The sequence below is a fragment of the Microcaecilia unicolor genome, chromosome 1 (genome assembly GCF_901765095.1).
Source record: "Microcaecilia unicolor chromosome 1, aMicUni1.1, whole genome shotgun sequence".
NCBI lineage: Eukaryota > Metazoa > Chordata > Amphibia > Gymnophiona > Siphonopidae > Microcaecilia > Microcaecilia unicolor.
Window position 1 is genome coordinate 326,347,727 of NC_044031.1, and position 72,089 is coordinate 326,419,815.

The window sequence follows — 72,089 nt, forward strand, 5'->3', positions numbered from 1 at the left end:
AATCAAGTCGGTCATGTAGCTTGGAGATTCACCATGGAGGATCTTGTGGATCATTGTGTGAGCTTTGAAGTTTATGCGTTCCTTGATAGGGAGCCAGTGAAGTTTTTCACGTAGTGGTGTTGCACTTTCTAATCGTGATTTGCCAAAAATGAGTCTGGCTGCTGTGTTTTGGGTGGTTTGGAGTTTTTTCATGATTTGGGCTTTGCAACCGATGAAGGTGCTGTTGCATTAGTCGGCATGGGTGAGTACTGTGGATTGTACTAGATTGCGGAAAGTTTTCTGTGGGAGGAATGGTTTTACTCTTTTCAGTACCCACATCATGTTGAACATCTTCTTCGTCGTGGCTTTTGCATGAGTTTCTAAAGTTAGGTGGTTGTCTAATGTTACTCCTAGAATTTTTAGATTGTCAGATATTGGGATTGTAACGTCGGGGGTTTAAACATGGTCACCCATAAGTAGCCCAGTTAGCAAAATACTCCATAAAATTAAGAATCAAAACCATCTCCACTGAGGATCTGTAGCATAGATTAGAGCTGGTACTCAGGACATCTTATTAGCTATTCAGTGTTAGTATGATATTTAACAACAATCAGAACTTACCCACCCCACTTTTATAAATCAGAAAGCCAGGCTAGCGGTTTATGAATGTGAAATAAACTTGGGTGGAAGAGGTGTGATTATACACAGAAACCACTTTAGTGCTCCAAATTCATTGCTGCTGCAACTCAGGTACAAATTGGTTTGCAGTGTACTTCTGGCTGTAACTAAGCCTGAGTTCACCCTAGTCCTTGAAATGCTGGGTGATGCAGGGAAGTTCCCCTGGAATCAACATTAATCCACATTTAATCATTCTCCATACAGTAGCTATTAAGCCCAATCTATAGGAGAGACTGAGAGGGCAGTTGGTGAGATAACAGGTACTCATGGTTTGGGAGAGAAAGTATCTTTATCCTGAACCCTGAAAGCCAGAAGGAGAAACTTGTCCTTCAAACTCAAGCCAAACCACCTTGAGGGGCATAATCGAAAGGGAAGTCCTCATTTCGATTTGGATGTCCTCGCAAAATGTCCCCCATCCAGGGGCGGGGAAACCCGTATTTTTGAAACAAGATGGACGTCCATCTTTCATTTGAAAAATACAGTCAGGGACGCCCAAATCCTGAAATTTGGTCATCCTTAGACTTGGTCATTTCTGATTTTCGGTGATAATGGAAACCAAGGACATCCATCTCAGAAACGACCAAATGTAAGCCATTTGGTCATGGGAGGAGCCAGCATTTCTAGTGCACTTGTCCCCCTGACATGCCAGGACACCAACCAGGCACCCTAGGGGGCACTGCAGTGGACTTCAGAAATTGCTCCCATGAACATAGCTCCCTTACATTGTGTGCTGAGCCCCCCAACACCCCCCCCCAAAAAAAAAAACCAATACCCACAACTGTACACCACTACAATAGCCCTTAGGGGTGAAGGGGGCACCTAGATGTGGGTACAGTGGGTTTGTGGTGGGTTTTGGAGGGCTTGCTGTTTCCTCCACAAACGTAGCAGGTAGGGGTGGGGTGGGGCTGGGTCCACCTGTCTGAAGTGCACTGCACCCACTAAAACTGCTCCAGGGACCTGCATACTGCTGTGATGAACCTGAGTATGACATCTGAGGCTGCCATAGAGGCTAGCAATCAATATTTTGAAAGATGTTTTTTGAGGATGGGAAGGGGTTAGTGACCACTGGGGGAGGGGCGGTCATCCCCGATTCTCTCCGATGGTCATCTGGTCATTTCGGGCACCTTTTTGTGCCTTGGTTGTAAGAAAAACACAACCAGGTAACTCGTCCAAGTGTTCGTCAGGGACATCCTTGTTTCTTTCGATTATGGGTCGAGGACATCCTAGTGTTAGGCACGCCCATGTCCCACCTTTGCTACGCCTCTGATATGCCCCATTAAACTTTGTCCATCCCTGTGATGGAAAACAGTTGGGAACATCCAAAATTAGCTTTTGATTATACCGATTTGGACGACCCTGTGAGAAGGATGCCCATCTTCTGATTTATGTCGAAATATGGGTGTCCTTCTCTTTCAAAAATGAGCCCACTTGTCTCCTTCCCTTAGGTTCCAAAGCTTGGAATAAGAAAAGAAAGAGAAAGTGTCAGCCAAATTCTGTAAGCTGACTTGGACTCTCTAATGTGGATCTCACACCCAACTCAGAATTACCCCAGGTACAGGGTGGAAGCAGCCATGTGGAAAAGTTCTTTTCTAAGCTGGCCTGAACACTGGACGAGCCCAAGACAGTGGGGTCTCTGAGCTCCCACAGAATTGGGAACATAAGAAAAAGAATGAAGGGAGTACCTGATGGTCTGCTTATATATAAACGGAGGAAGGAAACAGCTGTAAGTAGACTCAGTCCCCAAGGAGAGATTCCTGCCACCCCTAAAGGGAAAGGGACCCAGCAAATGCTAAATCAGCAAGGGTCCCAGGAAAAGCTACATGTTAGACCTAATCAATAGAAATAAAACATGGAAAAGAAAATAAGATGATACCTTTTTTATTGGACATAACTTAATACATTTCTTGATTAGCTTTCGAAGGTTGCCCTTCTTCGTCAGATCGGAAATAAACAAATGTTGGTAGATGACAGTATATATAAGTGAATCATCAAAGCATTTCAGCGACAGTCTAACAGGATGGGGATGGATAGGTGAGAGACAGGAAGAGGGACAGGGGGATATGCATGGAGACAGGAGGTTGACAAAGCAGTACAATTTTATGGTTTATAATGGGCTAGAAAACCCAGATCTTTGTTAAGAAAACCCATGATCTGACGAAGAAGGGCAACCTTCGAAAGCTAATCAAGAAATGTATTTAGTTATGTCCAATAAAAAGGTATCATCTTATTTTCTTTTCCATGTTTTATTTTGTTTTATTTTGTTTTATTTCTATTGATTATCTTTAAAAGTGGACTAACACGGCTACCACACCTCTCTACTCTACGTTAGACCTAGAAAGAATTGAGTGAGTGAGAGGTGTGCAAGGAAGGAGAGGAGTAATGCCATTGTAAATACTACTGAAGGATCAGCTGAAGAAGCTGTAACTACCTCAAGCATTCATTTTGCAAGCATTCATTTTGCAACTATTCCTCTTTTGACTAATGTGTGTTCTTGAAGTTTGACTCCTGTCGGTTATCATTAAATTGGAGGTCCAGTTAATACAGCACTCCCCAGGTTGGCAAAAAGCATGGCAGTCAGACACCAGAAGATCTGTACAGAGTGAGGGCCTTGGAAATAACCCCACACCCTACAGAACCTGTCCTTTTATAATACAGTACAATACAGTATCATTTCTTATCTTCCAGGACTGCAAAGGGGCCCTTTTACTAAAAGGCAGTAGGGCTACCCCGTGGGTAGCATGTGAGAAAACAGCATTACTGCCGGACACAACCAGGCACCTACTACTACTTATCATTTCCATAGGGCTACAAGGCGTACGCAGCGCTGCACATTTGAACATGAAGAGATAATCCCTGCTCCACAGAGCTTACAATCTAATCAGAACAAACAGGACAAATAAGGGATAAGGACAAAGAGTAGCAAGATTCCAGAATCCCAAAGAGTAACAAGGTTCCGGAATCCCAAAAAGTAACAAGGTTCCGGAATCCCAAAGAGTAGCAACATTCTGTGCAGAATCCCAGAGAGTAGCAGTAGTGCTGTGCTCAGTGCACACCATTTCCAGCATCCAGAAAATACATTTTATTTTCTAGTGCGGAGGGTGCGTCCAGCGGTAATGGGCAGTGTCACATGCGGCCTGATTACCGTGTGAGTCCTTGTTGCCTACTAAATAAGAGGAGGTAAGGCTCAGGCAGTAAATGGCTATTCACCAATGTCTTTATTAGCACATTGAAAGCAAGCATTTTTACAGCCATGATAAAAAGTAGCCAGAGCGAGTGGGAAACCTAAAACTACCGCTGGCCACTTTTTACTGCAGCTTGGTAAAAGAACCCCAAAGTAAGCTAGTTATTTCTAGGAATTACAAGCCGATAAACTAAGTATTACTAAAAATAATATAATATATATAAATTGCACAATAAAAATAAGTGACATCAACAAAATTTTATCATCAATTTTTGGCTAAAAAATATCTGAAATAAAAACGTTTTCATTTTTTTTCTGAAATAGCATGTGGAGGGGTATTTTTGATATTTAACGTCTTAATCTGATTTGGGACATTTTGTAGAAAGCATCCAAAAATCCAGTAGTGAACATGGCAATTTTCAAACCAGAAAAACATCCAACTTTTTGTTTCAAAAATGGCCATTTGCTAGATGTTTTTGTGCTCAGTGTGTCTATTTTTTAGGACTAAAAAAAAAAAAAACCACATCCAAGGGGAAAACGCACAAACACAAGCCATTGGGATGTATTGGGGGGGGGGGGTGGCTGCATTCGGAGTAGGCTGACCACACAGACATCCGAGCAGAGTAGTGGGGCATTCTAGAGGGCACTGCAGTGGACTTCACATAAAAGGTTCCAGGTACACATTTTCCTGTGACCCCCGTATATTGTATGGGGAGCCCTCCAAAACACACCAAAACCTACTGTACACCACTACAAGGAATGGATCCTCAGGAGCTTAGTCAAGATCGGGAGGCGGGGCTGGTGGTTGGGAGGCAGGGATAGGGCTGGGCAGACTTATACGGTCTGTGCCAGAGCCGATGGTTGGGAGGCAGGGTTGGTGGTTGGGAGGTGAGGATAGTGCTGGGCAGACTTATAAGGTCTGTGCCAGAGCCGGTGGTTGGGAGGTGGGGCTGGTGGTTGGGAGACAGGGATAGTGCTGGGCAGACTTATACGGTCTGTGCCCTGAAGAGCACAGGTACAAATCAAAGTAGGGTATACACAAAAAGCAGCAAATATGAGTTATCTTGTTGAGCAGACTGGATGGACCGTGCAGGTCTTTTTCTGCCGTCATCTACTATGTTACTATGTTACAATAGCCCTTGTGCCTGCAGGTGTCACCTATATGTAGATACAGTAGTTTAGAGTGGATTATGGGCTTGGGTCCCCTTCTCCACAATGCACTGCATGGACCACTGGGCTACTCCAAGGACCTGCTTGCTGATCTAATAGGACTGTCCATAACTTCTGATGTTGCCTGTCATAGAGGCTGGTATGTGATGTTTCTTTCACATGTTTGGGGGGTGGGACGGGGTAACTGATCACTGGGGGAATAAGGGAGGGACATGCCTTAATCCCTCCAGTGGTCATTTAGAGCACCTTTTTGTGACTTAGGTGTGATTAAAGCAGGTTTTCACCAAGCTGTCTAACTTTTAGCCCTGGACGTTTTTTGTTTTGTTCCATTATGACAGAAAAATGGCCAAGTTTTGGGAACACCCAAATCCTGCCCCCAACACACCCCTTGTGATTTGCATGTATTGCAGAGAAAAACGTCTCAAATCCAAGTTTTGAAAAGCGCTCTGAAATCATCCAAATGCCGGTTTATGCCATTTGTGAGACATTTTTCTCTTTTAAAATGAGCCCCATAATGTAATAAATCTGGTCTCATTTGGTAGACTATTCTTGTTTGTGTAGCCCCAGAGATCACCTTTGAACAGGAGTCTGTATGGGGGTCCCTACAAAACGTATTTATAAATGTTGAGCTTCACCTTATATGTTACATGTATGCATTACTACAGGTGTCATGATCTCCTAGTTGCCTGTCTTTTCAAAGAGAACTGGGTCTGAAATATCATTCTTGACAGCGCTGGATTCTGGTCCTTTGCATTTAAAACCCACTCCTGAATGTATTTCATTCTACAGTCTAACGCAGGATGTTGAAGTCCTCAGTCACCACATTTTCCCATCCAGCGCAATACAGCTGTGGTGTTCCTTGGTCTGCTGGCACTGCGCACCCCCCTAATGCAGCATTGCCCCCCCCCCCGGCGCAGCAGCATCGTCCCCCAGCACATCACCCCAAGACACACACCCATGTGCATTGTCTCTTACCTCCTGGGGTACTGAGAGCAGCCACACGTCTGTCGGCTCCACCGGTTCCCTGCTACCTCTGCCCCAGAACAGGAAGTAACATCAGAGGGAGCAGGGAACTGACGGATCCAATAGCAGCACAGCTGCTCCCTGCACCTCCCTGCAGACTGCACCCATGGCGGACTGCACCCACTGCCCTGCCCTCGGTACGCCGCTGCAATACAGCAGTCTATTAATAGCACCAGCATGCTCTGTGCAGGAATGAGAAATGAGCATTTGAGGATTGTGAGGCTGCTAGAGTGACACATACCAGCCCTAACACTCCCTAGCACTGTGACAAGCTCAGCGTTTTTGTGTTGGACTGCTGTGTCATCCATCGTTAACACAATTTATTTGCCAGAAAGGAGAGTGTATGGAGTCATTAAGGGAAAGGGGATGAGATATCTGTGATTACAATCAGAGTGGTTCACATATTCTGCTGGATTCTATATATCGCGTCTACTGTTCTGCGCCGAAATCCAAGTGTATCCTTCAAAAATGTGCATAACTTAATTGGCTTAACAAGCCAACCAGCGTTTTTAACAGCCCTTAACAAGCACTTAACAAGCAATAATGAGCACTAATTGGCAATAATTAGAATTTATGCACATAACTTGCCAAGTGCATTCTGTAATGACAAGCGCCTAAATTCTAATGCACAGAACCAAAAAGGGGTGTGGTTATAGGCGGGAAAATGGATGTTTTGTGGGTGTTCCTAAATTTATGTGCACTGTTGTAGAATAAGCCCCTCTGCACCTAAACTTACATGCCGGTATTTATGTCACTTTTCCCTTGGTGTGTAAATGGATGCATGTAGTTTTAGGTGCTGGGATATCAACTAAGTGTATTCTATATATTGTGCCAAAATCTAGTTGCTGCTTATAGAATACGCTTAGATGGAAATTTATTCTGTGTGGATTTTTTAGGTGCCGTATATAGAATCTAGCCCATTATGTGCAAGCTCTTATTTTCTACCTGGGATAATGGAAGGTTAAGTGGCTTGCCAAGAGTCACAAGGAGCTGCAGTGGAAACTGAACCCAGATCCCCAGGTTCTTAGGCTGCTGCACTAACCATTAGGCCAGTGGTTCCCCAACCTAGTCCTGGAGGCACCCCAGCCAGTCAGGTTTTCGATATATCCACAATAGAGACAGTGCATGCAAGTCTCTTTCTTGAATATTCATTGTGGGTATCCCAAAAACCTGACTGGATGGGTTGCCTCCTGGACCAGCTTTGGGAACTACTGCAGGGCTACCCCTCCACTTGCTCCCATTCTGGGAGTAATTCTATAAGGTGGCACTAACCATTACACACTGACTGTGAGTTGAATGACTAGAATAATGGCATATACATGCATACGTGTGAACAAATGTGCATAAATGCCAAAATTCTGCTTAAACATTATTCTGTAAATATGCACGTATTTGAAAGATGAGCAGAATCTGGGCAGGGAGTGGGTAGGAGTCACATAATTAAACTGTCTGATACTCACATCACCACACAACACTGACCGCTGGGATACCATCAGAATCAGGGGATCTTCTCTCCCAATAGCAGATAAACTGAACATTCTAGGAATCACCACAGATCTCAGCAGACACCACAAAGAAAATGTTCCACACAATGTGGAAACTTAAACGCATTAAACACTGCTTCCCAAGAGATACATTCTACACCCTTGTCCAAACCATGGTCCTCGCCTAGGTTGACTACTGCAATGGAAGCTACGCAGGATGCAAGGTACAAATCTTAAATTACAAAAAGCACAAAATACATCAACAAGACTCATTTTTGGTTAAAAAAAAAAAAAAAAAAAAAATTTGAAAGTGCAAAGCCTACAGTCCAAAAATTACATTGGCTACCAGTTAAAGCACATATATCCTTTAAGACTGGTTCCCTAGCCTACAGAATAATCTTTGACCTCTCCCCGAGCTACATTACTAGCCTAATAGATCTATCAATTTGAAATGCTACCAAAGGCACAAGATCCTACCTTACCCTCCACTTCCCGAGATGCCAAGGTATAAAATACAAGTCTGCTTATACAACCAGCTTCTCATACATCTGCACCAAAATCTGGAACACACTTCCTCAAATTCTTAAACAATTACCTAACCTTCCGAAAACACCTGAAAGCTCACTTATTTAGGAAATTCCTTTCTGATGACCCCATGTAGCCAGACAAACTACCAGGTTACACTCACAATCTCAGAAATGGACATAACCAAACCAGGCTAACCGAACCGAACGGACCTATAACATGATACTTGTCTACCCAAACATGTCTGTAGCCCACAGTATGACCTATCCACTTAAGATTATTGTAATCCACCTCGAACCAATATAACCTATAACCCATCACGTCTAGATAACTGTAAGCCACATTGAACCTACCACTAGGTGGGAAAACGTGGAGTGCAAATCTAATATAATAATTTGCTCCTTCAACGTTCCAATGAGGCTACCTGGGTTCGTAACCATCTCCTGACATCACTCTCCCGCAGTAGAACCTGCATGCCTGATGTCAGGAAATGTTACTGTGGTCGCCTCTGTCTCGCTGTCTTTGGACTCTGCATTGCTTCCGCTCTCCTCCGCAGCCCCACGTCCCTCTCGCTTCCCTATCAGGTATCGGTGCCGGTCGTTCCATCTTCACTTACCAAGTAAGGGTTATGGCGGCCACCAGCAGTGGTAAAAGGCGTGCAGCCTAGGCCCTTTTCTTTCTCTCAGCTGTGGTTCCGCCCTTGCGGAAACAGGAAATGAGGGCGGGATCACAGCTGAGAGAAAAGGGCCGAGCCTGCACGCCTTTTACCGCTGCTGGTGGCCGCCATAACCCCAATGAGGTAAGTCAAGATGACTTTCAAACTTCGTAGGGAGGGGGCCTGGAACTGGGAGGGAGGGAGGGAGGGACGACGACCCTGGAACTGGGAGGGAGGGAGGGAGGGGGTGGCACACACTCTCAATCTCACATACACACTCTCTCTCTCACAGACACACTCGCACCCAGTCTCACTCTCTCTCTGTCACACACACACACACTCGCACATTCACTCTCTCGCTCTCTCACACAGTCACTCTCACACACACTCTCTCAAACATACATACTCCGAGGAAAACATTGCTAGCGCCCGTTTCATTTCTTTCAGAAATGGGCCTTTTTTACTAGTGTAATAAATAAATAAATAGAATGCTATAAGCTATGTGCATATCTCCACCAGCTCTAGGACTGGCATAATGGCTCATAGGTGTGTATCTGAACTATTATGCTACTATTGTATAGAGGAAAGTGGGCACCTGCTTTCCCATATAGAATAGAAGTCCTCTGGGTGCTTAAATATAGGATTACCCCCTCTATGTTTATGGGGAAAGAAGCTGAGTAAATCAGGCAGAAGTGTTAGATGAGAAAAGGTTTCCAGCATCTGTCAACTCACAAACTTCAGCTTATTCAAACCTGCAGCTAGAAGTTAGTCTGGAAGTAAAACCTACAATCCTATTACCCTGCTGTTATCTAGCTTACACAGGCCTCTAGTTTTACAGCAAACCTATTTTAAACATTTTTGGTAGCTTTTAACACCTTGCCCTCAAACTGTCCCTTACCCATGCTCTGTATTGAGGTGATTTAAAGATCCAGCTCTAAAACAAAAGGGCTTTTCCTCACAAGGAAACAAACACTTTCAGCCAACCATTTGGAATAATAGCAATGTATTCTGATTTGGATCTTTTTATTCCAATATTGAAGTACAGTTATTGAAAAAAGCCCTTGGTAATCTTCTTTGACGTTGATTATAATCCGATAATCATCAATTATGTTATGTGCTCGTTTCCAACCTTGGTTGTTATTCTTGGTTATTTTATATTGTTATGCTGTTAACAAAATGATAAGTTTGATGGTAAACTGTGCCTACTGTATACCACCTTGGGTGAATCTCTTCATAAAGGTGGTTAATAAATCCCAATAAATAAATAAACCTAAAAAGGGCACCTGGTAGGCACCTAGTCTATAAAGTAACACAGGCACCTACTTTTCTTTATAGGGTACTGGACTAATGAAGTATATATGAGTCTGACAACAAGGAGTGGGGGTCCTTCGAAAACAGACTCAGGACTCCAAAGTGAAATTATAGGTGTTTATTTAAGCTGACTCGACATGGCACCATGTTTCGGCACATATGTGCCTGCCTCAGGAGTCTTGATGTGTATATTTGACAGTCACATAATATATCCTTAGTAAATGCGTAAATGCTTTTAGCGCTGCAGATGCATTTCACAAGCTATTGAACTTTTTCCTTAACCAACAGTCGGTCTCTCTCTCTCTCTCTCTCTCTCTCTCTCTCTCTCTCAAATGGGCAAAAAAAAAAACATATATGTGTTCACTCCTAATTCTATTGCAAGAAACCCTTTATACCCCAATGCTTTGTAATCAAAATCAGATATTTGCAAAGTTTGCGCGGCTTTCTTTGATCATTTTCTAATATGTCAGCCATTAGCTACTGGATTTTCTGTGCAGTGCTGAATAACTGAACTAGTTCATCTATATTTATGAACTGCTTATTGCATTGATGGGAAATTGTGAGGTAATTGTGTTCTGTTCTATATTGTAATATTCTTTGTATTTTATGATATTTCCAATGTTATGTAGAAGTGCAATAAATATTTTGGCAAATAGTAGGTAGTCTGCATATATTAGATGCCCTGCTCTCAGGTACTTACAATATAATTCCAGTACTAATTAGAATGAGCTCTCGCTCGAATCTACACTCTGATGTTTGCCTCAGTTTGGATATATCCCCACACTTCAATACTAGCTCAGCCTGGCATAGATCCATTTGCACTGGCTCTAAGCTCTGCTATACTGATCCTTTCACCTTGCAATGCAGAATTTGTTTTGCACATTCACTTTTACAATATGATTAGTACATACTTGGGCTCATTTTCAAAAGAGATAGACATCCAAAAAGTGACATAAGTCAGCATTTGGACGTTTATCTCACAGAAACGTCCAAATCAGTATTGTCGAAACCTCTTTTTGGATGTCTTTCTCTGAAGTCTATCAGAAGGACGTCCCAATCTCAAGGGGGCATGACAGGGGCCTGTTCAAGGCAGGACATTGGGCGTTCCTAAGACTTAGACATCTTTCAGCCATAATGGCTGAAACAAAAACATCCAGGACTAAAACTTAGATGTTTTGAGCTAGACCTGTTTTTATTACGAATAAGGCACAAAAAGGTGCCCCAAATGACCAGATGACCACTGGAGGGATTAAGTTACATGCGTATCTCCATGCAGAATCTAGATGCCATATACAGAATCCAGGGGTAAGGGGGGTCTTTTACTAAGCCACGATAGTGTTTTTAGCTTGCAGCAGAAATCAGCTGGCGGTAATTGCCGAGACACCTATGGAAGCTAAAAATGCTACCACAGCTTAGTAAAAGAACCCCTAAGAAATGCATCATTGCACTGAAAGTCTAAAAGTCATATTCTTACTGACTTCTCTAGTTGCTGTGTAGCTTTTTCTTTTTTCCCCCTCCCTCTCCCTTCGATTAAGTTCATATCATGAGTTCTTCCAACAACCAGTACGAGTGTTTTCTGTCCTGTCTATTATTGTATTTCCCTTCCTTTCTGATTTTATATTACTTTTGAAATATTTTAATTTGTAAACCACTCTGAAAGGTCCCTCTAGAGCAGTCAATCAAAATATTGAATAAATTCAAAAACTTAGACTAGTGCTTTTGGCTTTTACTCATCTGAGCAGGTATCATCATGATTTGCAATTTAACTTTATTAGTGCAGCTACTGCCTTGAAAGCATTGGCAGAAGGTTAGATACAAGTGAAAGGAAAAAAAAGACCAGGAGGAATAGAATTTTGAAAATAAAATGTTTATGGGGTTTTTTTACTAAGGTGCAATGCGTCCATTTTGGGTCTGAGACCTTACCTGCCAGCCATTGACCTAGTGGAAAAGCCTCAAGCGGTAACCGGACGGTAATGACCTACACGCATCAAATGCCACTTGGTGCACATACGATATGCACGTCCAAAAATATTATTCGGACATGCTTATCAGACGTGCACCAAAAATGAAATTATTGCAAGAGCTAAGCGGTAGCCGGGTGGTAACTCCATTTTGGAATGCCTTGGATGCGCGTAAGCGCTTACACGGCTTAGTAAAAGGACCCCTATGTTTGTTTCATCTAGTTCTTTTACAATACCTCTCTTAAATGCTGGCCATTTTGTAGCACAAACAGTCCAGGCATGCGCTGTCTGCAGCTATAACTGTAAATGGATTTTATACATTTTATTTTTTTTGGTCCTAATCTGAAAACTGCTATTCAGTTCTGAAAAGAGAATGTTCTATTATGTAAATCGCCTAGGGATAAATGGGGTATAAATCTTCTAAATAAATAAATAAATTCAGTTAAAATGAGGATGGTTTCATATTTAATTTAATCAGTCTTGCTTTCACTTCCAAATATTTAGCTCTCTGCCGAGCACGCCCTTTTCATCCCCCAATATTTATGCATCTGGAAGATTATGCAAATAAAAAACCAAGAAAAACTTGAAGGCCAAACCTTAATGAACACCTTCAGGTGTCTATTTAGCTATGATACGGGTCCTTTTACTAAGGTGCACTGAAAAATGGCCTGTGGTAATGTAGGCGCGGGTTTTGGGTGCACGCAGAATCATTTTTCAGCGCACCTGTAAAAAAGGTCTTTTAAAAGTTTTGCTAAAAATGGACATGTGGTAAAATGAAAATTGCCGTGCATCCATTTTGAGTCTGAGATCTTACCACCAGCCATTGACCTAGTGGTAAAGTCTCACAAGGTAACCGGGCGGTAATGAACTAAGCGTGCCAAATGCCACTTGGCATTCGTCTGATACGCGCAGCAGAAGATAAAAATTATTTTTTGGCCGCGCGTATCGGACGCATGCCAAAAGCGAAATTACTGCAAGAGCCACATGGTAGCTATGCAGTAACTCCATTTTGGTGCATGTTGGGCACGCATAGACGCTTACACGGTTTAGTAAAAGGACCCCATAATGATCTAACACCACCTGACTGAATAAAACTATCTAAAAAACTTTTTACAGTTCAGCATGTTAACACTCATTAAAGCACTTTTATTATGCATATTCTCTACTGCCAAAAGTACCCCCCCCCCCCCCACACACACACACACACACTGCAGCCACCAGGGAAATTTCATACTTCACACTAATTTTCAAAGAAATTAGTATAAAGTACTCGCATTAAAAGTTACTAGGTCATTTCCACCAAGTCCTGTTGTGTGGGCAGCAGAAAAGAATAAACTGCTGCACATACTTGTGAATGTCACATGCACATGTTATGGTCTTCAACAGCCTAAACACTCTTCTAGGAATCCCTATACATCTAAAATATGTGTACCCTGGAAACCTATCCATATTTTTATCTTGGCAGAGGAGAGCAACTTTCAGCTAAACCATTATATCCAGGTTATTAGCTATTTACTAGGACAAATGGCTTAAAAAGCCATACTCCCAAGAGTATCTCAATTGTCTTACATTTTTGTCTATGGCTTTCAGCCATAATCCTCTGTACACTCGTGTCTATGAGTTCCATAGACTACATCTGCCAGACGGTAAAAACTGTCATAGCACTGACATCCAGTGACCTCCAGATAGGCCCGCAAGGTGTTGAGACTCTCCAGCACTCTTGCAAAAGTGACAGGAGGTTGTTGAATTTAGTCAGCATGTGCCTCGCTGCTCATTTCTTCATCTGTTTCATCATCAGCTGTTGCCTGTGTGTAGGCACATATCTGGACATCAGTGCTGTTTGTAGATCGTAATCAACAGCTACGTAGTGATGAAACTCCTCTTCAGTAACACCAGCTGGGATGCCAATAGCCTGTTTGCAACAACTGCATCTGTTTCGTCCCTCTCCACATCCCTAACAAAGCTTGCCCGCTTGTAGCAGTTCACAATGGTTGCCTGTGTAACATGATTCCAGGCTTCTTTCTGCATATGTAGGGAATCCAACAGTAATAGATTACAAGCCAGTTCAACAAAACGTTTATCCTTGCCAGTCTGGTCATCCATAACGCTCATCAGACGACGTAGCACAAGAGCCCGATAATGTTGTTTGAAATTGGCTATTATGCCCTGATCCAGAGGTTGGATCAGAGAGGTAGTGTTTGGTGGCAGGAAGACCACCTTGACGTTAGACAACCTGACATCATCACTGTAGGCAGCACAATTATCACAAAGCAACAAAATCTGATGCTTTTGTGCCCGCATTCTAGTGTCTATCTTCTTTAGCCACTGCTTCCAAATTTCCCCAGTCATCCATGAATTTGCGTTAGCCTCGTATGACACAAGAAGTTGCTTAGCATTTTTGAAGCAACGGGGCTGCTTGCTCTATCCAATGACGAGTGGTTCCAACATCTCACTCCAATCCATATTGCAGCAAAAGAAGATCATCAGTCGGTCCTTCGATGTTTTACTTCCTGTAGTTTCGGCTTGTTTGAATGCAAGTGTTCCATCAGGAATCGCTCACCAGTAGAGTCCGTTTTCGTCAGCATTGAAAATGTCACGAGGTGCAAACTCGTTCAAGATGGTAGGAAGAACTGAAACAACCCAATTTTCAGCACCAAAGTCATCAGCATCTTGTTTTTCACAATGCTGTTTCTTGAATTTTATATTGTTCCTCTCCTTCCATCTTTCCAACCATCCAACAGTGGCTTTGAATTCAGTTAGTCCAAGACTTTCAGCTAGCTGATTAGCTTTCTCCATAAGCAGTGGACCACTGACAGGAAACTGTCTGCTCCTGACTTGAGAAAACCACCGAAGAAGAGCATCTTCTACCTCCTCAGCTTTTCCCACCCGTTTTCGTTTCCGGTGTGGATTTGTATTGTTTTGCCAGACTTCCAGAAGCTGGTCTTTCTGCTTCAAGATACGTGAAATTTGATTGGGATTGACACCATATTCTTTAGCAATAGATGCTTGACTTTGTTTGTTTTCTAATTTTTTAAGAACTTCTATTCGTTCAGCCAGTGTTAAAGTCTGACAGTTGCGCGATGACGACGACGACTCCAGTGTACACTCTAACAACTTTCTTTCACTTATTCTGCCTGTGGCAGTTAACCAATGAGATTTCAAATTTATCGCCCCTTTGTCACGTGCCAATCGGCTTCCATATTCCGTGCGTGCGCTTATGCGGAGTCTTTCCTGCAGAGAAGCGGTCTTAAACCATGCAGTTAAACAGAGTATGCGCTTATCCGACGTGCACTTAAATGGAGTGCACTGTATATGGAAATACTTTTAAAACATAGTAACATAGTAGATGACGGCAGAAAAAGACCTGCATGGTCCATTCAGTCTGCCCAACAAGATAAACTCATATGTGCTACTTTTTGTGTATACCTTAAAACAAAAAACAGGAACTATTTTTTCACTCAAAGAATAGTTATGCTCTGGAACTTGCTAATGGAGGATGTGGTAACAGCGGTTAACGTAACATATCTGGGTTTAAAAAAGGTTTGAGCAGCTTCCTGGAGGAAAAGTCCATAATCTGTTATTGAGATGGACATGGGGGAAGCCACTGTTTACCCCAGGATTAGTAGCAAGGAATGGTACTACTAATTGGGTTTCTGCCAGGTACTTGTGACCTGGATTGGCCACTGCTGGAAGTAGAATACTGGGCTCGATGGACCATTGGTCTGACCCAGTATAGCTATTCTTATGTTCTTATGAATATTAGCACTTAGCTGGTTATGTGCTATTTAACTGACAAGATGCCACCCTAACCATTTAAATAGCGATGAATATCGGCCGAAGTATAACTACTAAACACATTTTGCACATTTGTAGAATAAGTCAGTAGAGTTATATTACAAATACAGTTGCTAGGGAATTTTTTTCAGGTTTTTCAGAGCTAAACAGTTTCACACAAATTGTCTCAGAGTGGACTGTGCATCGGTATAAAATGCTGAATTGCTGTAATGAATCACTTACAGGTGACGATTTCCTTGAATCTAGACAGATGTGAAAAGCCAATTAAATAAAAATATGTTAGTTTGATCAGGATGAAAAAGGAAGGAACAAAGAATCAGTAACCCTTTAGCTCTGCTTTGCACCTGTACTCAGAAGAAGGACTCGACATTAGCCAGAGAGTGCATCAGTGTGTTTCCTTGTGCTCTGGGTCTATAATGATCTGACCCCATTTTACAGCACTAATGCCCGAATAAGTCTGCCCCTGACGTGCAGGGCTTTCCAATAACTGAACGCTACAGAATGAGATCTTTAACCGAGACCAGCAGATGTTGGCTTCATGCCGTCCCCTAACTTGATTATTCTTTGGGCACTTTAGGCAAGCATTAGTGATGGATAACGATGTTAATTAACCTTTTTCCTTTCCAAACTGGAAACCACTGCCAGCAGGGGGATTGCTCCAGACCATACAAAAGGAAAGAAAGCCTGCCTGCAACACTCTGTGCTTAAAAGGAATAAGTCTTCCAACTTTATTTTGCACATTCAAGCCCATTAACAGGGGAAAAGAGACAATTCTCTCCCTCAGGTATGCACCCACAGAATATGCCAATCAATTTCATACATGTGAATATTTTCTTAGGGGTCCTTTTACTAAGGTGCGCTGAAAAATGGCCTGCAGTAGTGTAGATGCGTGTTTTGGATGCACGCAGAATTATTTTTTAGCACATCTACAAAAAAATGCCTCTTTTTTTGTGAAAAACAGTCGTGCAGCAAAATCAAAATTGCTGCACATCCATTTGGGGTCTGAGACCTTAACGCCAGCCATTGACCTAGCAGTAAAGAATCCAGGCGATAATGAGCTACGCTTGCAAATGCCACTTGGCGCGCATCCATTACGCGTGCATAAAAGTAAAAAATATTTTTCAGACACACGTATCGGATGCACCCCAAAAATGAAATTACCGCAAGAGCCATGCGGTAGTCAGCTGGTAACTCCATTTTGGCGCACATTGGGTGCACGTAGATGCTTATGCAGCTTAGCAAAAGGGCCCCTTAGTCACTTCAAATACTTTAATAATTTGACAGACAAGAGGATGGTACAAAAAATTGGCCACATCTTTGTTTATTGGTGAAAATTAATCCGAGCAAAATAAAAAAAAAAATTCTTGTAACCCATAGGACGGACTACTTGCCATCAGCAGTTAGGAGTTCCCCCCCCCCCCCACCACCCCCACCCCACTGTGACAAGAATTCTGAAGACATACCCAAGAGGTCAACTCCCATACCAACAAGGGAAGAAGGGGAAGGTAAGCCAGCCGCCTCAGAGGAGCAGGATGCCTTGGAGACACTGATCTTTTAAACCCAATCCCAAAGCCCAAAGGAAATGCTCCCATTGGGGGAGAGGTTTCCCACTACCCATATGAAATTTCTTTGGACCACTCAGGTCACAACCCCATCCCAGCTTCCAGCACTTGACAGAGCCTTTGACCTAGGCGTCCCACTCACCTCCTCTTCTCCCCCAGTGGCATCAGAAAACAGGGCCCAATTGAGCTCACCATAGCCTCCAAGACCCAGATTTTGGGAGGGAGCTCATCTGCCCATTTTCCAACTAATTCCAAGTCTTTGGGCTGAGGCAGCTGCTGGTACTACTTAGAGCATCTCCTTGCACTCAGCTCCTTGAATTTTGCAGAGCAAACTTATCAGACCTAATTCATTTCTCTCCCTCCTTATGAAATTGTAGACATACTAAATCTAAGACCTCAGCACACACAGCATTGAACTCAAGCATTATAGGGTCAGTTCTTTAACTAGGTGCCTCCATTTAGGTGCCCTAAGGCACACGATGAGAGTCTGTTCTATAGAAACCACAGAGCAGAGATGACCAAAAACAGAGTCTTGAACCACAGGTGCAAATACGGAGTCTTTATTAATTAGCTGACCCGACACGGCCGTGTTTCGGCACAATGCCTTGTCAGGGGTCGTTGCCATGTCACAAAGCTGATTTATGCCGTGCTCACAGTGTTCAGGTGATAAATAGTATCCTGAAAATATCTAAAGACTGAAAGTAGTGTGGTGCTCCAGGGAACGCTTCTTTCTGTGTGGTCATGTACACGCAGCCGGGATGTGTGTAACTTACAGCATTCTGTAAATTGCATAAGTAAGTGGAAGCCCCACCCATTGCCTGCCTATGCTCCACCCATGTATATGCCCCTTGCATTTATAGCAGTTACACATACTCTTAGAGAATAGTGCTTAGGCACCCTGCTAGCAGTTTTGCAGGTAACTCGAACTATAGCTACGTGATACAAGGTTCCACACTAGGAGTCACTGACCAGAAAAGGGATCTAGGTGTCATCGTTGATTATACATTGAAACCCTCTGCTCAGTGTGCAACAGTGGCTAAGAAAGTAAATAGAATGTTAGGTATTATTAGGAAAGGAATGGAAATGAGTGGAGGAAATGAGTGGAGGAGTGGCCTAGTGGTTAGGGTGGTGGACTTTGGTCCTGGGGAACTGAGGAAGTGAGTTCGATTCCTGGCACAGGCAGCTCCTTGTGACTCTGGGCAAGTCACTTAATCCTCCATTGCTCCATGTAAGCCGCATTGAGCCTACCAAGAGTGGGAAAGTGCGGGGTACAAATGTAACAAAAATAAATAAAAATAAAACAAAAATGAGGACATTAAAATGCCTTTAGATTGCTCCATGGTGCAACCGCACCTCGAATACTGTGTGCAATTCTGGTCACCACATCCTAAAAAAGATATAGTGGAATTAGAAAAGCTACAGAGAAGGGCAATGAAAACGATAAAAGGGATGGGACGACTTCCCTATGAAGAAAGGCTAAAGCAGTTAGGACTCTTCAGCTTGAAGAAAAGAAGGCTGAGGGGAGATTTGATAGAGGTCTATAAAATAATAAGTGGAGTGGAACGAGTAGACATGAATCGCTTATTTACTCTTTCCAAAAATACTAGGAGTAGGGAGCATGCAATGAAGCTACAAAGTAGTAAATTTAAAACAAATCAGAGCAGTGGCGTAGCCAATGGTGGGCCCAGGCCCACCCACTTTGGGCTTAGGCCCACCCAGTAGCAGCACACCTATGATGTGGCTGGCAGGGATCCCTAAGCCCCACCAGCCGAAAACTCCCAACTATCCCTCCTGCATACCTTGCAAATAGCAGATCTTCGCCTGCAGTGAGCAGCAACTGATACATACTGCTCACACCGACCCCACAGCCTTCCTTCTGATGTATTCCCACCTATGCGGAAACAGGAAGTTGCATTAGAGGGAAGGCTGTGGGGCCAACATGAGCAGTGTGTATTAGTTGCTGCTCGCTGCCGGTGAAAGTCTGCTACTTAAAGGTTAGGGGGATGTCTGAGAGACCATATGGTATAAAGGCAAGAGAGGGAGAGACCAAAGCACTTGTGGGATAGGGCAGAGTTCTGCCTACCCATCTTGAGCCCAGGCCCACCCAAAATTGGGTGTCTGGCTACGCCCCTGAATCAGATAAAATATTTCTTCACTCAATGTGTAAACTCTGGATTTCATTGCCAGAGATGTGGTAAAAAGCAGTTAGCTTAGCGAGGTTTAAAGACAGGTTTGGATAACTTCCTAAAAAAAACATCCATATGCCATTATTAAGATGGACATGGGGAAAATCCATTTCTTATTTCTAGAATAAGCAGCATAAAATGTATTGTACTGTTTTGGGATCTTGTCAGGTACTTGTAACCTGAATTGGTCACTGTTGGAAACAGGATGCTGGGCTTGATGGACCTCGGTCTGTCCCAGTATGGCAACACTTACACAGGCAAAGGGCATGGAAATGTGGAAACGTGGGCATCTAGATTATTTAATTGCCCCTTTCCCCCATAATCCTTTAAAACTCACCAAAAAGTGTGCATGCAAATAATGAAATGAGCTAATTAGCACCAACAGTTGACTTTTTATCAACCAATTATTGGCACTAATTAGATTTAATTGGGATTTACATATGTAAATTTAGGCACAGGATTTCCACCTATAATTTAAGCGTGATCTGAAAAAGGGGCAAGGAAATGGGAGTGGCATGGGAATAACAGGAGCATTCCTAAAATTAACACACAGTGTTAAAGAATAACTGGGATACACACCTAATGTGGGTGCATACATTTGCACCATGTTTCAGTTGGTGCAAATGGCCGCACCAAAGGTTAGGCACGATTCCCAAGCACAATCTCTATTCTGTAAACCATGCCTAATTTTAAGCCTGTTTTATAGAATAGCGCTTTTGTTTGGCGCCAATATTTTGGTACCATATATAGAATCTAGCCCTTTATACCCAGCTTTACTGCCCTGGTTTTTAGGCCAGGCTTCAGTTTTGGTGTGACAGCCGTAGCACTGGTGCTAAATGTATTTTAGCCAGCATTTAGGACTGAATTCTACATATGGCGCCTGAAAATTCCACATGGGGAACAATACACCTAGGTGTATCTTTAAAGCATGCCTATCCTATATAATAATTTGCACCTCCAACACTCCATGTCTGGCTGCCTGGGTTCGTAACATCTCCTGACATCAGCCAGCCTCCAGCATTCCATTCCCCCTCACTGTCCCGCCCTCGTGTCAAGACGTAATGACGTCAGAGGGCGGAACAGTGAGAGGGAAGGGAACGCTGGAGGTGAGCTGACGTTAGGAGGGATGTTGCGAACAGGACAGAAGCCAGAGCCAGCCAGCCAGAGAACGTTCAGGTACAAATCAAGGAGAGGGAGGAAGGAAGGGAAGGGAAGGGGCGGGCAGGGCAGGGCAGAGGAGAATTGATGGACATGGATGGGATGGAAGGACCGTAGAGTAGAGAATCGCGGGACACAGATGGGAGGGCAGGGACGAGGAGAATCGCTGGACATGGAGGGGAGGGGAGGGAAGAATTGCTGGACATGGAGGAGAGGGCAAGGGAGAGAGAAAAAAATACCTTACATGACAGCCTTCCTAGGGCCCATTTCATTGTTGAGGAAACGGGCATGGTTCCACTAGTATTTTATAGAATAGGCTTAAATTTCCATGAGGTGTATAGAATACACCAAGCGCCTCTCCATTCGATCGAATTTAGTCACGGCCATTTACGCCATGTTTTTCTTGGCAGAAATCCCGATGCCTAAATTGGGCACAGATTGAGTGTATTCTATAATCATGTGCATAGGTTGTAGAAACGCCCATAACCATGTCCCCTTTTCAACTGTGCAACTTAGAATTTAAGCACCCCACGTTACAGAATACACTTAGCAAGTTGCACGCATAAATCTTAATTAATGCCAAATTATTGCCGATAATTACTTGTTAACATCCAATTCTCAGCGCTGATTAGCTAGTTAACCAATTAAGTTATGTGCACTGTCATAGAATACGCTTTGATTTCCACGCAGAAATTAAGGTGCAATATAAAGAATCCCGGAGTTAGTGCAGAATATATAACCTCTATGACAAGGTGTGGTGATGAGCAATTTCATTATCCTGCTTATAATCGAATGAGAAAAAAGCCCAAGTTCCGACCTAAATCGGGAGATGGACGTTTATCTCACAAAAACAAATAAAGCGGTATAATCGAAAGCCGATTTTTGGACGTTTTCAACTGCAATCCGTCGCGGATGCGGACAAAGTTGATGGGGGCGTGTCAGAGGTGTGGCGAAGGCGGAACTGGGGCGTGGTTATCTGCCGAACAGAGATGGGCGCATTTCACCGATAATGGGAAAAAAGTATGCGTTTTTAGCTAGAATTTAGGACACTTTTCCTGGACCCTGTTTTTTCACGAATAAGGCCCCAAAAAGTGCCCTAAATGACCAGATGACCACTGGAGGGAATCGGGGATGACCTCCCCTGACTCCCCCAATGGTCACTAACCCCCTCCCACCACAAAAAATGAAGTTTCTCAACTTTTTATTTTCACCCTCAAATGTCATACCCAGCTCCCTGACAGCAGTATGCAGGTCACTGGAGGAGTTGTTAGGGGGTGCAGTGGACTTCAGGCAGGTGGACCCAGGCCCATCCCCCCTACCTGTTACAATTGTGCTGCTTAATGCTTATTAGTCGTCCAACCCCCCCAAACCCACTGTACCCACATGTAGGTGCCCCCCTTCACCCCTTAGGGCTATAGTAATGGTGTAGACTTGTGGGCAGTGGGTTTTGAGGGGGATTTGGGGGGCTCAACACACAAGGGAAGGGTGCTATGCACCTGGGAGCTCTTTTACCTGTTTTTTTGTTTTTGTAAAAGTGCCCCCTAGGGTGCCTGGTTGGTGTCCTGGCATGTGAGGGGGACCAGTGCACTACGAATCCTGGCCCATCCCACGAACAAATGCCTTGTATTTATTCGTTTTTGAGCTGGGCGCTTTCATTTTCCATTATCGCTGAAAAACAAAAACGCCCAGCTCACACATTGTTGAATAAAACATGGGCGTCTATTTTTTTCGAAAATACGGTTCGGTCCGCCCCTTCACGGACCCGTTCTTGGAGATAAACGCCCATGGAGATAGGCGTTTTCGTTCAATTATGCCCCTCCACGTCACTTACTAATGTGCCATGATTTTAATACTAAACACCATCTTAAGTAGAGAGGTGTGGTAGCCGTGTTAGTCCACTCTTAAAGGTAATCAATAGAAATCAAGCAAAATAAAACATGTTGGTCAGCACTTTACAGGACCAGGACACTGTACCAGTGATTTCACAGTGAGAATCCTGAAAGGTAACTTTAAAACAATACAGAAACGTAAGACCTTTGAAGTCAGAATGATTGAATATTTTGACACCCAACAGACAGGACTTAACAAGGATCTGGGTTTTCTAGCCCATTATAAACCATAAAGTTGTATTTCTCTGTTTATCACCCTCCCCTCAAATACCCACACCCACCCTGTTAGACTGTCAATGAAAGGCTTGGATGCTTCACTTATATATACTGTCAGCTAGCACATTTGCTTATTTCCGATCTGACGAAGAAGGGCAACCTTCGAAAGCTAATCAAGAAATGTTATGTCCAATAAAAAAGGTATCATCTTATTTTCTTTTCCATGTTTTATTTTGTTTTATTTCTATTGATTACCTTTAAAAGTGGACTAACATGGCTACCACACCTCTCTACCCAAACTTTGAGAGTGGGCTGGTTGTATAGCCTTTCTACCTGATTGGAATAAGCTATTTCCAATTGCAAGGAAGCTAAAGCACATGCAAATGAGAAAACATTATTATTATCATGGGCAGCAAAACACCTTATTAGTTGTGTGTGTAGGGAGCAGGCAAAAAAACAAATTCCACTACTGATGTCTCTCCCCAAACTCCCTAGTTGCTGATGGTGTATAGTGCAAAATGCTGGTGAAAAGCCAAGGCACTGGTGGTTGTCCTGTGCTGCTGCCTATTAAGATAATTATTATCTGGATTTGACTCATGCCCTTCTTAGTAGCAGCTCAATGCAAGCTGATTTCAAGTACATTAGGGCTTACTTTCTAAGTTTGTATCTGAAGCAATGCAGGGTTGAGACCAGTGGCGTAGCCAGGGGGGCAACAGGGGAGCGGCCGCTCCCCCAAATGGAGTTCTGCTGGCGCCTTTTTTTTTTCAATGTGTTGCATTGAAAATGTGCGCTGGCACCGGTGGAAGTCCACTCTCGTGCCAATCTCACTCCCCCACACCGTCAACCTGGCTCCGCTTCTGGTTCAAGGAGCAGCAGTGGCATTTGAACCCTGAGTTTTCTGATTCTCAGCCTAGTGCTGAAGTCACTAGGCTGCTCCTCTACTGGGTTTATAAAGTATTAATGCCAGATCTAATTCCCAGTGTTGACACTTAAAATTATTAGCATGGCGGGTTACCATTTGGCTCCAGAAAAAGGAGGACGGATTGAGCCAGCCGGGTTTTACTTCCATTGCTTTCCATTGAAAGCAATGGAAGTAAAACCCGGCTGGCTTAATTACTTCCATTGAAAGCAATTGCTTTCCATTGAAAGCAATGGAAGTAAAACCCGGCTGGCTCAATCCGTCCTCCTTTTTCTGGAGCCATATGGTAACCCTAAGCATGGGCCACTTGAGGCTGGAAAGTGGACACCACCATTTTAGGTCCACTTAACTTTTGTGCCAGTGGCCTATATTAAGATATCTACTTGACTTAACAACAGTCCTCTGGCCCCTTCACATTCACCTGAGACCCACTCAGCAACCGATGCACCATATCTCCAAGATTCTGTAGCTAAATAATCCAGAGCCTGCCCTGTGCCTGTTGTCCACCGTAGTAAAAACTCGAAGCAGTCAATGCCTGCACTTTGAGTGGTGCTGATGTATCAGCTCAAAGTGCTAACACTGACTGCCCCACTCTTTCACTGTCCTGGACGACTGACCCAGGAAGATTCTGGATTTCTTTAGCTGGTGGGGCTTGGGGATCTCTGCCACTTAAGGTATTTTATCATTTTAATTTTGGTGGGGGAGGGAAAAGGAAAGGGAAAGCAAGGAGAGGCAGCAGAAATAGGATGTCTAGTGTGCCCATATTAGCCATTAGCACCCCAAATTTAAATTTTGGGTATGCTACTGTTCTGGCCGCCTTATAAGCTACCACTCCACCAAACAAAAACATAGTCTCTGGTCATCTTTCCTCATTCCCTCCATACACATACAATGAAAACAAATCATGGTGGGGACCCACAAATTCACTTTGAGGCATATTTTCAAAGCACTTTGGGAGGCTAAGTTCCATAGGTTTCTATGGAACTTTGGGAGGCTAAGTGCTTTGAAAATGAGCTTGTTTGTCTCCCCATCCCCCCACACACACCACCAGACCAACACCAGAAACACAGCAACCAGTCTCACCTTCACCAAATGATGATTCCATCTATCCCAGCCTCTCTCTTAAAGCTCTATTACTGTCCTTCAGTTGACAAAAACCCTTCCCCAGAACCTTGCTTAGTGTAACAAAGATTTCCCTGAATCTGCTGTTTTCAGTTTCAGCTGAAACCAAAACTGCCATTGAAACTGTCTGACAGCTTTTGGGTCAAACCGAAACTGCAACCGAAATTCGTCACTTGGTTTCAGCCAAAACCGAAAACTCAAGTTTGGTTGTGTGAATGTGACCAGTGTGGGCTGCTGGATATTGTCAGAGCTTGAAATCTACATCTCCATGTTAAACCCACAGTATCCAAACCAGAATATAATTTAAATGATGAAAGACCGCATTTTACCTCCAAGCAAAACAGCATCCACACACATGGACCACAGCTAAAAAATACCAAAACAAAAAGCCATGGTGCTTACATAGTGGCTGACTTTGTACCACACTCAGAGTGACAGCTCACGCCATAACTTCACAGAGAGGATAATTCCTAAGGATCTTATCTCAAATTTACAGACTTAAATTCCTGCTAATTTTTTCTAATGAAAGCATTTATTTTGAGCATTCTCTATACCACATAAACTATTGTGCAAGATCATAACTGCATTACTTGCAATTACAGTACAAAAAAAAAAAAAAAGAATACAAAGAGTGGGTCTCCCCAGGACTACCTTACAATCCCTGGTGGTCTACTGGTTTAGTCAGGGCAGGAATGATTCCCCAGTTATGGCAGCCATTTTGAGAGCAGAGCTGGAATGGGCAGGAGTAACAGGGGACCTCTCCTGCCCCAACTACACCCCTAGATTACCATGGAATGTAAGATAGGCCCAGAGGGACCTATAGCACTTGTGAGGGGGGGGGGCAAGAGGAGAGAAAACTCCTTTTCAGGGGGGGATGGGGAGGAAGGGAGACAAATGCAATAAAGCACAAATGTTTGGATTCCACTGAAAACACATAGTCATTTTCAGCCAGTTTCAGCACCGTAACCAAAACCAAAACTGAAATTTGGTCAGCCTTTATCAGTGACCCTCTTGCACACCATGCTTCCCATTTGAAAATGGTACAATGGACCCCCAAACCCCATGCAAAAGGGGAACCGGTACCATAATTCCAGTAATGATTCTGAGAAAACCTTTATGGTCATAAAAGAATGTTTATGGGAATGGACAATAGAGGGAGGGGGTCATGGGCCATGAAGCCTACATTTCTTAGGGGGGGGGTTGAGGGGGGATTATAATACCACTCTATTTTCCACACCAGGGGCTATAATCTAGCGCTGCTTTGTAAATATCACTGTTCTAGTACAGCAATAAGCACAAAAGCAGCTACTTTTAAATGGGCCATCTTCTCACTACTAAAAATATGCTGTAGTGTAATGAATCCACAGGAACTGCACTAATGCAAAACTGCTCTAATGATTGCACCCAAGCAAAACTGGCCACATTTGAGACTCGTTTACAACTTCAGACAGAAAAATGTTTTTGTAGGTTGAAGAAGAAGGGGGACACAGTAAAGATTAGCATCTGAGTGTGCCAAGGCACTCAAGATATTTTACAAAGAATTAAGGCTATGCTGTACCACTAAGGCAATATTTTAAGAGTTGATTCCCATAGGGCTGTTATTGGCCTCAACACTGGTAGAGAGAAGAGACAAAAATTAGAGTTTTTCAAGATAGAGGAACTGTTTGTTGTTTGTTTTGGGGTGATTGCTTGGGTTTTTTGTTTGTTTGGATTGTTTTGTCTTCTGGAGCGAATCTCCATCACAAAGTGGAGGAAGAGCGCCTTCAGTGTTTTTTTTAAAGCAGCATTGCATACCTGCATGATCAGCGTTAATTTTAATATTAAAATCAAGATGAATCTGAGGCATTACCCTACCTCTAAATTAGAACTGAGTTAACCTTGACCTGTACATTCCATTTCTGGTTGATTTTTTTTGTGGTGGGGGGGGGGAGAGAGCAATTCTATGGCTTTAGCACTAGTGAAAATCAATAGAAATCAAACAAAATAAAACATGGAAAAGAAAATAAGATGATACCTTTTTTATTGGACATAACTTAATACATTTCTTGATTAGCTTTCGAAGGTTGCCCTTCTTCCTCAGATCAGAAATAAGCAAATGTGCTAGCTGACAGTGTATTTTCGATCTGAGGAAGAAGGGCAACCTTCGAAAGCTAATCAAGAAATGTATTAAGTTATGTCCAATAAAAAAGGTATCATCTTATTTTCTTTTCCATGTTTTATTTTCTTTGATTTCTATTGATAACCTTAAGAGTGGACTAACACGGCTACCACAGTCCTGCACTAGTGAAAACAAATTGTAAATGTGAGTCCGAGGAAATGAAAGCAACAGGCAAAGGAAGACTAAGCAAATCTCCCTGAATGACCCCAGTCCCCTCTGCAAAGCAAACAATACCGTTTGCTGTTGTTGTTGTTATTTGTTTTTAATTTTAGATTCTACAGGAAAACTGGTTATTTACAAACCCCAGATTCTATATATGGCCCTCTGAATTGCACATGTAAATTGTGCCCAATTTGCGCATGCAACTTAACTGAATAATGAGCCAATCAGTGCTGAAAATAGGACAAGAACAAGCAATTATCAGCACTAATTGGAAGTAATTAGAATTTATGCACGCATCTTTTTAGGCAAATTCTACAAAACGGTGCATGTGAATTTTAGTAGACCCAAAAAGGGGGAGAGGCCACGGGAGGCACATGGGCAGGTTGGGACATTCCTGCAATTTATGCGCAGTTATAGAATTAGCAATGGGCCTAATTTAGGTGCAGGGATTTACACCAGGTTTTCATTGCTAAGCTCTATTCTATAAACTGAGCCTAACTTTAAGTCTAGTTTACAGACTAGCGCTAAACTCTATTTTTATGGTGCTGATTTTTAAGTGTCATTTATAGAATCTAGTCCAAAGTGAATGAAATGTATTCAATTAGCTTGAAAAAAAAATTAAGCACATTTGAACTGAAATGGAATCAACTGTAATTGATTTATTTGAAACCAGGGGTTAAGAGCAGAATTAGCTAAGTACAACTGGGTATTTCAAGCCACTGACTTCTCAAATGTCAGATCCCTACTAATTTTAAATATTTTCTCAGCTGCCGGGCATTACTGCCCCTATGGCTGCCCCACAAGTTAGTCTCAATTTAAATTAATATTCGATTTTTGGAAAGGGATTGGAAGGCCAGGGGTGGAGCACTTGAGGATTCCATAAGGACTGCAACAATATTCAGAGTAATATGGCGTTTTGCTTCATTTAACTTATTTTGTTTTTCATATGTCACTGTCCATATGGGACCTTCAACTGTATAACGCCTTCCAGGGTCAAAAATATAAATCGTTTCGGTTGTTAGCACTCAATCGTGTATTTTCATTTGAAGAATCGCAAAAAGAAAATCTGTCAGTGCTAGAACATATTATCCTACGGTCATTCTTAAATAAACGACAAAGACCTACATTTGAAGAAACACCTAATAGCTAAATGGAAAATAAATGCTTGTTCTGTCCTATTCAGGAGGGTGCTCCCAGTTATAATGCTCAAATATTCAATATCCCTTCTCTAGTCTTCCTGACATCGTATAATGCTCTTAATATGGGGCCCGGTATAAAACGATTAGACTGCGCACAGATTTGAAGAAAGAAAATGAAAAGGGAATGTGTGCCTGGAAATCTGTGTATGAATGGATGGTATTAAATAAGATTGTCTTCACTGAAAAGGGTGTATTTATGTGCTGCTTTAGAAAGAGCGGCCATGGATTCCTGTTTATGAATGCTATTCTGCCCGGGGTTAGGATCCCACACGCAATCTGAGAAGCAGCCAAGAAAAACACTCCTGACAGACAATGCCTCACTTCACCTGCTACAACACAGTGGAGTTCATTTGTGTCACGAATATGTGCAGTTAGGGTTCATGCATCTCATTATTTTGTTACATCGACTTCACAGGTCTCTCTCTCTCTCTCTCTCTCTCTCTCTCTCTCTCAGATACATAACCCTTTAAACAAAATAATAATAATTATTATTATTATTAGGGCGCTGCCTTCTGGAGATCCCCTTTCAAGTCGCATTAAAATATGAGAAAGGTGCTAATGTAACAGCTATCTGACCCTGGGGAGAAATTCTCCGACTCTGAAAATTAAAAATTGAACTCCAGAACTCTGTCTTGATCCAGACTGATTCTAGCTGTGCATTTCCTGAGTAGATGGATTACTACAGAAACATTGACTTTTTTTTAATTTAATCTCATGTTTTGCTTCATCAACCCTACCAAATTGTTCATTCTCTCCTTCTTAAATAGCTTAACAGCAAATATGTCTGTCTTTTTGCCATACCCAAAAACCTCAGCGTGACTCAGACTAGACTCTAGAAACAGGTTATACGGATTCTGGAGAAACAGGCAAAAACCTGTTTTAGCCAGTCTTTCTACCTTTCCTGCAACTGCGCAAAGGGAAGCCTCAGCTCATCCTAAACACCACAATGATAATTTGGTCATGCTCTTTAAAGAAGCACAGATGTACAAAAATACTTAAAGCTTTCTTTTAGCACCTAAGTAAAACATTTTACAGAAAATACTGGTAGATTTAGAAAAGTCCAGTCTTCCCACAGAAAACAAAACAATTTTCAGTTCCACCATCACCTTTGCAATACAAAACTTTCACAGGTTTTTGTTTTTTTCGTTCTGCTGGCTTTGTTGTCACCATACAAAAAAAATAAATAAAATAAAAAGAACCTAGAGGATCAACATAAATAAAATAAAAGCTTTATTTTTAATAAAATTATGTTTTGGTCAAAGATATGATACCGTGTCATTCTTTCACCAGTACAGATATTTTTTTAATCCAAAAGAATACATTGTGTTTTATTGTGTCATTTGTCTGAATACAGACTCGGTGGAATATCTAAATGATACCCTGCACTGAACTCCAAGTTGAAAGTAAGTTTTTATTATACTTGAGGGAAACAATGGGTTCAGCTGCTTATTGCATGGAGCAATTGTCAAGGGAGAGTTAAACTCAATTACTGTAACCATACTGAATAAAAAATACTGCCAAGAACAAAAATACGCCTGGGTAAAGACAGCCACTGAATAAAAAAAAAAAATCGACATAAAGCGTATCAAATATTTATTTATCTGGGCAACAAAGGACTATGATACATTGACAGGCTTGAAATCTACCGCCAGCACAACTCAATACAATACAACTTTAACCGCTTCCAACATGACCAGTGGAAATACAGGGTACCAGGTGCTCCTAAATGTTTCAAGTTCCTTCAACAACAACAACAAAAAAAATCTAAACCTTGACTTCTTAAATAGAATACCAAATTATTGCTTCGGTGATGCTTTTGAGGGAAAACAGTAGAGGCAGAGTCCACCCCCCTCAACATATATGAGTTTAGAAACCGCTAAGAGATTTAAAAAAATAAAAATCAAGTCAGGGTCCAACATCACTCTCTTTCTTTCCCCTCCCCCCTATATAATACTAATTACGCATCAATTCGCTTTCTTTATAATTCTTAACGTTTGTTCAGTTGCTTTCTTGTCGCCTTAACATGCTGCCTTAGGGGAAAATGCTGAATCTCCTAGAGAAATAACCCGCACTTCTGTCTTCTAAATAAGTACCTTGAACCACATGAAGAACTAAGAGGGAGAATTAAACCCCACCAACCAAGAGGTAAACGTCATCACCAGATAAATTAAAAAAAAAAAAAAAAGCTTGAACAGACGCACCATATTTACAATTCCCATTAAATTACACATAAATAAATATTTACATACATGAACACTGATCCCCCTTACAATAGTAACCGCGAATCGTGTTGAAGAGAATGTTCAAAGTGGTCGCTTTTACCTTTAGAGGGGGAAAAAAAAAGTTCTACAATTGAAGACGTGACAGGAAACTGTTGTTGGCGTATTCAAGTTTATGCACAATACTGCTAAAATATTATCACTGCCTCTTTATATGCCTGCAATCTTTAAACTGAACTTACAGAAGGAGAGGTGGTTTATTCAGTCGATGAAATTCTGGGGTGGGGGGAATTTTGTAGGATGGAGTTTGGTTTTTGTTTCGTTTTTCCATTTTTTATTAGAAAACGTTGGCCTTTAAAAAAAAAAAAAAGTTCACCAACTCTAACACAACTTGGACGGCTCCATTGTTTATCCTGTTCTCGTAGTAGCCTCCGTTTTGGGGAGCGTTAGAGACAAAAGAAGATAAGTGGATTACAAGCCTGTGCAGAGTGCATGTCCGTATATGTGTGCGTAAGGAAAGAGCAGTCTTTTGCAAACTCTGAGAACACTGGTAACCCACAGTGGATTGTTGCTCTGGTGGCCCGGAAAAAGGACAGGAAGCTGAAGATGGTAGGAAAGATACTGCAAACAAAAAAAAAAAAACGGGGGGGAAGGGGGGATCATTTTCTGTGCTTTTCGTCTTTGTCCCCGCTTTTGCTGCTGTTCTCCGTGTGACTGTTGGGGGTGTTGAGGTACATTTTGTCCATGGCTTTCAGGGCCTCGGTGAGATAATTCTGCAGGGCAGTGATGGCCGCGCAGACCGCTGGGCTGCCGAAGCCGTGCGAAATGAGGTTGAAGTGGGTGAGACAACTCTGGATCCCTGGCTCCAGGATTGGGTTTGGCCTGGAGTTTCCCAAAGGAGATCTGTCCTGAGCTAGCAAGTCTGTGAACTCTTTACAGATCTGTCTGAAAACCAAGCAAAGAAAAAAGGATTAGATATTGCTAACAGAAACAGCCAACTTACACTTTTTCGTTCTAAATTAAACAGACCACCACGTGAGAAACGGATCCTACTCCATACACCCTAGTTTAGGAATAAGGTTCATAAAAGTATGCGCAAAAATAACCCATTTGGACACACATATTTTCAAAGCATTTAGACTTACAAAGTTTAATAGTAACCTATGGAACTTTGTAAGTCTAAGTGCTTTGAAAATGAGCCTAACTGCGCCCGGAGAGAAACAGTTTCAACAAGAGTCATTTATTGAATTGTTCTTTTGTGGAGAGCTTTGTTACTAAAGTCCCTGAGCAGTTTGGAGCAAACTGTAATATGTAACACGATATGCAGGATAATATGTTGGATACACTTCAGACAGTTGTTACCGAAGGCTCATCTTATGCTAAAAGGGGATTTTCATTCCCTTTTTCAGATCAAGGAGTGGGGAAATGTAAGGTTTCCCTAGGAGAACGACTCATTTCCTCACCCTTCTATAAAAGCTCGTTATGGTTATGATTTCACTTCCCTTGGCTTATGAACCGCAATTCCTTCCCAGACTCCAGCAGCATCCCCCACCCCTGGCTTAATCGCCTCCCGTGCTGATGCACAAAAGGTTTGGATACCTTATAGTAGAGAGAGGGGGAAAAAGCAACCATAACTACAGAGGGGGAACCCGAGGGGGAAGTTATGATAATTAAAAGCTGCCCCCACCTCCTCCAGAACGAAACCTTGCAGTTGTACCTTGGATACCGAGGGATTTTTTTTTTTTTTTTAATGACTGCGGTCACGGTAAAGAGAGAAGAGAAGCTACAGTAATATCTAGAGTGTAAATACAGTTTGCAATGCAGAAAGCTGCACGCCTGGGGAGAGTCATGCGCCCTGCACTGGAGAAAAGCACGCTGTAGCGGATTCTGCTGGAAACTTATGTAAATGTCGTCCATCTATTGACTGCTGCACCCTTTCCTAACATTGCCCTCTAGCGCCCTGCCCTTTGGTGACATTTTCAATGGTAATTAAGGGGCACTAAACAAGCCGTTTAATTTCCAGCCACCTTACAACAACTTTTTCTTTTTCAGGCAACACCTAGAAGACCGATCAAAGGAACAGATACCTTATCTGTGGTGTATTAAAAGCTACACTATAATATTTAACAAGTGTTGATATTTAAGTGTTGATACTCCTACTGCATGGTTGGGGGGGGTGGCTGAGAGAGGTAATTCGCTTTAATATCCCATTTTATAGAATTACGGACTTAATAACCACCTTATTTGTAACAATTTTAAAACTAGCCAATTTCTCTAAATAATCATTTTCCAACTGAATATTTTTTTTAAAGCAACAGTGAGATTCTTCCAATGCACACCTCTTACAGGCGGATCAATTGGAAAAGACACACCAGCAGCTCTTAAAACAATATCCCTGAGACTTGTAGTTTTCTCTAAAGATTAATCAGACAGCAGATATGATGCCTTACTTGGTAGCTAGAAGCATGTTTTTTCTTGTGACTTGCTCGTTTGGATCGGAATGCTGTCGGTTGACATATTCAGCTACTGCTTTGGCAGGAAATTCCGTCTCACAAACATACCCAAAATCCCGAGCTAGATGTACTGCTTCTCCTACAAAGAGAAGAAGCAAAAGACGAAAATCTGTTCAAAATACGTTTTGATAACATAAACTAAAATTAGGTTGCAAATAAGACATGCTCACACATAAATCTTGCTGTGTGTGGATGTACATAGATAGATAGATAGATAGATAGATAGATAGATAGATAGATAGATAGATAGATAGATAGATAGATAGATAGATAGATGACCCAGATGAATAACAGATTGAAGCTAGTACTGGATTAGCTTAGATATCTCTGGAAAATGTCCACAAAATCGTAAATATGGAAATAGGGCATGAAGATTTCAAGAGTGCTCGCTTAAATATTTTTTTTAAGATACAGAAGAATGTTAAGTTTTGATGTGCTTTATAACCGCTGTTAATTTTTTTCTAACAAAAAAACGTATTGTGAATTTCCACACCAGATACAATGGATGTTTTTTTTTTGTTGTCATTTTATTCTGTTATATTGTTAAATTGCAAGTTGTAAACAATTAAGTAATTTTTTTCAATAAAAAAATTAAAAAAAACAAAAACGTATTGCAGACCTAAGCAAATAAAGTTTATTCCCATCGCACCTAATTGTTCGCTCTAAACGATTGACCAGGAAAATTTTAAGCATCCTTCAAGAGAGTCTGCCTGTTTTGGGTTTTTTTTTAATCTTTGGTTTTAATTTCCTGAACTAGTTGAATTTTACTGCAGGGCTTCCTGCCATTAGCTCCAGCTACGGAAGAGCGCATGCGCCATTTATGCTTCAAAGCTCCAGCCCTGTGAACTTATTTCTAGAAAATGATGCAGATCACAGAAAATAAAACCATACTTCCTTACAAAGTGCATCAGTCACTCACCAACTGCATCCCCAAAAGTTCTGTCAAAGAAACACTATCACCTTAACCTCTTTATGTGAGGACTTCATTATTTATTATTAATATTAATTCATAACTTTCATTTATTTATTTTGGATTTTGCTCACATCTTTTTCAGTAGTAGCTCCAGGTGAGTTACATTCAGATACACAGGGTATTTGCCCCATTAATAACATTTGTGTGTATTCACAACTAGGTGTGAATGTGTGGGCATGCATGCCATGTTCAGAACTGGCTTTACTGGATTCCATTCTAGAGTCGTCCTTTCATCATGCAACTTGGAGCATTTTAACAGTTCTTAGCTTTGCACCAAGTAGTTAACATTCAGAAAATCTTATTAGTTTCACACTTAGCCTTTCTAGTATGCATTTGAAGAAACAAGCCTGAAAGCTTGTCTTGAAGCACCCAATTAACCTTGGGCTGGGCTACTTACTAGAGACACCAGGCTTGGGTCACCTGAAATGGTTAAGGGTGAACTGTGGTTCCCAAACCTGGTCCTGAAGGCACTCCCAGCCAGTCAGGTTTTCAGAATATCCACAATGAATATTCATGAGATAGATTTGCATGCAATGGAGGCAGTGCATGCAAACCGCTCATGAATATTCATTTTGGATATCCTGAAAACCTAACTGGCTGGGAGTGCCTTCAGGACCAGGTTTGGGAACCACTGCAGTAGGAGGTTGGTTTCGTGCCAGGAAGTGGTCACTTCGAATTCAAATAATTTTCCTGCTGATCTCTTACTACCCTATTGGGCAGGTGTCCTTGAGGGATGGGTTGTTTATAGAGTTTTTAATGTAGCCCCTCTGAGGACATAGGCCACCCTATGTACAGTATATAACCAGATGTGAGCGCGGGATCCTGTGAGACCTGATGGGTTCTGGTGGAGGGTGGCTACGGTTGGCACAGAGGTGGACACCCAAGCTAGAGGGGATACAATTTAATTGTCAGGATGGGTCACAAGACCCAGTTAATGGGCATGGAGGCCCATGCCTGAACCAGGGCTCATGCTGTCAAGGTGGAGCTGTGAGAACTGGTATGGGTGGAGATGGAACAGCAATGGGGGAGGGGTATTTTCTATAACATTTTAAGTGTAACTCAGGGTGTTACTGTTCAGATGTTCTGGTTACCAATTTAAGTGTTGTGAATAAACAAAGCTGTGGCCCAGTTTACTTTCAATTTGTGTGTTGCATTATTCTAAGCAGTTTTAGGGCTTAAAGCATGTACATGTGGGAAGGGGTGAAACATGTTTAAATAAGCAATGTAAGGGGTAAAGATGTGGGGGGGAGGGGATAAGGAGATAGGACAGTCCCCGCCCCAATGCTTTAATATGTTTCTGAGGAGGATAGATTTCTCTCAAATGAGATTACAAAACCACCAACACAAACATATAAGAATGACCTGAAAACTGAACAGCAGCTTTCCCGATTATTTCCAAACAGTTTTCAGAGGATGTCCAACTTAAAAATGTGCAATCTGGCAATTTTGTAGGGTTCAGGGTTACTTTCTCATGAAAAGCAACATTAGATCCTTGTAACTCTTTACCACAGACTGGAGTGGCTCTGGCCATTTTTACCCAAGTAATGAATTGAAAATAAGGGCACCATTGAGGCTACATTTGAAGCTGGCTGGATACTCTTAATCTCTGACTGAGGTCAAGGATTCCCAAATTAATTCAGGAAGTAATGGTCAGGCAGTTCTCAAATGCAGATGTCAGAATAAGCTAAATGATTTACTGTTAGTTCATTATCCAAAACAACATTAATTCTTGAGAATTCCTGAGTCTTGACTTTTAAATTTTTATTTTGTTGTTGGTTTTCTTGATTGTTTTGTGTCAACACATTATAAAGTGTTAAAATCCTAGACCGATTATGAAGCTAATTTACAATGGAACTGAATTTAATTTTTAAAAAATGTGTTATCAACTCAAAACAAAGTGAAAAAAAAATTAGATATTTTTAGCATTTTTACTTCTCAAGAAGGATAGATTATTCTTAATGAAACCACTTACCTTCCACTAGTGACGTTAATAGGGTAACATTAGCAGCCTTGCGTCTGCCCGCTGGCAGGTTTAAGCCTATTTTATCTAGTTTTTCTCTCAAAGACCTTCCCCCGTTTTTTGATTTTGCTCTGTTTCAAAAGAAAATTAAAAAAAAACATATTTAGATTGCTGCCAATTTGTGCTCACATCCGGTTACTCACGTGATAAATATTCCTTATGGAACACAAGACAACACTTTTATGCAGTGAAAGTGCAAATTTTGGAGACTGAGCTGGTTAACTACACAATTACATAGATTAGGAACCCTGCAATGTGCTGAATTTTAGACAAACTTGTGTCATAAAAGACACTTAGAGAAATTCAGGGGAAACCAGACATTATGATTTCAATGTGCCTGTGTAAACATATGTGTAATGTCAGATATTACAATATATTGAAAAGTGCTTTTGAAAGCTTTATTGGTTCTGTTCTGCATGAAGCCAGGAACTGCAAATGACTTAAAATCATTGCAACATTATACTACAGACAGAGAGTTCCATTGAACCAGATTTGTTTACACTTTATGCGCCAGACTTACAAATTTAATTGGAAATGTCAAAACATACGTCAACATCAAAGAGTTTTATTGCGTTAAACTTAGAATAGACAAGTTATAAATATATATTATTGTTGTAGACATAAACAAGTTGGAGATAAATCGCTCGAATGAAACACTATACAAATTAATTCAGTATTTTATTCCCATCCCAAGTGCATTTTAATTGTAGGGATTAGATTCTAATCCTTCCCTAGGTAAACAGCCGGGAAATTATCTGGAGGGCAATAGGCAAGCTGCACATTATTGGTCTACCTACATTTTTTAAACTTTAACAGTTGATGAGTACTGTTTTTCCTCTCTTACCTTCTTTTTGGTACCATGTACTTTCATATCCCTCCTTATTCCCTGTAATCATATCTGCCTTTAAAAGCATTGCTGCGATCCCTAAATGAGTACAAACACTGGGGAAACATTTTTGAAAATGGCAAATGCCCACCGAAATAAATCCTATTTTAAAGCAGGAGTGATAGGTCCTGCTAAAAACACTGGTAGTTTTCTGAATTGTCTTTATGTGGTCTTTTTATTCTTAGGGCTTTCCAATAGCAGAAATAATCACTTTGTATAGTTTAACTTTTATTTTTGATCAGAATTAGCAGTATCTGTCCCTCTGTATAGCAACACCCTATCTTGAATGCTAATCTCTTCCCTCTGTCTTCTGTGACCCTATTGGCCCCCAGGCATTCAATCACTTTGCTTATGAGTTCTGACATCAGGAACCAGGCTCAGCTGCAAAATGCAGAAATGGAAGGGGCTGGCAAGTGTCCTGGAGGCCCAGATATGGAAACATGAGCAGTCATAGAGCAAACAAAATAATTTGTTGTTAGAGACAAAGAAGGAGATCTGTGCGAAATCCTTCATTGCTGGATAAGTCATAATACTACGATTATCTGGAATGTTTGGAGGTGCTATGATTGCCAAATGCTATTATAATACTACAGGGGTCGTAGGTGGACCTGGGAACCCTTTGACAAATTCATTTGAACAGAAATTCAGAGCTGGCTGATAAGAAATTGGAAAGTTTCAGAATATCCAATCAACGGCCTGGTTTATTATAATTATAATTAGTATCCGATCTTCCCCCCTTTCTCAAGTGCTCAATTTTATTTGGCAATTCTTGAAGCCAGCCGCTCCACAAATTAACTGAATGTTTGGAGGTGCTATGATTGCAGCATATTTTGAAAATCATACTTACAACAAATATTAGTTTCTCACCCCAAAGGCTGCCCCTTCTTGAACAGTTTTGGAAGTAACCCTTATTTTTACGCTTGCTATGCCTTAACTAAAATACATCCAACCCAATGCATGCATCTAGATCAGCTTTTTTTTATCAGAGCTATCAAATGAGGGAGGTTGACCATTTTCGAAAACCTTTTGACAGAATTGCCTACACCACGGAAAAGAAGCAAACCATGTATATAAATTGTGCCTGATTACCAAATAACTTCTGCTGCATTCCATGCATTAAATTGTTATTACAGGATGCTAGACAGCTGTTTCCTATGGGAATTGTAGCATAAATGCAATGTAGCTCTCAATTTTCAAGTTTATTTCAATAAGGCTGTTTTGGGAAGCAATAAGCGGCTCAAGTTCCTTTGCTTCTCTTCTGGGTTTGGCAGCTCAGCGATGGGGGAAGGTGTGAGAGTGTGAGTGGCAGAGGCCTCACCTCCTGAGCACTCCTCCCAGCAGGGACGCGTTCAGGCACTCGGGCGGGGAGAGGCGGCGCTGGACTTCTGCCACTGTCACCTTGTACTTCGAAGTGGAGCTCAGCAGAGACAGGCGGCCCGGAACCGAGCAGAATACCTCGTTGGGGTTTACAACTCCGCCGAACAGGCTGTCCTTATTGATGGAGATGGAGGACACGGCGTTACTGTGCGATTTGGACAGGGACACGGGGCCTAAAAGAGGGGAAGGGGAAGATGCTGAGGATGCTTTTTTTTGTTGTTGTTAACAATTACAAACAAAAAACAAAAAGTGAGAATGCCGTTTGGTGCAGCGATGCGTTGCAGTGCAGAGATATGACTGAAGGAGTATCCACAAAAGTAATAATGCACAGAATAATGCGTCCACAAACACACACTCTTGCAGAGTTATGCGTACAAATCCATTAAAAAAAAACATGTGCGGACTCAAATATAAATGCATGCCTGTCGTTATACAAAACTCACCTACAGCCTCATTGACATTTATGCAGACAGATGTATACACAAACAGAGGTATACTGGTACTGTACACGTATAAACAATGAGATACTCAAACAAGCACCTACACACGCATGCAAGCATGCATGCAAACCCACGTGTACAAATATTGCATGTACAATAAACGCATATATCATTTCGCACTCAGACACAAATGTACAACCACCCACTTCCCTATACAAATATAGAAACGGGCATGCATATAAGGGGCCCAAACGTACAACCACTCACATACTGGCCCCGCGTTTGAGATTAGACACTTTTCAACGTTACTCAAATAGAAGGTTGTCTGATTTCATTTCAGATTACCACTCCTACTTATCAGAGCGAAATCATTATGAAGCAGACGGGATTTTATTCAGTAGCACCTAAACTTTAGGTTCAGAGCACAAGCCTGTTTCACACAATGATCCCGAGCAGACAGATCTGGAACGTCAACTCAAGATTTCAATTTTAAACGATTATTATAACCACCGGCTTCTACCACAAGTGGCAGTCATACTATTATCCTGTATTATAACAACATGATCAACAAAAAGGGCAAGTCTCAGAGATCAGACTTCTGTTTAAACAAAATCGTAGCACTAAATAGAAGGCTAATATGCATATCATAAACTAGATTTAAAACGTAAGCAATAAAAGTGGGGAGAGTGTCAAGCTAACAAAATTAAAAAAGGATAAGGGGAAAAGGAAAGTGATATTCTGTGGGGAATCAAATTATATTGCCAAGGTGCAGAGATTTGTAAAATGTTAGCCTTGCAAAGAAACCAAATCTGTGCCGTTAGGTACTCTGTACATGTTACGTTTTGAAATAATAGAACAGGCCAATAGATTATAAAACGCAGAAAGCACGAATTGAACGTATTCAATTATAAACCGCAATACGATTACATTTCAATAGAATGAAAAAGTGGAGTTCCAAAAGGGAGGGGAAAAAAAACCACACACACATTTGGTTCAATTACTAGTATCAACAAATTGTAACTACAGTAACATCAGTAATATACTTTTTCACAATATTTATGCATTCCAGCAAAATACGTTTACAATTTAAACGCACATAGGTAAGATAATCGTATACAAAACAACGAAATTCGTTTTCTTACCAATATGTCAATTAAGATTAATAGCATTTTTTAAAAATATATTTAACTGCCTATCAACCAAATAATAAAACATTAAATAGGCAATTTTCATCGTCTTTCACTTTTCAGCAGGATCAGTTATGTAGGCTATTTTAAGATATAACAATGACAACGGAGGGGGGAAAATGTCCTGTTTCTGAACATCTCCCTGCATAAGAAGCCCAGTATTCCCCACCGTGTATATACTGTAACAAGTCTACCATATTTAAAACTTTCACCACAGTCTCGGTTTAAATACACATCTGATCTTCAAAAATATATGTTGCCTTCACCTTACATCTAACTTGGTGGGGGGTTTCCAAACCTATGGTTGGTGGGGGGTGGGGAGTGCAGGGGTGGAGGGAAGGCTCTCGGTTCGGGATAGATCACTTGTGACATTAATAGCTCTGGGGAGGCTAATAGAGACAATAGGAGTTAAACGAACTCTTGAGATTACTAATAAAAGAGCCAATTATCATGTCGCCTTAGAAAGAGCATCTCTTAAGATTTATCCTCTGCACATTTAATTTGACGTGACAAAGGCTTCACAGACAGAAAAATGAAACTTTAAACAAGCTTACTGTATACTGATTAGATTTGGAGATGGAAGCAGTGCTATACAGCCTCAGCTTCTGGGAAAGAATACTGTAGTGATGAAAGCCCCAGTTCTTAGGGAGAACAATAGATTCCAGTGAAAACCAAATGACTCAACAACAGAACACGGGTCCAGCCCATTATTCTCACGTTTTCTTCAATAAATTGAAGATTTAAATTTTAAAAAAAGGGGCTGTGACACCTCCATAATATTTTCAGCACAACTGAGTTATTGGTTTAAAAAAAAAAAAAAAGGGTAAAAATAGAAAGACAAAGGTCCTATTTTCACATAATCAAGAAGGGCCCCAGCTCTTATTCAGCAAAAATCGGTAAATAAAGCTCTGCCACAGCTGAAAATCCCCTAAACCCACCACCAACCATTTTTTTTTTCAGTCAGCCTTTTGACTTTTTTGGTCTGTAGTGCCAAATTATGTCACATTTTTCTACGATAGATTATGGATCTATTTAAAACAGTAAAAATTCATTTTGAAGTTGTACTTAACTTCTGGCAAAACGTAATGTAAAATAAATAAATATATCCAGATGCTTTCTGACGAGTAGCTCCACCTGACTAGTCTGATTTCCGAGATAAAATCAGAAACAAAATTGATAAACATTTCAACCCTAGCATTAAAAGTAATGCATACACAGGCATTTCCAAGTGTTTAAAATGCACAGCTTTTTTTTCACAACACAGAATTAAAATATTTGCAGCTCTCTTCCCTAATATACAGCATGTAAGGGCATGTCTGGAATGCTGAAGAAAATCTCTTACCTTTCTTAATTACAGTTTGATCTGGGATGTTAATGCTGGGGTCGTCTACATGCTGCAACACAAACGGATACAAATGTGGATGTGAATGCAGTGTGACAAAGAAACGAAACGAATGTTCTCGTTTTCTTGCAATACCTGCAATGGTCTTAAAGAGCCCCGACATTTGAAGGCAAACCTCTCTCTCTCTCCCCGGTTGATTGGGATATGGCCATTCCCAAATAACGTGAGTTACATTTTAAAAAAATCCCTTTGCCTCTCCCCGTGAACAGCACACGAGGGCACCACCTGGGATGTTCTCACTGTACTATTTCACGCTAAATCACGTCCCCATTTAAGCTGGCATCTCAGGCCATACTGAAAGATTGTTTATTTCGTAATGCTGCACTTGGGTCTGTAAACCTTAATTCTTCCACGCCTGCAGCGGTTGGTGCAGTAGAGCCATAATGGAGCAAAATGAAGGGAGAACGATTTGAAAGGAAAACATTTGTAAGCTAAGCAGGTTTTGTTTCCTAGAAAGCTGAGCTTCATATATTCCAATTCCAGCATAAGCAAAATATGCTTCCGCTTCGATTCAGGAATCTTAAACGCAGAAGCCACAAATTCCCTTGTTTGCTTTCCCACTGACCAGCAGTACGTTTGGCCTGTTTTCTCTCTTTTCAAATCGAATCTGTGCACTGGAATCAAATCGTGATTAGTAAGTGAAATGAAAATCTAATTCAAAAACTGACAGGCAATATAATGTCTGGCTGTGTTTACAAATTAGCACCAGTGATGCTGAGATAGAAGTTTTCCGTGATGGTTACAAAACACAGTCATTGCCATTTAAAAACCTATTACTTCCGTCTCTAGTCTTTGTCCAACAATAATACTGATTTTAACATTTTCCATTCTGCCTTGGATTTATGCGGCTGTTAATTGTGGCTGATCTGAATGATTCCGGGTGGATGGTACTAAGTTGCTTTATTACAGGTTTTATTATACTCAATGCTCTCATTTGTAACTTGCCTAAAGTGCTTCTGGATTTAAGCATAATTAAATTGAGAAATGTTCAGAAATTACTGAGCAGTTCTTGTGTTTTAACTATAAGGGGAAATATGATCCCTTAATGTGGGGCACCCTAAAGCCATGAAGTGAATATAGTGTGGCTTTTTTGTGTGTCTATGTGCTACTTATAGAAATATCACATGCAGTGGGGCTGTCAAAAGAAAGACAGTCCAGCAAGATCTGCAACATTCAATACTCTTCAGCCCTTCACTTTTAATTTTTGTCCCCTACAATAACCTTTGCATGTCATTTTCTTTGTGTTTAGAAATTGCTACTGCTGGGTAAAAAAAAATTGAAAATGGCATATTTTTTTCTTATTTAAATTCTTTTGAAACCATGATTCATTTTCTACAAACCTAATACGTTTATTTAAAGGACTTGGTCGTACATGAATTTTATTTAGAGCGTCTGAACACTTGCAGAACAGTAAACTTTTGTGATTTTCAACTAGCCACATATCTAAATCTTAGCACAAATATTTCAACAGAGCTGTATTTTGAATAAATCACTAAACAGAGGCCCGAAGGACAGGCCATAGGAACAGAATAGATAAATATATATTTTTTTTTAAACCACACAAACATTTCCTGTCAGACTTCTACAGAAATCTTCCTGCAAACACTATACAAACTATTAAACCTTCACTTTTTATTTACTGCTAATTCAGTACAAGCAAAATCACTTCCAGGCTGGGTGAGGTGCCTAGACAGCTACTCCAATGAACTGGCACCCACTTTTATTTGAAACTGCAGACATGGGGCAATTTCCCTTAGTTATTGGAGACAAACAAGGGGTTATATCATACTTGTTATCCTACGTTCAAAAAAAAAAACACCAAATTGGATACAATCAGTTATTATTTATTTTTTAACTCACATGAAACTGTCATGAACTTTCACTGCAGACATACATTAATGAAATTCCGGGAATCATAAAGAAAAAAAAAATCACTCCTAGGAATCAGGTAAATAATGCCCTGTGACTACAAAAAGATTGTAGTGCCCCTTAATAAAACACCTAGCCTCCAAATGGGGCGTATCGTAACTATGGAAAAGATGCATTTAAATTCATTTGGATCAGATGTTACCTTGGGGGGGGGGGGGGGTCATAGTAAAATGTTAATGCAATACCTAGGTGGACATCGTTTTTAATTGCATTTATCGATAACCGAATTAGACCAAAAATAATGTATTACTAGTAGATTGAAAACATTTAATTACTGTATAGCGGGGTAGAGCATGCAGAATTTGATAATAAGCTACCTAATGGCTTGTGAGGCCATCACACAGTCAGTCTACATTGTAAAATAAAGGAGACAGGATTTCAATGGCTGATGCCTTAGGGCCATACTTCCTGAAGGCTTTCTCTCTTTTTTTTGTCTTTCCTGAACAAACCTTAGTAAAGATCTTGCACTGTATATGGGGATGTGTATCAGGCATAATCAATCGTTTCTAGGTCATCCACCTTGTTTTGGAAAGAAAATGTTTACTAGCTGTACTATTTCCCAGCTGTCTGTACTAAATTTTATGGAAGGCTTTGTCATTTTATTCAGCTGTGAAATATAATTTTCTAAATCAAGCCCCCCCCCTTTTTTTTTATTGTTGAGATCAGCCAAGAAGCCCAACCCAGGCCTTGTGGTAGAGATTGTGGCATTATTGTACCCTATATGATATTAATTGCGTCAAAAAATGCTTGACAAGCTTTTTAATGCATCAAATGATCTCACATGGGATATTAAAACCCTTTTCACATTTTCATTTGGAGGGAAAAGTGGTGGAAATGGGTCATCTTTTCTAAAGTGTATTTGATCTCTAAGGAATGAGCAGTAAAAAAAAAAAAAAAAAAAGATCTGACTTTGCAGGATCCTTACCGGTACATCTTCAATCGCATGAGGTATTGAGTGGATGGAGATGTCTAATCCTGAGCTCAGGCCATGGGGTGCATGCAGCAAATCCTCATGCCGCCGGTAATCCCTTCGAGGGTCCAGGCCAGGAAGTTGGTGGGGTAAACCCCGGTGTGTGTGTAAGAGACTGGCTTCCTGGCTCTGCCTCTGTCCCGGCCAGCCCGGATGCTGAGGCTGAGGCTGGGCGTGGAGCGAATTTAGGCTATAGGGGTCGTTTACGTGGGAATAAGGGTCTTGAGACTGGGGGTAAATGGGCTGGTAAGGTGGGGGGAAGTAAGGAGGCTGGAAGTCGGCATTAGGGGTATGAGAGAGCGGGGGGGCGCTGGTATATGGAGATTGACCCACAGTCCCCAGCTGGGGTAACCGGGCGGTCCCATTGCTGGTTCCATCATGACGGTCCTGACGAGAGGGAGAAGAAACAGACAAATTACACATGTAAAATAAAACAAATTTGTTTTCTTGTTACAAGTAAATCAGTTAGTAAATACAGTATTGATCACCCTACTGTGGTACACTTTTTTCAATGTGTATTCCTGGGTACGTGAAGAAAATATTCTTTGTATAAGAGTTTCTGAGAAGTACTGTTTGTAAGATAGAAATGAAATAATTTGGTAATGTGTGAAATGTGCCCTGTTAAATCACAGGCACGAGTAATCATGTTTTGTGTAACAAATCAAACATTAAAAACGACAAACTGGTAAACGAGTATTATATATTTAAACTGATTTTAAAGCAATTTAAAAATGACATGTTATCACATATGCCTTGTTTCATCTTGTCTAGAAATTCACGCATGCATTTTGTTCTACGTCTCGCTTAGGAAATGGGAATTGATTTAAAGGTCCATCGTTACATTTTGTATTTATTTAAGGGACTATACAAAGAACATATATCGGCGACTTTCTACAATCATAGCCATTTATGTCAACCTGTATTAATTTGCAAAGCCCTGCTTTGTGCGAGCACCAAAATCTATCGTCAAGGCGTACTGCTTATCAGGAATGAAAAACCAAATACTAAGATAATCACATGAGATACTTTTAAGAGCTGTACCAAAAAGTCTGTTAACACAAAATAATATAGGTAATGTGAAAATGTACCTTGTACTAAAAGCCCTATGAATGACACACAAACAAAAAAAAATCTTAAAATGACTTGCAAGGCGTCTTTATTATAATTTGTTTCAAGAATAGACATGCATCCGTGCAATGTATTAGTACACGACAGATTTTATCCTAAATACATGGAAGGATAAAATGCGGAACGTTCAAAGCGTGCATTTTGTATGGGAAAATGTGGAGAAACACAAGTAGACATGGCAGTAACAGCCTTCAGTAGTTGACTAGAAACGGCAGCCAGTGTAAAAAATAAAAATAAAATAATAATAATCAAAGGGCGAAATAGAAAAGACAGCTGGAAAGAAAAGGAAGCAAAAAATATGTCGCATAGGAAATCTGATCGGAAAAAACAAAGTCACAGCAATAACGCACACACCCCCAAATCCTCAGTAAAATTATCAAGCAACTCACCATGGCTGAAAAACTGTGTACTAACATCTGGGCAGAGACTGGCTTGCCTCGGCAGGGCAAGGGGAGAAAATATCGGAGAAAAGTGACCAAGAAAACCCGATGGCAAAATGAAAGAAAAAAGAAGCAGAGGAAGCCCAGGACTAGACTATCACTCTAAGAACACAAAACCAAAGATTCTCCTGCATCGGCCAAAAACTATAATCCATCAGAACTTGAATAAATTCCGGCTGCCTTCATTTAGCGTTGCAAAGGCGATCGCTCTGTCTCCTGTTCGTGATATTATTAATTCAAAGTTTGTTTCTGGGTTTATTTCTCTTTCTCTCTCTCTCTCTCTCTCTCTGGCTCTCTCTCTTAATCCTTTTCTCTCTTTCCTCTTTATTTCTGCCTCAGCTGCCGTACGCCTTGAGCTGCTAACACAAGAAATCGGTTGCCTTCCTCGGACTCCTAAAAGCAGATATGCATGACTATTAATATTACACGAATACTTAATAAGGGAAGAATGGTTAGAAATCAAGCGTGAAGGGAGGAAGCAACTCAAGGCAGTGCCTGTTCTAAATGACGTCCATTGAATGAAGAATCAGTGTCTCTAATCACAGAGAGAGAGGGAGAGGGAGAGGTTGAGGGAGAGAGAGAGAGGGGGACATTCTGTTGCGTCTGACGAATCACATGAAGGGGGGGAATATTTCAAAAGGTTGCAGGGCACGCAAAGTGAAAGAGAAAGAGATCTATTCTAGACGGGGAGGGGGAGAGAGAGAGAGATGAGAGAACACACACACACACGAGAGAAAGGGAGAAATAGGATGTGGGGCTAAAAGCAGGAAGGGGGACATGAAGTGAGGAATGAAAGGACACCTGGGAATCCTGGGAGTATCCTGGATATGCCATGGGCATGTCTGCCGCTGTCCGGTTGGTGGTGCTGCTGCTGTCGGTGGCAGAAGAAAGGCTGTTGGAGCTGTCGGGCCCTTTGCCTGCTGTCAGATCCGAGTCCGACGATGGGCCCGGTTCCCCCGCTGCATGAGGCTGGTGGGCCATGCTTCCAGGAGTCCTCTCAGAGCCCCCGGGACAGCCCTTTTCCCCCCACAGAGAAGCTAGGACGGCTTCCGTCCACAAGCCCCAGGCTTTTAAACTCCTCAATGCACGCCTTTTTCTTGATCTTTGTTCCCCCCTTCTGTGTTAGATCCGAGTCGGGCTCTAGCGACCCGTTTGGGCTGGGCAAAATGTAAAAAAAATCCCAACCGCAGAACACTTCAGAATTGCTCTAAGCTTCGGTTTTCTTGGGAGTTGCACTGCAGCCAGATTCCGGAAGGGAGCCTTAGGTAACTTTTTTTTGTTGTTCTTGTTTTTCTCCTTTTGATTTGCTGGCCTTCTGTTAAGATTTGCCCGACAGCCGTACGGTTTCTTCTCACTCCAGAACGGGATCCGGTGTGGTGGCGGAGGGAGCGATGGCTTGGGCAGGCTTTCGATCCTGGCCCAAACCGGCCGGCTCAGCTCGGTTCGGCTCTTGGTTTACAGTTCCTTTCTCTCTCTCTCCCTCAGTCTCTCTCCCGCCCGGCCGGCCGCTGCTGACTCCAGCGCCAAACCCGTTCTACAGGCTGTACAACTCAGGAAAACAACTCCCAAAAATATTACCTGCTTCAACTTTACACATCTCTTGTCTGGCTAGGGTTAGAACAACAACAGTCACTTACCAACTGCCTGTCCCTACAAAACTATGCACGCCTAAAAAAAAATAATACATATAATTCTAATCCCCTACTGAAACCTAGATTACAAAGTCTAAGCTCCTGAGAAGCTTTTTTTTTTCACCTGTCACGGTTCTTTCTTTTTCTTTTTTTTTAACATTATATTTCACCAGAAAGCACAAATCACCTGGAATATTATTTTTACTGTTCTAATCAGGGCTCCAGCGAGATTAAAAGGATGCTGCTAACCCGAGCAGGTTCAGATACTTCAGTTTTCAACCCAAGTGTACTCCAGCCCCCCTCCTCCCCACACAAATATACAAGATTTGGAATAATATATCCATAAAGAATCACCACGATCGCATAACAGGCAATATATGAGAACCACCGCTAGGACAAAAGCAAAACAGAGCCCAAGACTGTAGAATGAAAAAGGGGGAAATAAAAGCACACACACTGCAATTTGCAATACTTGCAAAAGTACAAATACGAACCAGATTTCGAGCTAGATACAGCTCAAGATATTGCAGTTGCGCTATAATTTGATATGCACTACAAGCTAGGCATGCGAATATTTGGTTTTACTTGGCATGTTCTGTGATACAAAATTATGACCAGGCGTCTATTTCTTTTCTTCTATAAGAGTCGGCGGTTTTGCTGATTGTTTTAATTTGGATAACAATAATTGTCTCCAATCAACAGCATAACACTGAAAGCAAAAATAAACTAAAATGTAAAGGCTGCTATTGTTATTACTATTTCCTGTCTACACAAAATACTCTGAAACTGTCATTTTGTTTTACAGCCTTAATCGTAGATTTGTATTTATTGATCTCTTTAATCCACTTTTTGGCTCGCGCTAAATATTGCTTCCATTTGTGAATGAAGACAGATACGAGTCTTGTGTGCGTGCGCTTGAAGCACCTTTTGCGCCTAATGTTATTTCACAGCACGAGATTGGATTAAAGCTTTTAGCAAATAAAGCCGTTTGCTTTTCAGGTCGGTTTCTAATTGGATCATTGGCTAACTTACTTTTGCTAAAAAGCCAACAAGGATCACGTTTCATAATGTTCTTCAATAATTCCTTGGAATCAGTTTGCTTTGTCCTGAATCCCTTTGTCCTTTTTAATTTGTTTATATTTATTATTTTTTTATTATTATTATTTTAATCGTTTTCTCACATGGTCCTCAATGCAGCCTTTCAGATTCTCACTTTTATTTTACAACGAACACTTTCAAGCATCTTAAACCCCCAACTTCTACCATTGTTCTAGTAAAATAATTGTAGGAAAACCTCCGCCTCACCCCCCCCCCCCTCCCTCCCAAAAAAAAACCACGCTCCTCTTTCAACCTTATAAATGCTGCACATTTTCCTAAACCACCCGCAAAGATCTCCGGATCCAGTAAAGCCCGGCAGTTATGGCTGGGCTGGCTTCTCTGCCCTAGCACAGCAAAGAGCTTACCTCGCATTCCTCATATTTGATATTATCCGTCAACTTCCAAAGCATTTTCATGGAGTGCAGCGAGAGGCTATGCGCTCCCCCTGGTTCATAAAAGTCCTGAGCCACCCTGGCATGTAGAGTAGTGAGTGGAGGCTGGAGTCTGCAGAGCTCCCGTGCACGCTCTGAGATCTCCCTCTAATGGCAGAAACTTTTCTCGTTCCCAGCTCTTTACCAGCCAGCCTAATCGCCTCATTAGCATATCGAAATATAGTCCGATTGCTCGTCAGCACGGCAACCTGCGGCGGTGTGGGACACAGGTACAGTCTACCCCTTTACTAGAGGACCCTCAAGTAAAGACTGAGCTACTGACGAGAGAAAGGCTTCCTGAAGCTTTTTTTTTTTCTACACGTGTTTTTGTTTTTATGGCTCTGGTGAGGCAAGTGGTTGCAACTTTTTTTTTTTTTGAAGGATAAAGGTCGAAGAATTTTGTAAATTTTGTTTTTAAAGCTTTCCAAATCACAGGGTTACCGGTTTTTAAAAGGGAAGATCAGGCTTTTAACTATGTACAAATCTTACACACAAACACACATAATACACATATCCTGCTCCCATTTCAACAACCAAGCCCTGGATAGAGAAAGCATAACTTTTACATTTCCCTCCCTTTAGTAAGCTCTTATGCACTGGTGCATTCTCCTAAATTGTGTTTTCTTTCCTAGGGAGCAACACAAAGGGTTATTTATTATACAACTAGTATCATTTGTTTATTTGTGACATTTATATCCCACATTATCCCAAACAAATTTAAGTTCAATGTGGCTTACAATAAACAGTATCGGATGCATAACAAAGAATAATGCATAAGAAAGTAATTTGTTGTAAGAATCCAATTTTACAATAGAATATCATAAATATACTGGGATAACTATGGATGTTTAACATTTAGAATATCTATTATGAATGAGAAATTGTACATGAAAGTTAATGGTAAATAGAGTAATAACCAATTCAGGTAATAATTAATTGTTTGAGGTATTGTTGTTTTTTGTGAGGGTTTGTTTGAATGGGAACGATTTGAGGTTTTTGCGGAATCTAGCATTTTTCTGTATATTTCTTATTTTGGGTGGTAAGGAGTTCCACCATTTGGTTCCTAGGTAAGTGAAGTCTGCACAGTGGACATGCAAGGGATCTTTCAAAGAGAACCCTTAACAACTCATTTAAATAAAGCAAGGCTGACAAGGACACTTAAGTTGGTACTATTTCTAGGCACTGCACATCTCACAGGTTTTATCATTGTTATTATTATAATAATTGGTATTTAAAAAAAATATGTGCATTACCACATGGATACAAACTGTTAACATAGATTCTACAGGTAAGGAAGTTCCCTTACAAAACAGGCTGTTAGAATTGCTGGCTGTTTATTTGGGTTTGGTTTCCAATTAAATTAAACCTCTTCCTTCTACGATATGAGCACCGAGTACCGAGCAAATCAGCTGGTGAGGAGGATTTGGCTGGTACCCAGCCTTGGCTCACACGGTTTCATAGGCGCCCAGAGGTACTCCACCCTGGGGTTACATTCAAAACAGAGGGAACCCATTTAACCTTGGGGTTATAAAACCGAACTGACTTGACCTTCACAGATTCTCTTCATGTCACTTCATTCATTGATTATTACATTTTACAGACCAGAAACTGGAGAAAAATACAGGTATTCTGAACATCATAGGCAGCCATGGGGGTAATTTTCTGCACACATCTTCTGCAGTTTGAAATTCACTACAAGTCCCGACGGGCACCCAAAAGATCTTTTGGAAAACTTCTCTCTTCCAGGCTCCACCTTTCCTAGAGTTGCTCTTTTTAAATCCCTTTCGTCTTCACATGCCAATAGAGTAAACTGTTGTTTTAGTCCCATTGAGGTTTAAATTGAGTTGCAGATTATTCCTCTGTAGTTAATGTAAAAGAGATCCCTTTGAAAAAGAACCATCTCGAGGTAGCGCCATCCTCTGGGGTCAGTCGGGCCTGGGTTTTTATGAACGCCATTACCATGACAGCGCACTTAATTAAATGTGAATACAGAGAAAAGGATCAAACTGCTGTTAGTGGAAGGTGATAATGATTTGGCGGGTCGGGTGGGGGGTTCCTTCTTATTTTCTGCAGACTTCCGATCAATAGATGCAGTGTTTACACCTCATTAGCAATTTTGGTGGAGTTGTCATCTTCATCAGGGGCCTATGTCCTTAATTATGTGACCGTGACAGATTTGGCCAGATTAGGCAGAAACATCTACTCAGCCGAACTGCTGAAATGATTAACTGATTTGGGGAGACACATTTTACTATTTATGGTTATACCAAGTTCAATATTTAAGGAAATAAAATGCAGAGTTTTTTTTTTTTTGAGCTGTTACTTCCTCTCACATCTTCAAATTCCAGGCAAAGCTGATGATTTTTTTCTCCATGTCTAAAACAACGTTCAGCAGATCTACACTGGGTATTTCAGGGAGTTATAAGCAAAGCAGTAATACAATAATGGGGGCGGGGAACACGTCATATTTCAGAATTCAGACCCCTTATCACCCACATTTTATTCCTAATTGTAAAATGACTCCTGTGTTTATTGCATCCAGTCTCTGTTTCTTGAATATTAAAGCTGAGCTGCTTTGTTTTTCACCTGGAGTATTTTAGATATTTGTGTTTGGTTTAAAGCGAGCTTATTCTTCTGAATGTGTTAGGTTTCGTGTAAAAGTAAGCAGTGGCAGATACATGGTGTATATTGTTTTGAATTTAGTTTCAAGGAGTACAGCAGAGTGTGTTTTATTCTGCTATAAATGGGGCACAAGTTATTTACAGACGGGACTTTCAAGTTTATAGAGCTCCTTTAGTTATATAGCGGACAATTAAATAGCTTTGTGAATATTTTTCGCCTTAAACGTTTGTAGAGTATTATTATTATTATAAGTTATCGGTAACGAGTACCATTTTGACAAAAGGAGATTTTAATGTGAACCCTTTCCAAAGAAAAAGTGAAAAGAAAGAAATATTGTCTAAAATATAGACTAAAAACCGGATAAATATCAATGAGTGCAGAGGGATGGCTTTGTAAAATTCCAGTGCCCTGAGCTGCCAAACCTTTAAAGTTCACCTGCCGAAAAGAACGTATAAGGCCCGAGAAGAACTAACACGTCGCTTTTTCCTGAAATAGTCATAGCAATGGCGTTGGTGCCTTAAAAATACAGGACGTACAGAAGATCAACTTATATCTCGCACCTCCTTTACACTTTGAGAAGTCTGTGCCGGCCAGAAATTAGCATTGTGCAAAAAGTAAGCCTTCACTTTGCTTTTTTAACAGTAATCAAGACAACCGAAAGGCTATAGTGTGCAGCACCCAAATTTTGAAATAAATCTTGCAAGTAGCTTACTCTGTGAGTAAATATTGTACACGTGAATAACAAAGGTGAGCAAGAATCTCCAAATTATGTATCAAATCGTATAAAGAGTAATGATCAAAAACACGTATGTGTTTTAGGAAGACTCAGAGCCTTATCCTCTATTTGCGCTTTACTATAAAGTGTCTATTGTCAGTTCACAAGTGGTTTCAGGCGATTTTCTAATCACTCATGTGCTGAATTGACTTTAAGGCTAGTGTAATTAATGAATTGGAACTGCCAATCATTAATAGCATGTAACAACGCGACCTGGAGAGGTTTTTCCCCTTTCTATCAACGACCTTAATCTTCACTACCTCAGGTAAATCACTGCTTAGCTGTTTGAGGATGAGCCACTTCAGTTTCCGTAATCACCTTAAATACCACCCCACCCCTTCCCCCCCCCCCCCCAAAAAAATTACCTGCCAGTCCCCCATTTTTGCTAGGAGTGACATTCTCTCCGTCCCCGTTGTTCATGCAGCGAGGGCTCCGGCTGATCCTGTGATCGCTTAGGCAAATCCTCCTCTTACCTGCACAGGAACATCTCACCTGCTCATAAAAAGCAGGGAGCTACCTGGCCGCGCATGCGCACCAGCCTCGGAGCCCTTGCAGGGGAAATATGATGGATTTACAGCAACTGAAATTTTAGCCTCCATTTCTTTCTCATCAGCTTCCCAAATCATCAGCCTGGTAAATAGTGGGAGAGGGGGGGGTTACACTTTTTAGCAGTGTTACAATCTTTGGGGAATGGAAGAGAGAGAGAGATGTATTTCTCCATTCCCCTCAGTAGTGACGGCAGATTTCCCCTTATCTCTGTGACTTTACTGACAAACAGAACTGGACATTTACCTTAGAATGTGTAAAGATGTCACTGTGCCACAGAAAATCCTTCAGATCTAAAAACATCCTTTTTCCTTTAAATCTACACTGGTGTAAGTAAGACCTGTGCTAAAATATATTTAGCTAAAACGTTAACCTGCTACTGAGCTCAAATCAGCCCTCCCCGCAAGCACATCACCTCTACCGTCACTCAAAAAAGCCTCTGTAAAATGGACGATATCTGTTTCCGTTTCACCACTGAATCATCAGTGCCCTTTAATAATCTCTACAGTTTATTTTCCTTACCAGCATATTGGTGTTGCATAATGAGCTTGCATGTATAATGAAGTAACCTAACAGGTTGCAGATATAACCACAAGCTACGGGAAACTTGTTGCGTAACCCTTGCAGTGGACCTGTGACACAGTGTGAAAAGTTGCCTTCCCCTCCCCCTCCTCCTCCTCCTCCTCCTCCTCCTCCTCCTTCAGGGAGCAGACGTGGAACGCATTCATCTGTCTACTCTCGGGCTATAACGCTGGTTTAGCAAGTAGGCGTTATAAGGATCGAACTTTATAATATGTATGTGACAGGAATATTCAGTTTAGGTTCAAAATCTCTTGCGCCTTCGTTTTCAGAACTATTTCTTTTTTTGGGGGGGGGGGGGGGGGGGGGATGAAGGCTCCAGTCACAGCAACCTTTTCATATGGCCCTAGTGGTGCTAACTGTTCTGTTGTTCACTGCCCACCTTATTTGTGGTTAGTGAAAACATATATTTTACAAGTGACCTTCCCGGTAAATAATTCTTGCTCCACAGCATTCAAATTGCCTAAGGCCGAGCCGTCCTGACGATAAATGTGCTCGAAAGATACCAGACAGGCAAAATACATTCCTCACTTTTTTTTTTTCTTTTCCAACCCTATAAAACCACCCCCTCAAAACAATTTACTAACTCGAAACTGTAGTCTTATTAAGTTTCATTGATATTTAAACGAGAAGTGTTTTTCTTTCTTGTTTGAGCTTGGATTTATCACCCCCTCGTATTTTTTATTTTTTTCAGATAGTTCATATAATCTCAGTGTTTATTACTTTTTAAGGGTTTGCCAACTGGAGGCCTGTTTGGTTTCCTTTTGTTAAAGGGAAGGGCTGAGGGGATGATTGTTATCATTAGTGTGTGCAAAGAAACTCCATAACAGTTCTGGAGAAGAAGGAAAAAGTTTTGGTTTGGACAAAGTTAGTTCAGATACTACAAACGTGTAGTGAAAATGCCTTTACAAATGTACCAGAACTTAAAAGGTGCATGAAAGCACATCTCATTTATTTATACATACGCATACATATATCTATATGTATCAAAATGTAGCCATTAGACATAAAATATTCCATCCAGCTTAGTGAGGGGACTGGATCCCACATGCAGTGTATTTTATCTCCAGGATGTGGTTAAAGAAAGGCAAACAAAAGCGAGATAGTTCCGGTATAGTTTATTATGAATACATTCTGTCATGCTCTGTGTTATCATGGCACTCGAACTCGTGAGAAAGCCTAACATACAAACACACGTGAAGAAAAAAAAGCTGCAGCAGGTTTAAATCGGTGGAATAAAAGTCTGTAATTCTGGGCAACCTGTTTGCGCGCGTATGTGAAAAGCGAATGTATTAGCACAGAGACGGCGATTTTCGGGCACCTCTGCACAATGGTCTGGGGTAAGATGCAGCCTAGAAATGAGGCTCTTTGTCCTGTTGTAGTGAATGCTAAATCTTAGGGCGGGTGGGGGGCTGAGATTTCTCTGGGGTCAAGCCCCCATGGTTGGTTGCCTCCCCCCCCACGCTAATTCAAATATTGCGTTCCACAAGGTGTTTCTCGCGCTTTAAAGGATGTTTCTTGTTTTTGCTGGCTTCAGCTCTAGCCCAGTTGAGCATAGCCAACCTGTTGTTGGAGGGGAGGATAGGCTACGTGTTGGGACTGCCTGCGAGTAATGAGCTAATGAGCCGTGGAATACGCGATTCACACCAGATCAACAGGCAATCGCAAAGTTTACACATTTAGGTTCAAATTGCAGCAATTTGCAGAATTGCAGACATTAATTACAAATGCTTTTTTTTTTTTTTTTTTACAGTTCATATTCTGAAGAAGTCAGATCCAAAGTTTGCTGCATTGCATACAACAAGCCACGTCTAGGGAAACAAGTTTTTTTAAAAAAAAAGTCTGGTTTAGCAGCTTCCTGGAATGCTTGCTTTGAACAGACCAAAAACTGTCATCTCTAGAAGGATCTGCTTTTCCATTTTCCTATCCTCTCCCTACAACAACAGGGGGTAATATCCCTAATCACTACAGCACTAGGCATGTATGCCCCCCTCCTACTTATTCTCAGGCAAATTAAAAGAATACCTCCTTCTTTCTTTGCCCAGGACACGGTTTTCCCTGTCTTTAATTGGCATCCATATTGTCTTCCGATTGCTGCCAAAAAAAAAAAAGGAAAACAAGTTTTAAAACTTCCTGAGTAGGTAACCCCATCACTCCTGAGTAACAAAAATAGCAACTTGATTAGATTCGATTCCCTTTAAAAATTTGAGCGCTGAAATTATACCTTAATAATACATTATTATTATTATTATTATTAAGAGGCAGATAGCAGGGAAATTATCTAATTCTCTGGAAATGTGTTTGTTCCCACAACCAGTGTTTTGTTCTTGATAAGTGACTAGAGCAAGGTCCCAGTGCAGCCCTGATACAAGACTTTTTGCAGGTGACATTAGAAGATGCAGGAAAACTTTCATATACTATTTGGTAGAAGAATATGGGAGTCTCCATCACCTGTTCATAGGGGGGAGGGGGGCTATGAAACTATTATATCAAAAGCATTCCCCATATAGGAATTTTAATTATATACCTTTCCAAATCCCAGCTCAAACCTGTGCCATCCAGTACATTAAGGAGCTCCCTGCCTCATGGAGCTTACAATCTGTACTTGAGGCAACCCAGGATGTGACTTGCTCAAGATCATAAGTGCATAAGTATTGCCATACAGAGACAGACCAAAGGTCTGTCAAGCCCAGCATCCTGTTTCCATCAGTGGCCAATCCAGGTCACAAACACCTGGCGAGATCCCCAAAAAAGTACAAAACATTTTATACTGCTTATCCCAGAAATAGTGGATTTTCCCCAAGTCCATTTTAATAATGGTCTATGGACTTTTCCTGTAGGAAGCTGGCCAAACCTTTTTTAAACTCCGCTAAGCTAACCGCCTTTATCACATTCTCTGGCAACCACAGTGAAGAAAAATTGTCTTCGATTCGTTTTAAATTTACTGCTTTGTAGCTTCATCGTATGCCCCCTAGTCCTAGTATTTTTGGAAAGCAGATGCTTCACGTCTACCCTTTCCACTCCACTCGTTAGTTTATACACCTCACAACAAGGCGCATCAGTGGGAGAAGCCAGAGATCTGAACCTGCCTTCCCTAGCTCTCAGCCCACTGCTCTAGCCACTAGGCCACTCCTTTTTTGGAAGAAAAGGGGGGGGGGAGCAAACAGATGAAATAGGACCGTTACACCAAATGTGTCCTACCAAATCCTGCTTGTTTTGTTTTTGTTCTAGTGAGAGTATTTTCACTACACCTGTGCCGGAACAGTTTGGCGTTTGGTCTCAGGTGTCTGAATGTGCCAGTACATCTCGTTCAGGGCTCCTCTCAGCATGCCATTTCAACTCTGTTTACACAGCAAGCTTGGCATTAAAAAAAAAAAAAAAAGAATCCCACCTCTTGCCAAAGCTGTCAAATACTAACCTGCCCTGGGGAAAATATTAGCAGGGGTTCCAGGGAGGGCACAAGCTTCCAAGTTCAAGGATCACATTTTAAGCATATTACAGTGGTAGCCTTTTCTCCGTCTTACGGTCTACTTTGGAACCTGACTCCATGGTTTTTTTAAAGTTCAGCAGTCAACTTTTTAACCGTGGTGATTTCTTGGGTATAGAGTTATTCCACGTGGCAATTCTTTTGCGAGTCTACAAAACTCGATGAAACCACCCTTTAAAAGGCAGCTTGTAGCGTAGGAGAGCCCTTCTTTTCTTTTTAGCACAATCTTCACGCGGTAGGAACTTGAGAAAGCGTGATTTTGTGCGTGTGTTTTAGTTTTACTTTTGAATATATGGTCGGCTACACTTTACTAATGTTGCCCAGTAGTTTCAAAAGTAATAGCTGTGTCAGGGGTCACTTCGGTAGTGTTTTGCAAGGACGGTCTTTGCCTGACAATTTCTAATATATTTCATCTCGTTTCTCAAGTATTTCGTGCAAATCTAATATTCGGTAGATTAATAATACATTCTAAATTGAAACTCCTTTGTATAATACCAAAAATTAATCTGCACAGACTGCATAACACTTATTCCAAAGTAAACGGTGAATAGAGAATCTCATTCTCTAACGTGAAGAGGTTTTGCTGCATTTAGGATCTTTTGAAACAATTGCATTTTCCACGTCCCTATATTCAAACAATAGCCCCTATCTGTCCCACGGCGCTCTAGTCAGAAAGTGTGCCCTTAACAAGCTTATCCAGAGCAGAGATCTCCAAGTTATTCACAAGGTAGAGAACAGATTTGCTTCCGATTGGGTGTTTTTTTTTAATGCACTAAAGAGGTTTTTCCCCTCATGCAGTTCAGTCGCCCCTCACGGTAATACCGGTAAGACCAACACCAAGCTGCTGGGATGTCATAACTTTGGACGGTCGCTGGCAGCTAGGGAATTAATATCTTAATAGCCAAGGTCTAATTCTTCACATCTTACTGGTAGGTTAATAGTAGCAGGACAGCAATTGGTAAAATGTAGGTTAGTTCTCCTGGAAGGTAACTTGGTTTAGACTGGCATGTCCACATAAAAAAATCAAATCAAATCAAAGCCTCATGATCTAAAATCGAATATAAAATTGCATTGCAGATAATCATTCTGTGAAACGGTCTCTTCCTTCACCCTTTAGTCAAATCTATGTATAGCGGAATCACTGGAAACCTTGGGGAGATTAGCTCTCGGACTGTAATCTGTACATTTCATATCAGGTGTCTTGAAACCCGGCGACACACCTGAGCCTCGATCAGATCGACAATCTGAAGAAGTTTCCAGATTGCTAGATTAATTAGGATCCTTCTGGGACTTTGCAACTCACAAATCCCCCCTCCCCCATTCAGTCTTAAGACTGATGCCTTGAATATTTTTGATCCATATGTTAAAAAAAAAAAAAGCAGCAGCAGCATTGGGCAGGTTTGGTAATGCAATGAGCATTACTATTATTATCTTCTTTCGAAGAAAGTAGAAAAAGAATGTTAAACCTATTTAAACTGTATTCTCTGTTGACCTCAAGTTGCTAAAGTCTGACAGATAGATTTGTTGTGCCCTGCAGTTTTGCAAATACCGTCCTACACACAAACATAGCTTTTGCACAATGCATTCTTTGGACGATAAGCCAACAATATCCTGCCCATAGCAATATTTTGGAGAGGAAACACGTTGTAGAAAGCTTCCCTTAAGTGATTAAATTCCCCAATTAGAACCGCCTCTTTGTTTTTGTTAAAAAGCTCACTGTAATTATTCGGGCTGCTTCCATATTTCCAACAGTGATAAACGTCAACTTGTTGACCTGCTTAAATAATGGTGGGACTCATTTATCAAAGGTTAGCAGGGCACTAAATTGTTTTCAAGCAATTTAGAAAGGGGCACTAACTCAATTATCTACTGGGCCATTTCTCTGCTGCCGCTAAAATTCCCCCCACCCCACCCCACCCCAATCTTCTCAAACAGCATAATGCATTAAAGCTAGGAGTTGCCGATTACTAAGTACTAAGGCACCACCTCAGGCTGAAATTCCCTCTAATTTTCCTGATAGGGCGTGGGACCTATGAGCAGAAGCTGAACCTCCCTCCTCCCGTCCGTTTATTAGTGAGAAAACAAAAATACTTTTCGTACTTTGTTAATCAGATCTTAGCCCAGTTCTGTCGCGCATTAGGGTGACGCTACTCCAGGGCTTTCATGTGCGTCAGAGGCTTTAACTTGGATTTGATTTTGTAAATTATAGGTGGAGTTTTTGCTGAAATTCCCTGGAGTTTAACAGCTCTATAAACAAAGCTGAACATACACCTTCGTTGTTTTGACCCCCCCCCCCCCCCCCCATGAGTTTGCTTGGTGAAGTACTTCTGGAAAGTATCATTTTAGTAAGTCTTTTAGGTTACCAAATTCGTCTTTAAAAAAAATTAGTAACCCCCTTCTCTTCCTCTTGCTGCTGCTACTTCTAATAATAATTATCATCATTTATTTTTGTTACATTTGTACCCCGTGCTTTCCCACTCATGGCATCATAAGAGGAATGGGATTTAATATACTGCCTTTCTGTGGTTACAATCAAAGCGGTTTACATATTATATGACAGGTACTTACTTTCTGCCTGGGACAATGGAGGGTTAAGTGACCTGGCCAGAGAGCTGCAGTGAGAATTGAACCACAAGATAACATTTATGTTCTGCGAACCGCCAAGAGGGGAGGCAGAGGGGAGAAAATTCCCCAGGCCAAGGGGGGCCCAGCGCCGCAGTCCCACCCACCCTCCGTCGTCGACCGTCTGCCACCGGGCCCCCTGCATTGAAATCACAGCGCCTCTCACCTTCGTGTGAAAGTGCTGCAGGCAGCAGCAGATCGCCTCCTTTCAGGCCTCCTTCCCTCCCTATGTCCCGCCCTCGCGGAAGTTACGTCAGACAAGGGCAGGACACAGGGAGGGAAGAAGGCCCGAAGGGAGGCGATTGGCTGCTGCCTGCACTTTCACACGGAGGTGAGAAGCACTGTGATTTCAATGCAGGGGGCCCGGCCCGGTGGAGGGGGGAGCGGCGGCGGTGACATCAGGGGTGGAGGGGGCGGGACCCCGGGGGTAGCTTTGCCCCAGGCTCGGCCCAGTCTCTTGGCGGCCCTGTGTTCTGCTAGGCAATACTGGCTTTCTTCTGTTTTGCACCCGTCTTACATCCAAACATTGCATATGTATTGATTCTATGACATGGTTTTGTTTTTCACACCTACTTTGTTCAGAGAAGTTTATAGGACGGCAAAGTGTCCATGAGAGATGACTGTTGCGACCTTTAGTTTCATGTTCTCTCTCTGGGCCGATGCGTAGTGCCAGCGCTAGAAGTGATCAGTGCCGGCGTTAGTGAGCGCAGAATGCTCAGAGGGCTTTAGCTTGGAAGACCTGTGAGCACTAACGATCAGGTGTTCACGGTCAAACAGGCTCCCCTGCCTCCTCGGTAGCTCTTTATTTCATTCTTCGCTCTGGCGAGCTATGATCCCACCCCCTCCCAGCCTCCCCACCAATCTCCGCCAGTTTTTTGTGACATCACTCCTTCCTTGGCAGGGAAACCGGAGAAGGACAGCGCGGGCAGGGGAACTACCTCGTGACAGCTGCCATGTTATGTATGGCTGTTCGCTATGCAGCTCACCGACTTTCTTCAAATGTAGGCCAACAGATGTTAATGAAGTCATTTCCTATTCCCTCCCAATGCTCGGAAAACAGCGCACAAAACAAAGCTGTCCTTACCGCTGAAAACCTAACGCCAGCTCAGAGCACATGTTGGGGGGTTTGAAGAGAGGATTTCTCATGATTCTTTTCTTTAAAATCCATTGATTTTTTAAAAATTATTATTAATTTGGAAACAGAAGAAATCCCGTGCAAGCCCTTAAGTGCTGGTAATGAGAGACGAAGGTATGCGAGTCAGAGCAAACCCAACAGTGAAAGCACCCATTGGCACCTGTTTCATGTGCTTAAACATAAGCCTTCCAAGTTTAAAAAAAAATGAAACACTTATATTTAAAGGTGCAGAAAACAGGTGCTAATATGCACTTTCGCTTTTGCCTGGTGCATGCACACAAGAGCTAAGCTTACTGCAAAACTCTTCTATGCATGTGCCAAGCGCAGACCCCTTTGCTTTCACTTTTACAGCACAAATATAATTTGAATGCCTTTTCCTTTGAGCATTGGTAAGTCAGTTTTCTGCGCTGTACCAGCGATAGAGGTTCGGAGCTGTTGGCTTTACTACAGGAGTTCTGAGCATCAGCTCCAGGGGCGTAGCTAGGTGGGGCCATGGGGGAATGGGCCCCCACAGATTTAGCCCTGGCCCCCTCTACTTTCAACCCCCCCCACCACTGACCCTCCACTGCCACTTTTGACCCCCCCCCCCTCCCCTGCCACCACCGCCAGGTACCTTGTTCAGGACGTCAGGAGTCAGGACTCACAGAAACAGATCAGCCAACGCGATGGAGACTGGTGCTGAAGAGGACTTCTTCAGCTGGCAGGGTTTAGGGACCCCCACCAGCAAAGGTACCTGGCGGTGGGGGAGGGTCGACGGCGGAGGTGAGGGGGGTTGAAAGTGATGGGGAGGGGCGGCAGTGCAAGGGGGTCGGAAGTGGTAGAGGACGGTGGCGCCGGGGGGGGGGGCTAAAATGTGCCCCCTCACCTTGGGCTCTGGACCCCCCTCCCATGGAGGTCTGGCTATGCCCCTGATCAGCCCACTGGTAGATAGACAAACAGACAGACTGGAAGAGGGGGGGGGGGCATCTTTGACTTTATTCTGCTAATAATCATCATAACCTGCATGTTTCTGTTCTAGGGACACTCAGAGACTGAGAATTGTGTCAGTATTTCACAGGAAACAAACAAGCCAAAGATTACTGTTCACTGAGACTTAATTACATGTTGCTTTATTTCTGTAGGGAAGGGAATTCTAACTCTGACATCTGGTCCTACACACCTTTCCAACCTCCTGATTACCGGAAAGAGACAGAAAGAGAACTGGTTGAATTTAGTAGTTTCATCACAGGCCATTTTCCTCTTCATCCACATTTTCGCCTCACTTCATTCCCCACTTCTAAACCCTTTTTGATTCGTGTCCTGCCTTGAAATTTACCGCTGCCCCTCCTCCCATCCCATCAAAAGATACATTTCTTCTGTCCAGTATCTGTCAAGAGATTTTTTTTCTACATCTACTCCCATCCTGGGCAGAAACTAGTATTGCTACTGTTATTTATTCTTTTAAGGCATCTATACACTATCAATTTTATAAAATACTACATAACAACAATAATAATAGTCTGCAGAAAGGAGTGGCCCATTGCGAGGAGAAATAGAGAGAAAAAAATCCCCTCTAGCAAATTTAGTTTAAAATTATGGATAGAAGCTAAAAGAAAGACGGATTAGCGCTTGACTAAGCATAATCAGACCCAGACTGAATTTAAAAGTTAATTCTACATTTTCCACGGTTTAGGCATTGTGTACACCTCTTTAGTTTCGTTATGGGTCAATTTTTTTTGGGGGGGGGGAGGGGTTGTACAGTTCCTTGGGCTGGAAAAAAAGGGCAGATGAGATGATTAGTTCTTAAAAACTAGAAAATAATGAAGGAACTAAATTCTTCTATGAAGCTGTTCATTATGAATATGAGAGAAAAAGAGAGAGAGATGCATACACTGTAAAAGCAGGAAAACCAGATCCAGTGTTTTACTTATATCATCAAAAACACGACTTTTGTTGACTTTTCTGGGGTGCGTGACACCCTGATCCGCATCAGCTGTTTACCGTGGTCGCTTGCTTCTGGATTTCACATGCCTTGTATAAGCTGCCATCAGGCTGTCATAAAGTAAAAAAAAAAAAAGAGTGTGTGGCGGGGGAGGGGGGGGGTTAGCTCTTACCCACTGATTCATTTCTGGAACATTTTCTTCTGGGACCCAAAAAAGGGCAAGTCAATATCCAGCCACTAAACTTGAGTCTTTCCTTCTTTATTTATGAACCAGTCGGGTCTTTAGCCTCTACATTCATTTATTATAAATTGTTTAGAATGGTGAAGACAAAAGCTGAACTGCAAGTTGATCTGCGGATTTATAAAGCTGCATTTTTTTTTTAAATAACTGACAGACGTAAGTTGGCAGTTAAATCTTTTGACAAGATAAAAAAAAAAACAAAGACACACAATTTGTGCTCCAATAGCCTGTGGAAAGATGCCCGAAAGCTAACGTTCCCTATCAACTCTGGTCAAACGAGACCTAATATTTACGCCGTCCATCTAGACGAAGTGGAGGTCTTCTACTCGTTTAATACTGTCTGGCTGACAGGAATAGACCGTCCCAAGAAATCAGATCACTAGACATCAACCATTCCAAAACAGGGAATACAGTTGACTTCCTGAAACGTCTTGGCACTTTGCATTAGATTTAGGACACCTGCTGATCAGTTTACCAAGTTCGATTAAACATTGTTTTTGCCTGGCCAAGGCTCTGACATCCAGTGCCGGCTAGCCAAAAGGGACGAAATGAGGCTACCATAATCTGGCCACATCTAGCAAAGGCCCAGCATCACCCTCACCCTTCCGAGTCAGAATATATCACATGGTGATACAGATTAAAAATCTCCCCAGTGTCACAGGACATCTCCTACTCCACTGTCTGTGGCGGGAAGGGAGGGAGGGCCGGCGTTAGGGGGGGTGGCAAACAGGGCAATTGCCCTGGACCCCCATACCGTAGGGAGCCCCAAACCTGCCTTCAGGTAAAGGAGGCATAGGCCAAAGTCCAGGTTTTGGACCCCCTCCTCATAGGCGTAGACTGGGGGGGGGGCGAGGGGGGGCAGTGCCCCCCCAAACGACGCGAGGCGCTGCCGCGCCATTAGTTAAAAAAAAAAAAAAAAGTTAAAAAAAAAAAAAAAACACATGCAGGCACGCGCTCCTCTCCGTCCGCTTGGCTTCCCTGCCCTCTCTATCTGCGTCCCGCCCGAAAGGAAATGACGTCAGAGGAAGGCGGGACGCAGACAGAGAGGGCAGGGAAGCCAAGCGGACGGAGAGGAGCGTCTCCGTCTACTCCTCTCTCTTCCTCCCTCCCTTCGGCGCAGGCAGCAGTCTTTTCCAGCGTTCCTGGCAGCGGTAGCGTTGTACACGCTGCCTTTGGCTCTGCCCCGAAGCCTTCTCTTCAAGTTCCTGTTCCCGCATAGGTGGGAACAGGAACTTGAAGAGAAGGCTTTCGGGGCAGACCGAAGGCAGCGTGTATATCGCTACAGCTGCCAGGAACGCTGGAAAAGACTGCTGCCTGCGCCGGAGGGAGGGAGGAAGAGAGGGGGTAAACGGAGTCACCATCTTGGACCTCGCGCGGGGGGGAGGGTGGGGAGCAGAGGGAAGATGGATAGTACTGGGAGGGGTGGGGAGCAGAGGGAAGGAGCAAGAGATGGATGGGACTGGGAGGGTGGGAAGCAGAGGGAAGGAGCAGGAGATGGATGGGACTGGGAGGGTGGGAAGCAGTGGGAAGGAGCAGGAGATGGATGGGACTGGGAGGGGGGGGGAGCAGGGGGAAGGAGCAAGAGATGGTTGGGACTGGGAGGGGTGGGGAGCAGAGGAAAGGAGCAAGAGATGGATGGGACTGCGAGGGGTGGGGAGCAGAGGGATGGACCAGGAGATGGATGGGATTTGGAGAGGTCAGGCACAGCAGAGGGAAGGAGCAAGAGATGGATGGGACGGAGGGATGGTGAGCAGAGGGAAGGAACAGAAGATGGATGGGACTGGGAGGGGTGGGGAGCAGAGGGAAGGAGCAAGAGATGGATGGGACTGGGAGGGGTGGGGAGCAGAGGGAAGGAGCAAGAGATGGATGGGACTGGGAGGGTGGGAAGCAGAGGGAAGGAGCAGGAGATGGATGGGACTGGGAGGGTGGGAAGCAGTGGGAAGGAGCAGGAGATGGATGGGACTGGGAGGGGGGGGGAGCAGCGGGAAGGAGCAAGAGATGGTTGGGACTGGGAGGGGTGGGGAGCAGAGGAAAGGAGCAAGAGATGGATGGGACTGCGAGGGGTGGGGAGCAGAGGGATGGACCAGGAGATGGATGGGATTTGGAGAGGTCAGGCACAGCAGAGGGAAGGAGCAAGAGATGGATGGGACGGAGGGATGGTGAGCAGAGGGAAGGAACAGAAGATGGATGGGACTGGGAGGGGTGGGGAGCAGAGGGAAGGAGCAAGAGATGGATGGGACTGGGAGGGTGGGGAGCAGAGGGAAGCCTACTGGAAAGAAGACACTGCATAAAACAGAAGACACTGGGATCAAAGCGAATAGAAAAACTACATGATCAGACAACAAAGGTAAATAAAAGTTTATTTTATTCATAATTTATTAATTGAAATGTCAGCTTTTTGAAATGTGCATCTGTGATATTTTGCCTGTAAATTTCATTTCCTTCCTCCATATTAGCATATTCATTTGCATATGTATATATGCAAATGATATGCTAATATGCTCCGCCCATTTTTTGCCCCCCCAAATGAAACAGTCAAACTACGCCTATGCCCCTCCTCCGTTTCTGCCCGAGGCTCCTAAATGTCTAACACCAGCCAAAGAGATTTCGCCGCCTAATGGCTCTTTCTGTATCTGGTGGGTTTGTTTGACAGGAAATAAAAGCGTGGGAGTGACTCCAAAATAAGTGCTCCGTTAGACGTCCACCTTCACACCAGCGGCTGCTGGAAATCGTGATTCCGACGCACCGTGGGCAGTGTGGTCACTCTACCGGCTTTAAGCCCAGTTTCCAAACTTAGGGGTCCTTTTGTCCGACGGAATATTAAAACTCCGCGGAAAATGAAGAAACGAAATAGCTAAAAGTCGTTTTGTTTGAATAAGATCGTCTGTGGTCTTTAATTTTCAACTGGCCGGGAGCTGCAACTAATTGAACAGTGTCCGTAGCTCTCTGGTTCTGATAAATGCAGGGACCTTTCTCTCTACTTAATCTTGCCTAGAGGGAATCAAAACAAAAACAGGATGTTTTCCTGTTAGATGCCTGTCTGGTGAGATAGATTTACTTGAATATATTCTTTCCTTGTGACATTTGACCTACCTTGTTTATAGAAAGCTTCCTTCCCCAGTCGGATAGTTAAGTGCAGACCTTTTGCCACCCAAAGGTTTGGCATCTTTAATTCTGGAGTGGAGAAGTCTCCAGTTCTGTGTATCACCCGCATTAACCGACCTGGAGGATGCTGGAGGTTGTAATGCAGCACCCAAAGCTCTGGAAAGGCACATGAGAAGCCTTGCTCGGTACTCTGGTCAAAATGCATCAGGTAAGCAAAAAGAATCAGGCATAATGATGCAGAAACTGCAGGGTCAGAGGAATGGCGTTCTACTTTTTTTTTTTTGTTACATTTGAACCCCGCACTTTCCCACTCATAGTAGTTCAATGTGGCTTACATATTGTATACAGGTACTTATTTGTACCTGGGGCAATGGAGGGTTAAGTGACTTGCCCAGAGTACCAAGGAGCTGCCTGTGCCTGAAGTGGGAATTGAACCCAGTTCCCCAGGACCAAAGGCCACCACTCTAACCACTAGGCCACTTCTTCCCTCCTGGTAGGCATATTGAATGGGGAAGTGGGAACTGTGTATCAAATCACAAACTTAACCCCCCTGCTGTGCCTAGACCCCAAAATAGTCACAGGGGCCCTTTTTTGAAATGCACACTAAAAAAATGGCCTGCGCTAGTGTAAATGTGTGTTTTGGGCACGCACAGAATCATTTTTCAGCGTACCTGTAAAAAAATGCCTTTTTAAGATTTTTCCCAAAAATGGATGTGCGTCAAAATGAAAATTGCCGCACGTCCATTATGGGTCTGAGACCTTACCGCCAGCCATTGACCTAGCGGTGAGGTCTCACGTGGTAACTGGGCGGTAATGGTCTATATGCATAAAATGCCAATTACCGCTTGCGTCCCAGAAAATAAAAATAGTTTCCAGCGTGCATAGCGGACACACATAAAAAATGAAATTACCACAAGGGCCATGCGGTAGCCGGATGGTAACTCAAAATTGACGCTTGTTGGACGTGCGTAGGCGCCTACGTAGCTTAGTAAAACCTTCCCGTACTGAATTTGAGAGAGTCTACTGAGAGCAGGAGTCCTTCACCTACAGTTCTAACAGTGGGTGGCGTTTCACTACCACATTCTCAACAGTAAAGGAAAGGCAAGTTCTGCAGGACTCCAGAAAGCCTGCCTGTCCCTAGCCATTGAAAACACAATATGGGAGCACCTCTCTTGCTCAGCTTAGAGTAGGGTTACCATATTATGTCCTCTGAAAAAGAGGACACATGTCACGCCCCCTGCCCCCACCACGCCCCACCCCGCCCACAGCACATCCCTTTCAGATCCTCATCCCGCCCCTATTCCCCTCCCCCCCTTGTCACATATTCCCCTCCCTACCCTTTACTTACTATCTAGCCCTGGTGGTCTAGTGACCTCTTCGGGGCAGGAAAGAGCCCCCTCTTTCCTGCCTGGAGCGCTGCCTGCCCTTGCCTGCATCCTTCTCAGTCTCGGCTGGGGATTCAAAATGGCCGCCGAGAGTTGAATCCCTAGCCGAGACCGAGAAGGATGAAGGGCAAGGCAGCGCTCCGGGCAGGAAAGAGGGGGCTCTTTCCTGCCCCGAAGAGGTCACTAGACCACCAGGGAAGATGGTAAGGAAGGGGAGGGGAGACCCACAGCGCCGATCGCTCGCTTGCCCGCCCGCATACACGCTTGTCCAGAAATCCGGACAAAAGTGCATGCAGGCAAAACCCACCGGATGCCCCATACATGCCCTCAAAAAGAGGACATGTCCGGGGAAATCCAGACGAATGGTAACCCTAGCTTAGAGGGACCAGTGGTCCCCTCTCTAAACTAACCCCACTCCTATTGCAGGTAAGATTGTATATAGGGTTACCATATGGCTCCAGAAAAAGGAGGACAGATTGAGCCCAGTGGTGTAACTAGGTGGGGACACGGGGGCCTGGGCCCCGCCCCAAATTTCTTCTTGGCCCCTGGTTTTGCTGGTGGGGGTCCGCAACCCCTGCCAGCCGAAGCCTTCATCCAGCGGCAGTCTCTGGTGCTGCCGCGTTGCTTTCCCTGCTTTTGCTTCTCCTCACATCCGGCATGCTCCTTTTAGTGAAACTGAGCATGCTCAGCTTCACTAAAAAGAGCATGCAGTACATGAGAGGAAGAGAGAGCAGGGCAGGCAACGCGGCGGCGCCATAAACCGCCGCTGGACTAAGGCTTCAGCTGGTGGGGGTTGGGGACCACCGGCAGCCAAGGTATTTGCAGCGGCGAGGCAGCGGGGAGTGGTGGGGAGCGGTGAGGCAGCGGGGAAAGACGAGGAGTGGCAGGATGGTGATGCAGTGGCAGAGGGGAGGGCAGCAGTGGGGCGGCACACCAAAATGTGCCCCCACCTCAGGCTCTGGCCCCTCCAACCGCGAGGTCTGGCTACACCCCTGATTGAGCCAGTCCAGATTTTACTTCCTTTTGCTTAATGGAAATAAAACCCAGACTGGTAAAATCTGTCCTCCTTTTTCTGGAGCCATATGTTAACCCTACGTTTGTTAGGATCTGGAAATCCCCAGCCAGCCCAAGAACAGCACAATGGCTATCCAAAGTCAGAGATAGAGATCTCAGTATGTCAATTAAGAACCAACTCTGCTATTACATCGATGTCTGCACTCCCTTTATTCCGGGAATAATATATGTAGTGAAATGATAGGTGGAGTCTGAGGCAGGACAACAGAACTGAGAAGTAAAGAAACATAACCCTTCTCCAAGACCTTCAACATTTCCCAAAGATTTTTAAACCATGAACTATACTGGTACGTGTGAGAAAATGGAGAACCTGATGCCTGTACACTGAAACCTGCATGTGCTGGATCATGTTAAGCAAACCTATGTAACCTCACATAAAGAAATACTTTAAGATTGTTATATATATAACTTTTAAATCCCACTAAACACAAGTTTTACAAAACACTTCCTTGAACAGTTCTGGCACAACAAATAACACAGAACGAGGTCCTGCAGGTGCTAAAATGAGGCAACAAATCGTCTCTGTGCTGCTCATGAAAGATTTAGAGCAGATGCATGTTTGCAAAATTAATTGCAGTTAACAGAGAGAAAGGAGTTGTGGAGGGGGTGAGGCTCATTTACAAGATGTTAGCACTGGATCTAAAGATTTAGGGGGTCTTGTACTAAAGCTTAGCTCGAGTAATGTGCAGCAGGGCCCATTTTATTTCTATGGGCCCTGCTGCAGATAACTCGAGCTAAGCTTTAGTAAAAGACTCCCTTAGCGTTTGCCTAACACTGTCACGAATCTAGCAGTGTCAATACAAAGGGGGAGGTGCAGCAAGCCTCACAGTAGAGCTGCAGCTCTACGGCAAAACACCGCAAAAAAGAATACCGCGGCATGCTATAATCAATGAGCACGCAAATTACTGTTGTGTTAAAAATCATGGTAATAAGGCGCAGTTCATTGATAAATGTCACCTTTCCTGTCAGTGCCTGAGCAGTCATTGGATCAGCCACTGACAGGAACGGTGATTTTAAAAAAATAACCATACAGGGATTTCCCTCCATCCCTCCTGAACCTAGAATCCTTTGTAGAGAAACCCCTCCCTCCACAACCTGACCCTACACCCTTACCCACAATTAAAAGATTTCCCTGGTAGTCTAGTCCCCCCACACCCACCCTACACATACAAAAACTCCTGCACTTACACCATTTTCTAGTAGTCTAATAGCCCATCCCCTCCCCTTCCTTCCCCTGACCCAACACACTTTCCTCAAATAAAAAAAAAAAATCCCTGGTGACTAGTGGTACCCTCCCACCCCAACCCCTCCTCTAGCCCAAAAGCCATACCTAACAAGATAGGCAAGAGCAATGCCCACTCATTCCTGCCTCTGGTACTGAAATTTTGAAAAAGGATCAGATGACAGGGCCTGTTTGCCATATAAGGAAACAATCCCTTAGGGAAGGGGCGGAGCTTCATGGTCAAATGGTTCATTTAAGGTACAATTTAATCATCTGTTTTTTTCCATAGACACAGCAGGTGAATGAGGGGGGAAATGTCCTAGTAAATCAGAACAGAAAATAAGCCTTTGTTTCAACATGCAGGTCTCACTGACTTGGTTACTTGAGGCCCCTGACTTAATTTATTTGCTTAAGCTTGACTTTTTCATGGAAGAAGAAACAGTTTGTACACATTCAGAAAGGTACATTGTAGAAAGCTGGGCTCTGCATATTCCATGTGGGATAGAACTAAGACAATAATTTGAGAGTGGGGAACTGAACCCACTGTATATTTGCTGTTCTGTGTAATCAGCTTCAGAGTGACCCCCTCACATCTGCACACAGATTCTCCCAGCACAAACAGTTCAAATGCTGCACACACGCACAGTGCGTTACCTCAGTCACCTTCTGTGCACGGTTTCCTAACTAAGGGGTCCTTTTACAAAGGCAGGCTGAAAAATGGCCTGCAGTAGTGTAGGCGTGGATTTTGAGCGCGCGACGATCCATTTTTTAGTGCACCTGTAAAAAAAAGGCCTTTTCAAAACTTTTTTGCCGGAAATGGATGTCTGACAAAATGAAAATTGCTGCACGTCCATTTTGGGTCAGAGACCTTACCACCAGCCACTGACCTAGTGGTAAAGACTCACGCGGAAACTGCAGTAATGACCTTCGTGCGCCAAATGCCACTTGGCACGCTTCCGTTACGCACGCCTGAAAATAAAAAAATATTTTTCAGATGCACGCCAAACATGAAATTACTGCAGAAGCCACGTGGTAGTCGGGCGGTAACTCCATTTTGGCGCGTGTTGGGTGCGTGTAGACACTTGCGCGGCTTAGTAAAAGGGCCCCTAAAACCTAGTATCTGAATGTATCTATAGCCCCCCTTTTTGATTCTTTAATAAATACATATTTAAAATTCAGTCAAAATTACTGAATACATGGATTTGTAGTGTAGTTTTGCTAAATCAATGCTTAACACTCATTACTGAAGGACCTATGTTCTTTTTACAAAGAGTGCTTAGATTTATATAGTGGAATTCTTTTTTCCTAAAATATTAGAGAATATTAAAAGAAAAATTAGAGAGATTATGGTCTAAGGTAGAAACATAGTTTTTGATTAAAATAGAGCACAAATGCCTTAAAGAGTTTTGATCTATTTTATTTTGTTTCTATGCGCTGAACATTTGCTTGTTCATTGATGATAGCATGCCGTGATATTCTTTGTGTGGTATTTTGTGGTTGAGCTGTGTCTCTACCGTGAGGCTTGGTGCATCTCCCCCTTAGTAATGAACATCAGTTATCATACTCTGCACTACCATCTCTACCCTTACAAAGCCTTTAATGCATGCTGGAAGCCAAAAGGTTTCAAAACATTCCTCTCAGTGGAGCTGATATAATAAAGAAATTTGCAGGTGTATTTTTAGTTTTCTTAACTTGTTTTTTTTTTTCTTTTTTTAACTAATAAAAGCAATGACGGCAGTACAATCACTAACAATAAATTATTCTTCTTATCATCCTAATCTTTGCCAAATCATTCTTTGAGAAATATTGACTGCTTCATACGACCATTATTATAACAGGGTGAGGCAAAAAAAAAAAAGGTAACCCCCCTAGAATTTTTTGCTGTTTTCTCAGCAACCGCTTGGAATTTGACTGTGAAATTTTACAGCTTTATTTGTTGTTACTATCTACGCTTATGTGCTGAGTGGAATGAGATTATCTTTAAACATGGTAAAATTACAGGCTTTTTAGCGTGACCACCCAGCGATTTCCATGTGTTCAAAAATGTTAGTACTGTAAAACTAACGTTATTTGGCGGGGGGGGGGGGGGAATGAGGTACCAGCTTACTGTTAATGACATCACAGTGACCTAGACAAACAATCGTCAAACTCAAGGAAGCGTTGCAGATGATCTGGGACAGCCTGCCACAGGGACCAATTGACAAGACAGCACAATACTAGACATATCATATTAAAGCAGCGCTAACTTCCAGGACTCAAGTAGCGACTGAAGGTTTGGGTTAAAGCTGGGGGGTAGGCACTTTGAGCATTTACAGTGAGTGTGAAATTCTGATACATTGTACCATTTGAATGACATTATTTTACTGTGTTTTAGCTTAAATATTTTTAACAGGCAAAA

At 42.4% G+C, this 72,089-nt stretch overlaps 1 protein-coding gene across 5 annotated transcripts; it reads right to left on the reverse strand.

Annotated features, from left to right (window-relative positions):
- Positions 1-29,550: 29,550 nt before the first annotated feature.
- Positions 29,551-53,240, reverse strand: TFAP2A (transcription factor AP-2 alpha). 5 transcript variants are annotated; one of them, XM_030209014.1, is made up of 7 exons: positions 53,167-53,240; positions 44,205-44,636; positions 41,291-41,342; positions 38,263-38,494; positions 36,011-36,129; positions 33,003-33,144; positions 29,551-31,497 (listed from the first exon to the last, which is right to left on the reverse strand). In XM_030209014.1, exons 1-7 carry the CDS (start codon positions 53,221-53,223, stop codon positions 31,212-31,214), a joined length of 1,320 nt encoding a protein of 439 aa, XP_030064874.1. In that variant the 5' UTR covers positions 53,224-53,240; the 3' UTR covers positions 29,551-31,211. The 5 variants fall into 5 exon arrangements, with proteins under 5 accessions (XP_030064874.1, XP_030064889.1, XP_030064880.1 ...); XM_030209029.1 differs by lacking the exon at positions 53,167-53,240 and adding an exon at positions 52,740-52,827; XM_030209020.1 differs by lacking the exon at positions 53,167-53,240 and adding an exon at positions 48,912-49,098.
- Between the last annotated feature and the right edge of the window lie 18,849 nt (positions 53,241-72,089).

Excerpts from the sequence above, each read along its gene's own strand:
- TFAP2A (XM_030209006.1), bottom strand. The coding sequence starts at position 46,798 with ATGGCCCACCAGCCTCATGCAGCGGGGGAACCGGGCCCATCGTCGGAC. Across the intron at positions 36,130-38,262 it reads CTGGGAGGAGTGCTCAGGAG|AGCAAAATCAAAAAACGGGG; the intron begins GTGAGGCCTCTG and ends CTTTTGAAACAG. Across the intron at positions 31,498-33,002 it reads AACATGCTTCTAGCTACCAA|ACAGATCTGTAAAGAGTTCA; the intron begins GTAAGGCATCAT and ends CTTGGTTTTCAG.